This window comes from Vitis riparia, chromosome 9 (assembly GCF_004353265.1).
Source record: "Vitis riparia cultivar Riparia Gloire de Montpellier isolate 1030 chromosome 9, EGFV_Vit.rip_1.0, whole genome shotgun sequence".
In the NCBI taxonomy this organism is placed as follows: Eukaryota; Viridiplantae; Streptophyta; class Magnoliopsida; order Vitales; family Vitaceae; genus Vitis; species Vitis riparia.
The window spans coordinates 5,954,316-6,026,404 of record NC_048439.1 but is presented as its reverse complement, the minus strand read 5'-3'; the positions used below and the strand labels follow the sequence as shown (position 1 = coordinate 6,026,404).

General features: G+C 34.2%; 5 protein-coding genes across 5 annotated transcripts; 2 read left to right on the top strand and 3 right to left on the bottom strand.

The window, feature by feature from the left end:
- Positions 1–31,620: 31,620 nt before the first annotated feature.
- On the bottom strand, positions 31,621–34,320 carry LOC117921735 (probable disease resistance protein At5g63020). The gene is made up of 2 exons (XM_034839698.1): positions 33,162–34,320; positions 31,621–33,062 (listed from the first exon to the last, which is right to left on the bottom strand). The coding sequence occupies exons 1-2, from the start codon at positions 34,318–34,320 to the stop codon at positions 31,621–31,623; spliced, it is 2,601 nt and encodes an 866-aa protein (XP_034695589.1).
- Positions 34,321–42,041: 7,721 nt separating this feature from the next.
- LOC117921723 (disease resistance protein SUMM2-like) lies at positions 42,042–44,755 on the bottom strand. The gene has a single exon (XM_034839682.1). It carries the CDS (start codon positions 44,734–44,736, stop codon positions 42,052–42,054), a length of 2,685 nt encoding a protein of 894 aa, XP_034695573.1. The 5' UTR covers positions 44,737–44,755; the 3' UTR covers positions 42,042–42,051.
- A 4,521-nt stretch (positions 44,756–49,276) lies between these two features.
- LOC117922502 (zinc finger CCCH domain-containing protein 39-like) lies at positions 49,277–52,347 on the top strand. Its single transcript, XM_034840632.1, has 2 exons — positions 49,277–50,706; positions 51,896–52,347. The coding sequence occupies exons 1-2, from the start codon at positions 49,989–49,991 to the stop codon at positions 52,126–52,128; spliced, it is 951 nt and encodes a 316-aa protein (XP_034696523.1). The 5' UTR covers positions 49,277–49,988; the 3' UTR covers positions 52,129–52,347.
- Positions 52,348–56,283: 3,936 nt separating this feature from the next.
- LOC117921733 (UPF0481 protein At3g47200-like) lies at positions 56,284–57,603 on the top strand. The gene has a single exon (XM_034839697.1). It carries the CDS (start codon positions 56,284–56,286, stop codon positions 57,601–57,603), a length of 1,320 nt encoding a protein of 439 aa, XP_034695588.1.
- A 1,769-nt stretch (positions 57,604–59,372) lies between these two features.
- LOC117921615 (biotin carboxyl carrier protein of acetyl-CoA carboxylase) lies at positions 59,373–66,790 on the bottom strand. Its single transcript, XM_034839561.1, has 9 exons — positions 66,642–66,790; positions 64,861–65,052; positions 62,316–62,395; positions 61,847–61,906; positions 61,415–61,648; positions 61,286–61,348; positions 60,140–60,208; positions 59,779–59,824; positions 59,373–59,685 (listed from the first exon to the last, which is right to left on the bottom strand). The coding sequence occupies exons 1-9, from the start codon at positions 66,649–66,651 to the stop codon at positions 59,615–59,617; spliced, it is 825 nt and encodes a 274-aa protein (XP_034695452.1). The 5' UTR covers positions 66,652–66,790; the 3' UTR covers positions 59,373–59,614.
- Positions 66,791–72,089: the final 5,299 nt, after the last annotated feature.

Here is a 72,089-nt window from a genome sequence, read left to right as displayed (position 1 = left end):
CTTGCAATGGTTTGAGCCTCTCACTAGCCTTTACCATTCAAGGTGATCTTTAACCTTGGATTACCCGTCAAAAGCTCGCAAGAGGTAACTAATGGATGTCTCCTAAGAGTCCAAAAGCTTACCAAGTGTTGGCTATTCTAGAAAATCCTACCTTCAAGTCACCTCCCAAAGGCTCGCAAGGGGTAAACTAGTGCATCTCCATGGGTGAAGATCACTTGCCTTACCAAGTGTTGGCCCAAGTGACTCCAAGGTGTTTTAAGTTAACTAAAAACATTAGAAACCATTCACGGGACACACTTACTCTTCATTCATAGCTGAAACCACAAAGCTTCTGATTGATGCACTTGGAACCTTTCCCGGCAACCTTGACTCCAAGGAACTAAAAGATTTAGCTACTCATTCTCTGGGGAAAATTCCTCAGAGAGTGCATAACTTAGTAAAAATATTAAAATACAAAGTGAGAAGGTAAGGCAGTCAAGAGCTAAAGCTCTGTGTATTTCTTTCTTTTGAAACTTACAAAAGGTTCAACAATCAGAATACCCCCCTCAGAACAGGCTCCTCGGGCTCTCTTTTATACCAAAAATCCCAATTACAGCTATCCCATGGTATTTTGCTAAATTCCTAACTTAAAAGCTAAGGAAAACTATCATTGGTGACTTACAAGGAGAATTTAGGCATTTAGGCAACAAAAATCTAATGAAAAATATCTCCAAGAGTCGGTTACAAATATCAGGAAGCACTAAGGACCACTTCGCAGGTGAAAGATGAGGTCTGCGAAATTTCGCAGGTGCACAAGAGGAGCTGCGAAATTCCTTCATAGCAGCCAGCTGCTTCAACACCTTTGTAAAGTGAACTTCCAACTTGAGGTGTTTGTCTTCCATCGCGGCGCAAAGCTTCAGGGGAACTCCATAGCACTGTGCAAAAAGGCTGCGAAACCATTCCGCAACAAGAATGGTGATTTCGCAGCACTTTTCTGAAGCCTTCCTTCCTTCAGCTTGGAGCAGTTATCTTCCAACGGCTGTAGCTTCCTCATTTCAGATCCAAATTGCACACGGTTTAAGGCATTGGATTGTTGACTTCCCAAGCTTTCAAATGACATATTGTATGCAGGAAATGGACTTCGGGAAGGGCTCCAAAATTAGCCGCAGTGACTGTCATTAAGAATGCTCCACGGCTGAATCCTCTTTGCTTCCCCTTTTGCATTTCCACTTTGCTTATGGCATAAGAGCTTCAAGGTTGTAATTCTTCATGCCTCTGAGCTTCCCAAAGCTTTCTAAGGATTCCATATCACTCTCCTCAATCTCCTAATGCTTTGGTGATCAAAATACTAACAAAAACACCAAAACTTACACAATTTGATTAGAATTGATTGAAAGGGGCCTTAACAAGCTAATTGGGTTAAAAGGCACTAACTACTACTCAAAAGTGTTTAAAAGGATTAATTAAAAGGCTATCAAATAGCACTTTTTGAGTAGTAATCACGTTTTCTTTAAGTCATTGCTTATATTTCCTTCCTCGTTTTGAAACGATAAACTTGAGAAAAAAATTAAGATGTTAAAATAGAGAGTAATGACATTAATGGAGAAGTACAAGCATCTAGAAAGTTGATATGTGGACAAAGGAAAAAAAATTAATAAATAAATTGAAAAGTTATCAAAGGAATTCAAAAGCAAATTGAAAAATTTACTATCTTATTGTGGACCCCGCATTTCGGCTCATGCGTTTCCCACTTGATGGCGAGCTCGATTTTTATTTCGAAAAAAATGATTTTTATCGATTAGGAAAAATGACTTGGAGTCGCCACTTATTTTTGTTTTATTTTTTAAAGGGTAAACAAAATAAGAAAGAAAAACTCTAGGTGTGACTCCTTATTTCGGAAAAAGTGGTCTATGAAAAACCGGATCGGGTTCGGGGGTCAGGTTACTTATTGGGAAGGTACGGTAAAAACCGTAGCACCCCTCTAAGTCCCTAGAAACGGGTCTCTACTAATAGAATGAAGCTAACGTGGCAATCAATGAGAAAGTCAATGGATACTCACCTTAATCATGCATGACGTGGGAAGCAGAGCATGTATAAAGAATGAACAAAATATGAGTGGATGCGTACCTGGTCCTCCAGTCACGAATGCGCTATCATGAAACAGGACTAGTGAATGACGAATAGATAAAATTATGCGCATGTCAAGGAACAGAACAAATCAAACAAGCATGGTAAATAAATCAATTAATCAATCAGTCAGTCATAAAATCACATATGTGGGGCCCCCACCAAAAGCCCGATTGATCTTGCCTGAATTAGTCTCACGAATCCCATTATTTCGGAATTATGAAGATTCATCATTCTTGCTTTGTGTAAAAATCAAAAGAAATAGAACATTATTTAAAAATCGGAGTGGAATTAAAGCTATTCGAGAGAAAACTGGATTTTTGAGATTTATTTAGAAATTAGAGTCTCGAAAATTATTTGAAGATTGGAGTCTTGAAAAATTAAATTTAAGAATTGGAATTTTGGATATTAAATTTGAAAGAAATTAGAATTTTGGAAATCGGAAATTAAGTTCAGAAATTGGAATTTTGAAGAATTGTTTAAAATGGAATTTCAAAATAAATAACTAAAATAATAATAATTAAATAGATTAATGTGAATTTTGGAATGAGAAATTAAATCGGGAGTCGGAAATTTTAATGAATTGTTTAAAATGAAATTTTAGAATAAATAAATAAAATAATAATAGTTAAATAGATTAATGCGAATGTTGAATTTTGGAATTAGAAATTAAATCGGGAGTTGGAAATTTTAATGAATGGTTTAAAATGAAATTTTAGAATAAATAAATAAAATAATAATAATTAAATAGATTAATGCGAAAGTTGGAATTTTGGAATTAGAAATTAAAATCGGAAGTGGAAATTTTAATGAATTGTTTAAAATGGAATTTTAGAATAAATAAATAAAATAATAATAATTAAATAAATTAATGTGAATATTGGAATTTTCAGAAATAGAAATTTAATTCGGAAATCGAAAGTTTTAAATGAACTGTTTAAAATGGAATCTTAGAATAAATAAATAAAATAATAAATTAATGTGAATATTGGAACTTTTGGAATTAGAAATCAAAATCGGAAAGTCGGAAATTTTAATAAATTGTTTAAAATGGAATTTTAGAATAAATAAATAAAATAATAATAATTAAATAGATTAATATGAATATTGGAATTTTCGGAATTAGAAATTAAAATTGGAAGTCCAAAACTTTAATGAATTGTTTAAAATGGAACGAAAATAATGGTTAAATAAATAAACGTAAATTTTGGAATTTTTGAAATCGGAAGTTTTAAAGAATTGATTAAGAATGGAGTTTTGAGATAAATGAATGAAATATTAGGGATTAAATACATTAAAGTGAGTATGGGAATTTTCGGGTTTTAATTCAGAAATCGAAAGTTTTAAAGAATAGATTAAAAATGGAATTTAAAAATAAATGAATGAAATATTAGTGATTAAATAAATTAAAGTGAGTATGGAAATTTTCGAAATTTAATTCGGTAATCGGGAATTTTAAAGAATAGATTAAAAATGGAATTTAAAAATAAATGAATGACATATTAGTGATTAAATAAATTAAAGTGAGTATGGAAATTTTCGAAATTTAATTCGGTAATCAGGAATTTTAAAGAATAGATTAAAAATGGAATTTAAAAATAAATGAATGACATATTAGTGATTAAATAAATTAAAGTGAGTATGGAAATTTTTGAAATTTAATTCGGTAATTGGGAATTTTTGGAGTTTTAGAATAAATAAATAAAATAACAATGATTTAAATAAATTAATATAAAATTAGAATTTCGGAAATTTAAAGAAAAACGGAATTTTGAAGGGTTTTAAATTTGTCACGTGAGATAAAGGGCCATGCACAGATGCATAAACAGGCCTAAGGGCATTGAGATTATGCTATTGGGCTGGGCCCAAAAATGGAAAGGGAGGCTCTTAAAGGTTACTCATGGGCTTGAGCTGCACCATCCAACTTAGGCCCAACTAACACCATCTTCAAGAATACACGGCCCTTCTCCCCGCTTGCACTTTTTACCCCGCCGGTGTGTCCCTTGTCGTGCCTCTCCACGACCTAGATGAATGCAACTGCCACCACCGGCGCTGCCGCGAGCTTCTCCCCCAAGCCCATGACGCCCCTCACCATAACGGATGTTGCGTCCATGAGGCCACTTGCTGTTATGTGCATGGTGGCTGTGAGGTCCTCCGCCATGGCTGCGGCGTCCATAAGGGCCATTGAACGCATGGAGAGGGGTTGTGATGATGCATTTTCTAGACATAACCTGAGTGGGGCAGCTGGGATGGTAAGGATGTGGGTAGGAAACGTGGGTATGAGATGAGGGGGTTAGTGAGAGAAATGGGTATTTGAAAGGTGGTCATGCATGATGCTGGAAATGGGTATTAAAAGAGAAGGTAGGATGGGTATGAAGGTTAAAAATGGAAGGGAGGGAAGTGGCCTCGTACATGGGGCTTCATGCATGCACGGTAGAGAATGAACATTTGGAGGTGGTGAAATGAGGGTAATGGTGGGTATGTGGGCATTTTGAAGCATAGTGATATGGGCATGGAGGCAAAGAGTGGCAAATGGATGAGTTTCATGTACACGGGGACAACAAAAATGGAATTGAATTTCAAGGGTTTTGGAAGTGTTTTGAACAGTGGCTCTCATATTAAGGAGAGAGGTGTTGAGAAAGGTTTTATGGAGATGATGGAGGGCAATGGGTTTAATGGCATGGTGACAGGTTTACATAGATTCTTGAGAGGGTGGTAAGATTTGAAGGTTTAAAACAGCCATGCATGCATGCATGTGGGGAATACCCTGCACATTTGGCAAGAGTTTGCTAGGCTAGGATATTAAAAAAAAAAAACCAGTTCTTCAAATATCAAACTAATAAAACCTCAAAGTGTATCAACCTAACAAGCAGAGCATAAAATCACAGAGAATGGGATGTGAGAGATATCAAAATGAAACAGAACAAAAATTCACGGACAATGAGATATAAGAGATATTAAAAATGAAAACATACGGAAAAACCGTAATAATCGCACCTGAAAACCTCCTCTCAACTCGGTGTCTTCGGATGCCGCTCACTATTCTCTCCCTAGAAAACAAAAAAAAACTCAGCTATTTTCTCCCTCCTTCTGCTCTGGATGTCCCGCCTGAAGAAAAAGCTCCCCCTCTTTTTTTCTCTTTTTCTCTCTTTTCTCTTCAGCCGATTCCTACCTTCCCAGGCAAGCTATTACCTGCTTCCCTATTCATCTCTCAGCAGGTATGGGCTCTTCCAACTCCAGCATGGCCTCTGCCATGTCCATGCTGCCAGTCCTTTCGGGAGAAGAGGGCCCCCACTCCTCAAGTGCTACCCGGTATCCCAACCTCCAAGGGGGTCTACACTTATTCTTTTTTTTTAAAAAAAAAAACAATCTTTGATTTCAAAAGATAGTTTCAAAATAATAAAAATTTCCAACTACTGTGACGTTTTTCTTTCCAAAAATGCAATTTTAAAAATATGGAAAATTTATCAAGATTAATAGAAATATATAATAAACAATTTGAAATGGATCCTTTAACCCATTCCTAACTATATGTTTAGCACTTAAATCCATTATGAGTAAGAAAATATGAGATTGTTTCTGTGATTGTTCAGCTAGGTTGGTAATTCTGGACAAAATTCCTAAGTATCCCTTAACTTGGTTTTCCAATTCCTCTTCGAACTATTTGACTTTGAAGATTAAGACTTTGCTAGGAGGCTCAATATGTAGCTGAGTATGTGGTGATTGAATGTGAATCAACCCTATTTTTTTCATCTTTAAATGAGTTAAGAAAACTAGGAGAAACAGTTTTTGGTTCCCTTGTTTCTGAATCGATCCAGGTACAAGGGCAGATCGATCCAACTAAACTGTTTTTAAGATCAATTTTCAGCCCTTGGATTAAGGGCTTCATTCCCATTTAAAATCAAATGTTTTCCCATTTCTAGAAGCGGAGAGAGTAACGGTCGTGTGAGAGCTTTTCCTTCCTCTCCATTTTGAGTGTGTTTGCCTCCTAAGAAAATCCCACAAGTTTTCGAAGAAATTTCTCTTAAAATGGATTTTCTGAAAATGAACATGGGTTGATTTCTGAAACATTCATTTCTCATTCTCTTGGTTTTGTGCAAAAAAACCCATTTTTTTCTTGTGAGAATTCAAGAAAATGCCATGATTGAGCTTGGTGAGGACTCCAAGTGTGCTCTGGAATATGAAAGTGAGAAGCTAAAAGTAAAGGTACTAGTTGTTTGGGAAGGATTGGTTGGCTTGAGCTAGGTAAAACCTTGTATTTAACTTTTATTCTTCTTAGTGTAGTTTTTCAATCAGTGGTAGGCCCATGGTTTACGATCTCTTTGGCGATTTTTCACATAAATTTATGGTGTCACATTGTCTCTCTTTCTCTTCTTAGTATTAGTTTTTTAGTTTTAGCAATTTATTAGAATTTTGATTATCTACTACTTGATTGAATGATGAAGAGAAATGACTATGAATCATCTTTAAAGCTATTTCTGATTGTTGGTCATTGATATTTTGAGGTATATTGATCTTGTTTTTATCTTAATTTAGTTTAAGTTGATTTGAGTTTGGGAGTGTTGGATCATGTGCATGTGAATTGCATTTTAATATTGTTAGGGAGTGTTGTTGCATTCATATGTGCATGTGATTTATAATTTGTGTTTTTGAGAATGTGTGAAGAAAAGAAAATATTCAAAAAGTTTCAAGGTTTGCAAATTTGAGTTGAGAATTTTTTTATTGGTTAAAACACCTATTCACCATTTTTCTAGGTGTATTCCACTATCGAGATTCACATTTTCAATTGGTATCAAAGCGGGCTTTAAAAAAAAAAACCTTTTTGGTCCTTGAATCTCAATCATGGAACCTCATCAAGAGGGAGCTTCCATTAGGAGACCATCATTTTTAACCGGTGAAAATTATTCTCATTGGTAAGTGAGAATGCAATATTTTCTTAAAATACAAAGTGAAAAAGTTTGGAATGTCGTTGAATTTGGTTGGTTTCCACCTAAGGTGTTGGATAGAGAAGGTAGACCAACTAATTTTATCAAGCCTAAGTTGGAATATGATAATAGATGTGATAATGAAACTAGTGAGAACAATGCTAGAGCCATGTATTTCATCTTTAACGCCATTAGCACAGATGAATTTCATAGGATAGCCACATGTACTTCGGCTAAGGGAGCTTGGGATATCCTCCAAGTGACTCATGAAGGCACTAATGTTGTGAAAGTGTCCAAACTTTAAATGTTGATGTCTAGGTTTAAGACAATTAGGATGGAAGATCATGAGAACTTTTGAGAGTTTCATGCGAACTGATGGACATTGTGAATTCTAACTTTAATCTAGGTGAGCCCATCCCTAATTCCAAAGTGGTTAGAAAAATTCTAAGATCTCTTCTGGAGAGATTTAGAGCAAAAGTCACTACCTAGGAAACCAAAGTAGATACCTTTAAGAGTCCAAGGATGTGGATACCTTGAAAGCAGATAAACTTGTAGGTTCACTCCAAACCTTTGAAGTGACTCTTGGATCACCTAGGAAACCAAAGGGCATTGCCTTGAATGCCATTACAGAGAAGTCTTTAGGTTCCGAAGGTGAGGGTGATGAGAAAATGTTGGATGGGGAAGTTGCTAGATTTGCTAGAAAATTCAAAAAATACATGAAGTTCAGGAAATATAAGAAGAAGTCCAAGGAATATGCTAAAAAATGGAACAATTCAATGGAAAAATCAAATATAAAAGACAAAAAGAAATACAAGAGTGTCAAAAAGGACCTTGAGGTTGAGTGCTTCAAGTGTGGGGGGGAAAACACACTATGCCACCAAATGTCCCTCAAAGAAAAAAGGAAAAAAAGTCATACAAGTCACTTGGAGTGACACAGAATCATGTTAATAAAGTGAAAAAGAATCCAATGCTAGTGAATAATGCACTGATTTCACAGCCTTTATAGCAACTGTCATTGAGGACCCACTCAAGAAAGAGGTTCTTAGTGAGTCTTGTGAGTTAAGTAACTCCAATTGTGATGGGATGAGTTTTGACTCTGCATATGAGACTTTGTACAAGAAGTGCTTAAGTCTCAAACAGGAGCAAGTTGAGTGGAAGGCTTCTAAAAGGAGTTTAATCAATGAGATTAAAACTCTAAAGGGAGGGGAAAAAGTCTTTGTTAGATAAAATTGCCTTTTTTGAGGGTGAACACTTTGACATGAAGAAAATGTGTGATGAATTGAAGAGTGAAAATCAAGTGTTTAAGAATGAGTTGAGTCTTAGGAAAGAAGAGTCACATCCTAGTTCTAAAAGACTTAGTGACTTGATTAATTCAAGGAGGAAATCATTTGATAAAAGAGGCTTAGGTTTTGTTAATTCAAGTAGTGGTAAAAAAAATTTTGTCAAGCCTTGTGAAGGAGTGGTTCCTAAGAAAATTCTTCCTAAATTGAAACTTCATTACACTCGTTGCACTAAAATGGGACACACCGTTGATGGATGTAATGCTAGGATGTTTGAGAGTTTCTAAATGAAGTTGACCAACCTAATGAATGAATCATTCACTTTGAGAAATAGGTTGTTACAAAAAGGCAAGAGAGCGTTCAAGAGGGATTCCAATGTCCCTCATCATAGTGGTTTCCAAGGAAGCACTTCCAATAGAATGACCAAAGTCACAAATGTCAAACAAATATGGGTGAAAAAGCATGAGCTTAATTGCCTTGTTGTTCACATTGCACTTAGAGCTAGTGAGTCATACTCATGGTACTTTTATAGTGGTTGTTCACGTCATATGACAGGTAATAGATCATTATTCACTAATTTCACTGAATTTGATGGAGAAAATGTGACTTATGGTGATGTTAATGTTACTAATGTGAAAGGGAAAGACACAATTTGTGCTCTTGGGATCCCTAACCTTGAAGAAGTCTTGTATGTGGAATGATTGAAAGCTAACTTGATTACCCTTAGTCAAATATGTGACAAGAAGTTCAATGTTCAATTTTAAAAAAATTTGTGTAAAGTATTTTATTTGAATGGAAATTGTGTGATGATTGGTTTGAGAACTTCTAATAATTGCTATGCCATTTTTCAAAATCCTTCTGCCTCTTCTTCTTCTTCTTCCTTTGTGTGTGGTAGTTCAAAAGTTGAATCAATCGATTTGTGGCATCGTAGGTTGGGTCATTTAAACTACTGTGACTTGATGAAAGTTGCTAATAATGAAGTCATCAAAGGGATTCCTAAGCTTGGAAAACTCTCTAATCCTATTTGTAGTACTTGTCAAAAGAGAAAAAAAAATTAAAAGTACACATAAGAGAGTTGATGAAATTTTGACCTCTAAACCTTTAGAACTCTTACACATGGACCTCATGGGACCAATGAGAACTAAGAGTTTAGGTGGCAGGAAATACATTTTGGTGATGGTTGATGACTATTCTAGTTATGCATGAGTTGTATTCCTAAGAGATAAGAGTGAGACATTAATAAATTTCAAGGATAGTAGTTTGAAAATTCAAAATGAAAAAGGGTATCTGTAGACCTCATTTTGGTCTATAGGTAAGGGCATTTTAGGGAGCATCCTTTACCACTTTTTTACTTTTATTTTTGGGAACATGTGCATGAGAGGGTGCATGGGCAATGATATTTTCTGGAAGCAATCAACGGTTGATGCGTGGCATGAGAATCTTCTGGCCGTTATGGAGGAACATCTTTGGTTGTTGCCAGAGGAGGAGAGGGGATGCCGTTAGTATGAGAGGAGGAGTGTTTTGATTGGGAGCTGGGGGTTAGGGAAAAAGCTACAGGCCGTTATTTGAGAAAGTGGTGTTTTTTCGTTGCTGCTGTGAGGAGTGTATGAGAGAGAGGGGATTTTTCTGAAGCGGGAGATAAGAGAACCTGAGGAAAATGAGAGAGGGGGCTGGTTGGTGGGGAGAGATTTTTAGGGAGTATTCTTTTGCTTGAAGGGGAAGCCAAAAAATGGAGAGGGGAGAGTGTTCTTTGAGTGGAGAACTGCTGACCATCAGAGCTAAGGAAGAAATTCCTTTGTAGTGGTCGTTTTTAAAGGATTGCAGACAAGAAAAAGAACCAGTGGAGCAATTCGTGAGTTATCTGGAGAATTTTTGGAGCAAGACCAGTTAGAAATCTATCACACTTTGCTGGAGAAAGGCATTTTCAGGTACGTTTATTGTGGATTCCTCATTAGCTTCAACCGGTATACTTTTCTACTTTTTTTTTTTTTTTGGTTGATTCTCAGATGATATTTGTTGCTTGGGAGTGAGCATGTTCATATTTTGCTAATGGTCTTTGTTGAAGATTAGTTTGCCCTGTTTTGACTTCCTCATGAGATATTTTGTAACCATGTTTTACCTTTTATTTGATACTCATTTGATCTCATCCACCCTATATCTGAGCTCATTGATCGATACATGAAATGAGGCTTCTATGGGTTCAATTTGCTTCTATTATTTGTGCTCTGTTTTTCCGTTTTCCCCTGTTCCTGCTACTCGCCCACAACGTGCATCAGTTCCCACATCTCTACCTGAGAAAACAAGGAACTATTAAGGTGGAAATGTAAAGAGTAACAGTTGGACGTGTTATTGTTTTGACTATCTAATCGATGGAAATTATAGCAATTGAAGTAAGGTTCAGTGGATCCAACTTCCCTTTCATGAAGTTATCAGGCCTTCACTCAGGCGTACCTAGAATTAAAGTCTGCTATACCTACTTGAGCGTTCCTGCTATGATATGCTTTGCTGATGTTCCTACTAAAGCACATAAGACCCTAACTTCTTTGAACAAGGTCACTATTTTGGGTTCACTTTTGAGGATATCATTACGTTTCGGCATTTAGGTTTTGTTCATAGATTGGAACTCTGGTCTTTGTTGCTATGGAAGAGCTTGTGAGGCTTATTACTGTGGCTTCTCCATTCCTATAAAATGATGCTCGTTTCCTGCTCTTTTGTTTTTGCCAGCCATGACTATGGCCGAGCTCTAACCAAGAGCATTCCTTACTTTGAAGCGCAAAGATCAGAGCGCCTTTGCAATAGCCAAAGAGTGAAGTGGAGAGAGTTGATTTTGGTTTACATGATGGAATGGCTCCTGATGGTAGTGACGCTCCACTAAAGGGAGAAGAAGAAGTTGTGCCAATGGAGAATCTTCCATTAAAGTCCAAGCTACAGTTGAAGTTTGAGCAAAGGTTCCTCATGCCCTCATCATACCTCATATTCCATCATGCCCATATCCCTACACTCGTCATGTCCCCCATGCCCTTCTCTCTCTACACCACGTGCATGTCCATTACCACTCATGCATATCACCACCCTCCAATATCCAACATTACCCATTCTTCTTCTTATCACCCTTCTCTCTCTACACCACAACCATACCCATATCACTGCATTCCCTCATATTTCCAAACCCACTAAACACGCCTCTCTCACTATCTTCATCCTCCGCACCATGCAAGGGTCACCCTAAACCCTTCTCCAAGCCCTCAATTCACATCATTTTTTGTCATATCTAAGCCTGGAGCAGCATCGCTCCATGCCTAAGGCGTCATGCCAAGCTCATCATTCCCGAATATTCATACCCATTGAAGCTACCCATTGCCCGAACCTTCCATACGTTGCTTCACTAACTCTTGTTTTACAAATCGGGCTCCCATTGACTAAAACTCATAATAAAAAATCATCTATAATTCCCATGCAATCCACTTTATGCATTCCTTCATACTCTTACTGTTTTTCCTGTCTTTGGCAAACACCTTTCAAATTCCAACACCCATAATTCCTTGCCAAGACCCTAGATTCCTCGAATTCTCTGAAAACTTCATGTGAGCATGAATTTGAAGGTGTAAGGGAACCTATCAGCATGGCACACCTCCTGGTCATGATTCGACAGCTGGGCTGCGTTTCTCGATGCTTTTAGAATGGAAACAAAAGTCACTTACAATTAGTTCATATAGACGAAGGGACTTCATCATGGTGTTTGAATTTTGATGATGGGTTGAATAATTTGTTTGCACTGTGTAGCTCTACTATTATGGACCTCTTTGTTCTTTAGAAAGTGAGCAGGAGTGAGTGGGAATTATATGGATTATGTGAAGTGGAAGTTTTTGCATCGGTTTTTCAATTCCACGTTTCAGATGGATTTCATGGGTTATGGATGGTTTTTCTACACATAAGATTCATTTAGTCACATTTCGGAGCTTGAAAATACTGATATACCAGTTGAAGCACCGAATTGTATTATGTTGGCAAATGTTGATGGGATGAGCATGAAATCAATGCTTGCCCACCAAACTAGAAATCTTTCCTTGGTCAGTGTAGGTCTTGTGGCAGAACTTGTGGAAGGAAATTCAGACATAGCTGGAGAGCTTCAGAGTGCAGCTCTGATACATAAGACATATGTAGCACGCCTGATGGGTGAGGAAGTCTCAATGCCTGCTGTTGTAGCTTCAGTGCTGAGATTCATGGGCTACTCATGTGGTGAAGATGACTAAAGAACCTTCTTTAAGAACATATGAGAGGAATTCAAACGATTATGATGATACCTGTAGTTTTCAGAATGTATTCTCTAGTTGGCCTAATAAGCAGGAACAGTCTGTCAAAACCTCCATAAGTGTTGGAAGCCTCTCACAAAAGCAGGAATCAAACAAGCCAATGTAAGAGTATGTTCAAACTGTTCAGAGATTGGATGGTGAATCTGTTGACCAGGTGTCTGCCACTTTTTGCTTCAATGAATTCAGTTTCAGTAATAACAAAGTGATTCTGGATCCCATTCACCTGACAGATTCGCAGAGTTCGGTATTTTCACTCATACTTGATTCTCCCATTTTATCTGGAAAATCTGATTCTAGAATTCCGCTTATACCCTTTTCATCTATTGGCCATCGCGTTGTCAAATTTCCTCGGAAGTGCTAGCATATATGAATCAAAAGCTCACTAGTTGAGGACTCATTCCAAGCCAAATTTGAATCTAAGGCCATGCAAGATCTTTCGGGTTGCTCACTAAGCTGCTATTCTAGAAGCTTGCGCACCCTATGATTTAAAAATGGAATATTGATAAAGGATGAGTGATTTACTCTCCCTGATCATTTCAATGATGGAGAAGAACCACGATGCCTTCTGGAGTTCCTTGGGTTTTATGAAGAAAGTTCGAAGCATATTCAGGTTGATGGAGGTGAGGTATCCATTCGGGTAGCAGATTTAACGGAACATGTGATTTGTTGAATAAGGGAAACCATGAGATGTGTCTCCATGTGACTGCACTTGGACCTACTCTCTACAGTTGGTTGCATGGGAAGTCAAGAGGGTGACAAAGGCGTAGAGAAGCTAATGGAGAATGTTCATATATGGCCTGTGTGCTTAAATGTTATGTGCCCTCACATTCGTCAATGTTTAAATGGTCACTCATGGTGATTTGGACACACTCATGGGGTGTTTTATCTACTCAGTATGCTGAAGAGCTTGGAAAATGCATGGGAAGAATCATTCCCAGTGAAACAGTGGATAAATTCAATTATGAAGGACTGTGTAAAGCACTTGAGCAACTTTCTGATTTTGAGGAAAATGACAATTCAAGAGTGACTCAGTCCGGAGTATTGAAAGGTTTAAATCCAGTTCGTCAAAGTCTAATTCTTCAAAATGGTTGCACAGGTTTCTTCCAAATGATTCTTAAAAATGATAATCCGGAAGCAGATGTTCATGCACTTTCATACTATTGGTGTGGCGATTTCATTAGATCAGCATTTTCATCAGGTGATCTGGGTGTTTTGAGAGTATATTTAAATGAGTTGGCTTATGAAGAATCCATTTCCACAGGTGAAATCATTAAGGAGATGGAGTATGTCGTGGAAAAGCTTCAGGTATTTAAGGATATCTTAAATGGGGGATGCAATGATGACATAAAGCACTTGACAGTTTAGATTGGAAGTTCAATGTATGACTTAGTTTGCCTACTTGAGGCAGATATAGGCATTGTTATTGGTCCTTGTTTACCAGAGTATGGTGTAGAAGCTATTTCTTCCAATGAAGGTGTTATACCTGAAAAAAAGGGTAATTGAAGGAGTGTATTTTCAGCTTGGGCCAGGAAAGAACGCCCTTAGCATGGCCACTCCTATGCCACGTGCCATTTCTCATTTCATCATTTTTTTTTTTTTGAAAATAGTTTTCCTAAACCCCATTTTGTAAATAAATTCTTCCATTATGGTTTTTAATTAATTTCAAATCTCCAAAATTTTCCATCCTTAACATTTTTCTTAGGTTCTAAAAACCCGGTTTTCAATAAAATTTCGCCGCCATCTTCCTTTCTGGCGAGCAATTCTCACATCTCATCTGTTTTTAAAATAAGCAAGAACTAAATTTCGTGATTCCGAATAATGGAGTTATTGGAATTGATTCATGAAAAATAAAATGGGCTTTGGTGGGGGCCCAACATCCGAGATTTAAAAAATAAATTTGAGTGAATTATGATATCGAATGATTTCTTGTTCGATTTAGTGGCATGTGAGCTATGTTTTATGTCATTATTTATGCACTAACCTCATTTCTTGATAGCACATTGTGGCTCGTTGCCCAGGTACGCATCCACTCCTATTCTATTCATTCTCTATGCATGTTCTAATTCTCATATGGACATGATCGATTTGAGTATCCATTGATCTTCTTATCAATTACCATGATTGCTTCATTTTATTAGTAGAGACCCATTTTTAGGGACTTAGAGGGATGCTACGATCTTTACCGTACCTTCCTGATAAGTATCTAGACCCCCGAACCTTGAATCTAGTTTTCACAGGCCACCTTTTCCAAATAAGGAGTCACACTTAGGGTTTTCCTTCTTATTTTGTTTACCCTTTAAAAATAAAACAAAAATAAGTGGCGACTCCAAGTCATTTTCTAAAAATAAAATCATTTTTTAAAATAAAAATCGAGCTCTCCATCGAATGGAAGCACATGAGCCGAAATGCGAGGTCCACAAAATGGCGACTCCACTAGGGATCGACAAAGGGTCAAGCTTGAACATAGGATGAAGCAAATGTGGCATTTGATTGATCGATCAGTGGGTACCCACCTCTCTTTGTGCATGTGTTTGTGTGATTGTTGATTGCACATTGAGAGCTCTTGGTATCATTATCCTTGATGCATGCTTGGTTCTTGTATTTGTTTGAGGCATTGGCATGTCGATTATATTGATTGATCATTTCGTTTTTCCTCACACATTGACTCTTCTTGTTGTATGATCACTCTGCTCACCTTGGCATGTACATTATTCTTATTGCTTATCTCATTCACTTTGACATGATTGATTCTTTTGGTTGTATATTATCTTGATTATCATGGAGCATGCTATCATTGCCAGATATTCTTCTCGATTAGCTTGTGTGTAGATTTGGATGATATATACCTATTTTGCATGACTGTCTATTATGTGACATCTCATCATTCTGTGTGATTGCATGAGTTGCTTGTCTATGTGGGACACACACCTATCCCCTTATCTCCAAGTCCCTAGTCTCGGTCGACCTTGTTTTTTGGGGTCTCATATTTGATATGAGACTTGTTGCTTTGTTTGCTCTTCAACCGAGCTAGTGATTAGGAATAGGGTCTAGCGATGGGCTATATTTATGTTTGGGAGCATTCTGGAGGTGGTCGACATATTGATGCTGATTGGAGTCCGAACTTTGAAGACATGTATAGCCCAAAGCTAGATTTCAGGATATTTGTGTGGTCAGTGTGTTTTCATTTAGTTTCATAGGATTTTCATATGCACCCACACCACTCACTGTGCACCTTAGATCGTCGATGAGTGATCAGAGTTGTGAGATACGCCAGCCATTAGGAGAGCTTTCACCATAGGAGCCCCCCTAGGATGCGAGGTAGTGCATGTGTGGAGGTGATGACCACCTTGCATGAAAATGCCCCGTCTTTTCGGAGGTGTGCAGAGGGTTGCGTACCATCGGATGGTACAATCGCTTCTGCTAGGGATCTTTGAAAGCCTACCATTTCTTCTTTTAGGGCCACCTTGACTTGGTAGGATGAGTTTAGATCCTTGATTAGGATTCCTTTCTCACACGTGGGTGCATCTGAGAACCTTCAAAGCCACTTTAGTCATCACCTAGGTTTAGTGTTCCCTATTTTTAGTCTCCAGTTGAGAGTGCTCAGAGATCGATATGAGGTTGAGTATCGGTTGGATCACCTTTGTCATGTCGCCTTAGTTTGTTCTTTTCACTCGATGAGTTTAGTATGTTTTCTTACTAGGGCTTTCGTCTTCTCTCTCTTGGCTCGACACATCCTTTCACTTTGTTGTCACTTGTTATATGCTTTGAGATATGTTCATTGATCATTTTTTTACACTGTACACCTATCACGGGCCCAGTACCCCATTCTTTGTTTGATACTTGATTCAATTTTGGACTCGACACTCATATTTTCATTACGGAAAGGTGAAAGACACGTTTTTACATTCACATTTTTTTCGAGAGAGTCGCCTTGATCACTTTATCTTTTTTTCTCTTATGGAGCTCGGGTTGAAAGTTGGGTCAGGGATATGTGGTTATAGATGGAGTATCGATCTCGTGATAGTGTGTTTTCACACATTTTTCATCTTGGATTATTGATGGGAATTCTCTAGTCACATTTGTAGCCCTCCCACAGTGGACACCTTTATGACTCTAGGGTTCTCATCATACATCCAGATTTTGGATTGCCACCTTAGGACCATGTGTTTGCATGTTGTACAGTTGTCTTTTAAAGTTCTATCTCGTATCCTTCATCCATTTTTGTTTACATTGTAGGGAGTCAGTTTAGGAGTTGGTTGAGTCTGGAGTCACATTCTTGGAGGAGAGTTAGAGGTCGATTGATCAGATCGGATTCACATCAGAGTTCAGACAGTTCAGTTGAGATATCAGATGAGCTAGCTGCTACACTTGCTTCTATTCAGGAGTTCATGGTAGGAGTCAGTAGACGCTTGGATCAGATAGAGAGTTCTCTCCAGGATCCTCATCCAGTTGGCATGGTCACTAATGAGATGATTCCTCATGCATCTCAGACAGCACATGCTCTTCCACCTAGGGTTTCACTTGGTACTCCATTCCATCTGGCAGATCATTACGAGACCATTCCACCACCTACTGTCACAGTGCCACCCCCCATTGTTCCTACTACTGATTATACTAGATTGGTCAAGTAGGAGGCCAGGGTTGAGAGGCTTGAGTCCAAGATGAGAAAGATTAGATTGCAAGATAAAGGTTTGACTTGGGATGATAAAGATGGTATACCGACGGCTAGGTTGCTTGCCAAGTTTCGCATGCCAGACATTGAGCACTATAATGGGATTGGTTATCCCAAGATCCACTTGAGACTATACAACACAATCATGAGAGTGCACGTGATAGATGATGCACAGTTGGTGGCCCTCTTCCCTATGTCTCTTAGTGGGGCAGCTCAGAGATGGTTTGCTTCAGTTGAGCCTTCGAGACTTCGCACTTGGGAGGATGTGGCCCATGAGTTCCTGACTCAGTTTGCTTTTAGTGCCAACATTGATGTATCTAGACGAGAGTTGGAGGCCACCAGACAGAGGCCAGATGAGTTTATTTCTTCCTTTGTTAGTCGTTGGAGGGCAAAAGTGGCTGGTATGATAGACCGGCCTAAGGAGTAGGATTAGATTGATATGGTTCTTCGAAACCTATAGCCGAGGTTTGCTAGGCGTCTTGTGGGCATTCCATTTCAAGATCTTAAGAGTTTGGTTCATGCAGCTTTTAGTGTTGAGGAGGCCATTGCTTGAGAATTATGGACAGATACTAATCCTTCCCCTGACAGTAAGGGGAAGAAGCCAATTGGATCATTTAATAGATCTGGAGAGGTTGGCGCTATTAGTTATCAGCATCAGAGGCCTGCGTATCACTCACCTTATAGGCCTCCTACAGTTAGAGCTCATTTCTCTCATCCACAGTATCAGTATCAGTCGGTTTATGTTCAGGAGCCTTACATTGCTCAAACTAGCATGTATCCATGACCACCACATCCGAGAGCCGCTACTCACCCACCACCTAGACCATATGCACAGAGGCCTACGAGATAGTTCACTCCATTAGGCATGACTTTGACTAGAGCTTTTGAGAAGCTTAGGGACACTGGATTGATTGTTCCTTTGGTGTCGCAAGCTTTGCCACATCCCATTCCTCCTCATTTTCGCTCACATGAGCATTGCTTATATCATTAGATTCAGGGGCAGGATACTGAGCGTTGTTCAGCACTCCATCATGCGATACAGGACATGATCGATTCAGGGTTGGTCAACTTGGCTGGGCCAAGTGTGACCACCAATCCTCTGCCTACGCATTCTACACATGCAGTTCCTCCTCCTCCTAGTCTTCAGTAGATTGATTGGGATGTTGATGGTATTGATAGTCGCATGGTATTATGGGACATCCCGAGTTGAGGGCTTGGATCAGTTGACATGGGTACATCACTTGGTAGCAGTTCAGCTGAGAGAACTTTTCATTCTGATTGTGGTCGTCATCAGAGTCATTTCCATTTTGTTGAGTCCAGTTTCTAGTTTGTCAGAGTTGTTTTTATTTTGTTGAGTCCAATTTGGTTTGGAGTCGTTGTCTTTAGTTCATGTTGAGAGTTCGGTCGTTTGTAGTACTTTATCATTACACATGATGTACTCATTGTTTCACTTAGTGATATGATCTTTTTATTCCGAGTATGTGTTATTCTCTTTCTCATGGGTATGATTTACATATCTTGCCTTGATGTGTGTTATGCTTTCGATATGAGACATGCTTTCACTTATACATCATGATCACTTTGGCCTGACCTATCATGGAAGATATTGAGCCTATTGACCTAGGATTAGGAGATCAACCTAGAGAGTTCGAAGACTGCGACTCATTTCACCTTCTGATCATAGTAGTACCATATCCATATACATACCCTAACTTTGTGGACTTGATGACCTACCCATTTTGAGCTTAACATGACACCACCCCTTGGTACCATTACACGACTTTACTATCCTTGTTCACCTTAGCATGCTACAGTACCATTGCCTTTCCTTTCCATTATTTCCTTAATCTAACCAGGTAGTGTCCGAGATGGTTTGACCTGAGGTGAGCTCTACATGATGATAGATGGATCGCGATGAGAGAGTGGTTTGACTGCTTGATGATATTGTTGAGACAGAGGGGTTATCATGGAGCATCCAAATTTGAGCCATTGCACATGACTTCAGAGAGTTGGGATGATTAGAGATGGTGGTTTTATGAGACGATGGTGAGTGGATTATGATGATAGAGTGAGGTGATTATTAGAGGACATTGATGGTTATCACAAAGCATCAGTGGGAGCTTTCGCACGATTTCAGAGGAGTTGACATGACTTTGTTGGACGGGTGCCAGTCTTTAGTATTGACCATGTGAGATCTTGAAAGCATGATGTTCGAGGTTGTGGCCATAGGATAGGTGGCCATCATTTTAGGAGCTTGTTTACCATATCACCCTCACATATGGAGTTACCCGTTGCTAGCCCTTTGAGCCTCGCACGAGCATCGTAGCATGTTCTTTCATCACCTCATATACCTATTTCACCGGGTTGGAGACCATGTAGTGCTTGTATGCTATGATTGGATACATCATGAGTTCCAGACCTGACATACATATTCAGGCCTCATTCCTCACTCTTCATTGTGATATTTTCCACTTGGACATCATTTCATCACTATTTTCTGATATCACATATCACCACTTGTGATATTCATTCTCTGTATTTTCTTTCATCATTGCTTACTCGACATTATCCTTGTTTCACCTTGAGTGGTGGTTTCTCACACGTCACTACATGGAGGACAGTCACATCCTTCCCTTAACTATGTATTTTGAGAGGTTGTCTTGTTAGTGAGGATTCATGTTACATCAGTACATGAGGAGAGTTTATTCATTTAACTATGTATTTCATGGGAGATCATTCACTATTGATCAGAGTACGCGGAAAAAAAAAAAAAAATAGCGCATTGTTCATTTTATTATTCTCCATTGGGCATGTGTATGGACGTGCTAGTTTGCTTCATTGAGTTCATGTGTTAGAGAGAATTCGTATGAGAGCTTCTTTCTGAGATTCTATCTTGGTATATTTTGGGTGAGAGTATGAGTCACACATTCGATTTTTGTGAGAGAGGCGAGTGACATTTCTTTAGTATCTCTGGATCCTTGCTCTATCCATCATTCCATCTGTTTCAGATGTGACTACTTTCCATGCTTTGATGCAGGTTGACCACCATTACTCACTTTTCTATCTCTTTGTTTTTTTCTATCCTTATTTAATCCCTCTATTTCACTATACCACATCCGATTTCATTCTTTTCTCATCCTGCTTGATGTTTGACATGGGTTCAGCATCCACACTTTATTCTTGCTTATTCGATGTGACCATTCATTTATCATCACTTTTCGTGTGGGGACCCTTAGGTCGGGGACTCATGACGTTTTCTACGCATTGCATCTTATGCACGAGGGGTATGAGGATTATATCATTAGGATATTTGAGCCTAGTTTTCTTTCATTTCTTTTACCCTATTACCTTAGCCTACGTTTCGTCCCGTGTCTGAAGACCACCCTGAGGCTATTACTTCACATTATGTTTGACAGCTAACACATGGGCAATACTCGAGCTTGGTCGAAGATTATTTCTCAGAGCAGGATGGATGGGGAGTTGAGATGATGATTTACACTAGGGCATATCCCTCTTATCAGTGATGGATTTTCAGAGGTGACGTTATCTACACTGGGGCATACCCCGCTCATCAATGACGTTTTCTTTCGGGATGATGCCTTGCACTGAGGCATAGTCAGTTCGCTTCTTCACTTGGATTATGATGGATTAGGAGTTGTGGGATGACCCTATACTGGAGCATAGCCATTTCAGAGAGTGCTTTTATTGGAGATACAATCACTTTACTTGATACTCTGCATTAGGACACACTCTACTCATTGATGGTTGATTTTTGAGATGACAATTTATTTTGAGGCATAGCCCTCTCATCGGTGATGGACTTTGATTTATCTTGGAGCATAGTCACTTCAGATGGCTTATACTGGGGCATAGCCAGTTCATTCGTACTCATAGAGCTCGAGGATTCTGATTCATATGGATTATGTTGAGATGTTTCCATTTTTAGCACCAGGAGTAGAGATTGATTGATTTGTTGACATACACTAGCATGATCTTCTTCAGCAGTTGTTGACTCGGATGCACTACTTTATACTGGGGCATAGCCGGGATGAAGAGCATTTTTCATTGGAGTATAGCCACCCTATTGGGTCCTTTACACTAGGGCATGTCCATCTTCTAGAGGGAGATCCAATTGGTTCTTTACATTGGAGCATCTACCGGATGATATGGAGATTATTGGATTGTTTCATGTTGTCCTCATTGCATACTGGAGCATAGCCACCTAGTCGAATGTTTTGACATCGAGACTTGATTTTCTGTTTGTGATTATTGCTTTCGATGGATTATGAAGCTATTGATACCTTGGGATTAGTCTTCTCGGCATACTTGGATGATCTCGGATACCTACATACCTTTCAGTTCGTACTCAAACATTTCATCTTTGATATTTTCATGCTTTCTATCTTACCAGAGTCTGATCATCACCTTCTGTTATCTTAGACATCTCACCATGACACATGACCTCACCCATCTCTCGATTAGGAGGAGATGTAGATCAGTCCTCGATCACCTTGTTTCTGTTTTCATATATCTTTCGGACTTTAGGTTCAATATCTTCCATGATGGCAGGGCTTGACAGATTGCTGACTTATTAATGGCGATGTTTTCATTTTGATAGTTGGCATGTTGAGTGTTGATTTGCTTGCTCTTCGCATTTTGAGCATTGGTCATCATTGTTTTTATTCATCAGTTATTTTTGTTTTGTCAGCATGGTATCACGATGCATGGTCTTGTTTGGCATTACCTATTTGAGGTTGGGCATTTTCATTACATGACGGATGAGAATATTTTAGAGCATAGTAGTTTTGAGACATTGTGTATCCCAGTTTGTTTACCGTCACATACTGGGGCATACCTTCCTTCCCTAGGATCATCAGACCTTCCATTTTTCGATCTAGTTGTTGACCCCTAAGAGTTGCATACTGGGGCATACCCTCATTCCCTACGATCATCGGACCTTTCAAAGGTTTCGTTATCTTTCGACTTAGTTGTCGATCCTCATGAGTTGTCATACTAGGGCATATCCCCTCCAATCGAGTTTGCTTACATCGTTATCTTAGTTATCCTCTGACTTTGGGCCACTTGATCAGATCTTTTATCCCTTCAGTTTTAGTTAGAGTTTTAGGGCCACACCTATATCAATCGATCATTTCCATGTCTGTTTATGTTTGAGTTTGAGTCGAGACCGCACCTATATCGATCGGTCATCATCTTGTCAGTCTGAGTTTGCATTTTGGGGCCGCATCTATATCTATCGGCCATATTCCTATAATTTTTTTGTTTGAGTTTGAGTCGGGACCGCACCTATATCGATCGGTCATCATCTTGTTTGTTTGAGTTTGAGTTTTCGGGGCCGCACCTATATCGATCGGTCATTTTCATGTCTGTTTATGTTTGAGTTTGAGTCGGGACCGCACCTATATCGATCGACCATCATCTTGTCAGTTTGAGTTGCATTTCGGGGCCGCACCTATATCGATCGGCCATCTTCCTATCAATTTGTGTTCATTTTTTTGGGACCGCACCTATATCGATCGATCATTCGTCGTGTCAGTTTGAGTTAAGGCGTACCCATATCGATCGGCCATTTTCTTATCATTTTCTTGTCAATTTGTGTTTAGTTTGAGTTGGGACCGCACCTATATCGATCGATCATCATATTGTCAGTTTGAGTTTATGTTTTGGGGACTGCACCTATATCGATCGGCCATATTCCTATCAGTTTGTGTTCAATTTGAGTCGGGACCATACCTATATTGATCAATCATCATATTGTCAGTTTGAGTTTACGTTTTGGAGGTCGCGCTTATATCGATCAGTCATATTCCTATCAGTTTGTGTTCAGTTTGAGTCGGGACCGCACCCATATCGATCGATCATTTATCTTGCCAGTTCAATTTGAGTCAGGGCCGCACCTATATCTATCGACCATCTTTCTATCAGCTCGGTTCGACATCCAGAGTCTTTGTTCAATATGACATTCAGAGTCATATCATTGGTTTGCTTTCAGAGCGGTTATGCATACTCATCCAAGTATTTTGAGTCACCATTATTCCCCCATTTTGGGTGTTCAAAGTCATTCTCCTCACTTGGTTACTTGGTGCTTATTGCTTGTTCGCCATTGCTATTCCAGATTTCCTTTTCCACTGCATATGACATGGACCTTGGGTTCATAACACATACTTCAGTCATGTCGTTATGCACCCTACGCTTGGCATTCTCATGTAGTTCACATAGGGTAGCTTCCTTTGGGCGTTCTTTCCTGTACTTCAGTGTGGTTCGACCGTTACTGATCTTTGATATGGTCTTTCGAGTCATTTTTGGAGATGTCTTAGAGGGATCTTGGGTCTTCGGTGTGGCTTCAGAGGCATTTTGGGACATCCTTTTCTCTTAGGATTAGAGGTTTTTTGTTCATCTGTTGGCTTGAGTGAATCCATGTCTCACTAACATCCTTTTGGGGGTCTCATTTGTTCTTTAGTAGAGTTCACTTCATTCCACTCATTATTCACACTTTCTTTTCACTTCGGTGTTCATATTCCTTACACTCGTGAGCTCTACTGAAGAGAGGCATATTTGTAGACCCTCATTTTGGTCTATAGGTAAGGGCATTTTAGGGAGCATCCTTTATCACTTGCTATACTTCCAATAGAATTCACATGCATACTCACACTAGGAAGACTTGTTATGAGCTGTGGAAAGGTAAGAAACCTAGTGTGAAGTACTTTAGGGTGTTTAGAAGTAGATGTTATGTCTCGAAAGATCATGAAAATCTTGGAAAGTTTGAATCCAAGAGTGAAGAAGGGATATTCTTAGGATATTCTTCCAAAAGTCGGGAATATAGAGTATTCATTTTGTGTTAAAAATATATGGTGGAATCAATTAATGTGATTGTAGATGGTCTAGGATCACGGTCAAGAGAATGTGATTAGGATAGAATTGATGTGTCAAAAGATATTGAAGTAATTGAAGATAAATCTGAAGATGAAAAGTTAAATGAAGAGGAAGAAAAGAAAAGAGATAGGGGGAGAATTGAGCCATCAAAGAAAAATAAGTCAAGGGTGCCTAAGAACCATTCATTAAGCAATGTGATTGGGAACTATAAGGATAGCATGGTAACAAAGAGACAATCCAAGCTAAATGAGATAAGCTATGTTTGTTATACCTCCTAAATTGAACCAAAAAAAATTGAAGAAGCCTTGAATGATGAAACTTGGGTAGAGGCTCTTCATGAAGAGCTAAATCAATTTTCTAGAAATGAAGTTTGGTTCTTAGTGCCTAGACCAAAAGCTATGAATATCATTGGAATAAAATGGATTTTCAAAAATAAAATGGATAAAAGTGGTGTGATTGTGAGAAATAAAGCTAGGTTGGTTGCTCAAGGGTTTAAGCAAATTGAGGGAATTGATTTTGATGAAACCTTTGCTCCAGTTGCAAGACTTGAATCCATTCAAATACTTTTAGCTATAGTTTATGTATGGAAATTTAAATTGTTTCAAATGGATGTCAAGAATATCTTTCTTAATGGAATCCTCAATGAAGAAGTGTATATGGAACAACCCAAAGGGTTTCAAGACCCTAGGTATCCTAATTATGTTTTTAGACTTAGAAAAACTCTCTATGGTCTAAAGCAAACTCCTAGAGCTTAGCATGAAAGACTCACATTTTATCTTCTTAAGAAATGATTCATGAGAGGGGGAGTTGATCAAACATTGTTCATTAGAAGAAATGATGAAGTGTTCTTGGTAGCACAAATCTATGTGGATGACATAGTGTTTGGCTCTGCCTCTAGTGAGTGTGCTTTAGATTTTGCTAATGAGATGAAAAGTGAGTTTTAGATGAGCATGGTAAGGGAATTGACCTATTTTCTTGGTTTCCAAGTGAAACAACTCAAGGATGGGGTTTTCTTATCCCAATCCAACTATGCAAATGAACTTGTCAAAAAGTTTGGGCTTGAGTCAACTAACATTTTAGGACACTAATGCCTACCAACCTAAAGCTAAGTAAGGATGAATCAGGGAAAAAGGTAGAGGAAACATTGTATAGAAGCATGATTAGTAGCCTTTTGTACCTCATTGCTAGTAAACCGGACATAGCTTTTAGTATTGGAGTGTGTGCTAAGTATCAAGCATGTCCTAAGGAATCTCATCTCATAGCTCTTAAGTGCATCATTAGGTACATTGTTGGTACTTTAGAGCTATGCCTTTGGTATTCATTTGACACTCATTCTGATGTTGCTTGCTACATTGATATTTATTGGGTTGGAAATATGGATGATAGGAGAAACACTTCAGATGGTTGTTTCTATATTGGTAATTGTTTGGTTGCTTGGATGAGTAAGAAGCAAAACTCTATTTCGCTTTCCACAGCTGAAGCGGAATACATTATCATCGGTTGTTGTTGTTCTTAGCTTTTGTGGATCAAACAAATGTTAAGAGACTATGAAATAGATCAAGGAACCATGGTGGTGCTTTGTGACAATACTTGTGCAATCAACATCTCCAAGAACCCTATTCTTCACTCTAGAACAAAACACATTGACATTAGACATCACTTCATTCGTGACTTAGTTGAAGACAAAGTGGTATCATTGGAATATGTTCCAACTGAGGGTCAAATTGCTAATATTCTCACTAAACCTTTGGACGTGTCTAAGTTTGAATCACTTCGAAAATCCATAGGTTTATGCACAATCAGTTGACTACCTCTAGAACCTGTCTAGGACATCCTCTTGCATATTCTTGAGTTTAGTTGTCTTCCTAAGTTCCTAAATGTCATCAAGTTGATGTTTCCTTTGTTTTGGTTCGATCTTTTTTTCGTTTTTCATAAATTTTCAAAAATTGCTGAGTTCATGAGAGTGACATGCTTATTCTTTTGTTTAAAAGTTAGATTGACTCATAATGATCTTAAAAGCTTTAAGATGTTTTTATCTCCATGGCTTGATTGATAAACATGATATTGAATCCTTGCTATTTTGATTTGATTAGATAAATTACAAAAGGTTAGTTTCATTTCTTTTAAGTGAGTAACAACTCATGGTTGAACCTTGTGATTGCATAAATGGTGAGTAATGCTCTTTATAGTCTAAATGCAAACTTATATTTGTCTAATGAGCATTAAAGAGTGAGTAAAGTCACCTAGAATATCCTTAAGTGTTTGAGATTGTTCTTCCTTAATTGTTTGTCCTCTCTTTGAAATTAAAAAAAAAATGAAAAAGAAAAAAAAAATCAAGTTTCCTGGAATGGTTATAACTCATTGGCAATATTTCAAGTGTGACAAGCCTCCATTGCAAAATTGGTACATCCCTTATGTTATGTTGTTGTTAAGGCCACCTTAGTGATTCTCAAATCAAAAATTGATCCTAAGGGTGAAACTCATGTGTGTGTAATCATTCAATGCTCAATGTGAAAAACAAATGATGTATGATTTTTTTTTAGGGGTGAAAATAGGTCGTGTTAACATAAATCCGGCTAAGAGAAGTGCAAATTGACTTCATGGAACATTATCTTGAATTTCTCTAGGAAGGAAAAGTGTCTTGAAAATGATTTTTGGCTCATAAATGAATATAGGTTTATAAGTGGAAATTATTTAACATTCTCACCATTTTATGGTGTCATGAGTGAGTTTTTCTTGAGCTTAAGCTTCCTTGTTAGAGTGTTGATAACCATTTGTTTTTTACCTATTCATTTGATAAATTTGGAAGGTTTTTCAATCTCTATGTTTGTTAATTTTGTCTATTGTTAAGTTCTTGAAGCATTTTTGTTCAATATGAATCAATTCTATCTCCTTGATTAAAAGATAAGTATATCGTCTTATTGTATCTCAACTTTGATGGATCAATTTTTTCAGTTTTTGGAAAGCTAGTTGGTGTATTTCTTGTGATTTTTCTTCAGTTTTTGCCCAAGTCATTTTTCAATAGGGTGTCGATCGATCTGTTGTATTTGTGGATCGATCCATTGTGTGCACAGTCTTGTGACTGAAAGCCCTTGAACAAATCCTAGATTGATCCACCAAGATCGATACCACTTATACATTGTCTCTCACACACTTAGCCATTTTTTTATAAAAAAAAATGGCCTGTTCTAACCTATGTGACTGTGTATCATCGAGAGCTCACGATCGAAAGCTGGATCAATCCACCAAGATTAATACCACTTATGCATTTATGAAAAATTCCATTCTTGCCCTCATCTAGTTCAACTCGTATGATTGATGCTCAATCTATTGCGGTTGGCACCCTTTTTCGCTAGTTCTTTTTCTTATAGTTGTGTTTGTGTCTTTTCTGCCATAGGATCTCTATTTTGGCAACCCCTGTTCCTCTATGTACAGATTTGTTCATCCTCCACTGGTTTTGCTTGTTAGTTTTTGTGTGAGATTTTTTCACAGTAGGCTATTTCAGTGGATTGTTTTATATCTAATACTATTTCAATCTTTGGTTGCTTGGTTCTTTGTATTTTTACTTAGAACTATGCCTCCAAAAGGTCGTGGGAGCAAAGTCCCTGTTAAAGGGTCATCCTCTAGGACCCCAAAAAGTGCTCGGGATGAGAATTTACCCATCAATCCTTTTGTCCAACCTCCCAGTATCCCTAAAGCTCCTGCGAAAACTTCCATTGATGGGATTGCTTTCAATGCTTTCCCGACAAAGTTCTGTAGAGACCTATACACCAAAGATTATCATCAAAGGTCTATTGTTCTTGAGAGACAACTTCATCTAGAATCATTTCTCAACACATCAATTCCAGCACTGTTTGTAGAACTAGGTTGACTTCCTCTAACAAGCTTCATTGGAACTGTGTGTGCTCCTATTATCCGAATGTTTTATTCGAATATTATTGAACATGACTTGGATGAGTCCTACCTAAAATCAAGTTTCCTTGGAATTTTTGTTAAAGTCACTCCAGAGGTGATTGCTGAAGTCTTAGGCATCCCATTGGTTGAAGTACCCTCTGTGAATGAATTGGAAATCACCTCTGAGTTATTGGATAGAGTGTCTATTGACTTATGAGGAGAGGTTCGAGGTCAACTAGGCTTAGTTGCACACTTTGGTAGCATATCTCATCCCACATGGGTGTTGGCGACTTTTCTAACATCCTTAGTTTATCCTTCTTCTCATTGGGTAGATATTTGTAAGAAGGGTTGCATTCTCTTGTCCCGAATTCTTCATCGGGAACCCATCAACCTAGCATCTTGTATCTTAGATGAGATGATTGTTCGAGGAGATCATTTCGTGTCTAAGTATGAGGTTTTTCCCTATGGCATTTTAATCACTAAAATTTGCCAAATGGTTGGGGTTGAATTTCCCATAAATTCTTCTTTCTTGAACCAATGGGTCCCATTGATAACTTATCTCGGAATCGAAGTCAAGGACGGATTAAGGGTGCCCTTGGTTCTAAGAAAAATGTGTGCCATTGTAGAGTTAAGAGAAAAATTGATGAAAGTGACTCAGATTCAATTGTAGATTCAAGTGTCCTAGCTCAACTTTGTGCTAGGTTTGATGCATTGGATGAGAAAATTTATACACAATCCACTTTGTTGTCTGAGTAAATTCAACTCCAATCTCATATGGAGAGAGGCTTCTCACTAATTGATGGACAAATGTTTTGCAACATGTATTAGCTGCAAGCTCTTAAAGACTTTGTCCATAAGCATCTCCCTTAGCCATGTAGTAGCTAGTTAACTTTTTAGATAACTTTCTTTTGATATCATGTTCAATTTGTTAGTCTTATATACTTTGCTTGTTTTGGACAACTCTTTGTCTCCTTCTGGGATAAAAAGGGGGAGACATTTTACACTTTACATGGATGTTGATATGACATGTAGTTGATCATGACAGTTTCTTTGTGTTTTGTTGCTTTTGATATTTGATATGTTGATTGTGATCACCTTTTTGTGTATATGTGGATATTGGACATGGTTTTGGACTCATGAATGCATATTAACTATCTTTAGACAAGTGATCTTTGTGGATATATGTGGATATTTGTGTGTCAATTCATTTGAAATTTGTGGAAGCATCTTGGTAATATGTGCAGGTGCTACTAATGTTTTTCTTGAGATTTATTTACAGGCATTGTAGTACCTTTGGTGAGGTTTTGAGTGAGTGAGTGGCCTTGTATGAGAGTTGGGTGGGGCTTACTTACTTGTACTCATTCGTGTTGTAAAGGGTTTTGTCCCAAAATTGCCAAAAGGGGAGATTGTGAGTGTTTAGTTAGGTTGGCAATTCTGGACAAAATTCCTAAGTGTCCCCTAACTTGGCTTTCCAATTCCTCTTCGGACTGCTTGACTTTGAAGATTAAAACTTTGTTAAGAGGTCGAGGTATGTAGCCGAGTATGTGGATGATTTGGAGCTCCCTCTTGTTAAAGTTATCTATAACATAGCAGGAGAAGACCATCATTTCTCATATAAATATTAAATGTTTATATCTTAGATTTAATTAATTTAAGTATTACATAAAATGAGGGATGTTCATTTTTTACTACCTCAAATTCTAAAATTTTTAAAAATAATTTTGAAAGACATAAGATAAGTTCATTTTCTTTTTTTTATAAGAGTTTTTACTTTTTATATAGAAGTTTCTATTTTTGAAACCAAAAAATAGAAAGTGTATGCAAAGGTTTAGGTTGTATGTTTAAAAAAGTTTAAATTTGAGAAAGTAAAACTTTTTAATATCTTAGTTATTTTAAATAGTTTTTTTTTTTTTAAATCATTAGCTTTTTATATATAATGTTTTATTTTTAATCATTTTTATATTTATATAATTATTTTTAAAACAATCTTAATTTTTTTTTTTGAAAACACCTTATTTTCTATTTTTAAAAACAAAAAAATGATTTTATATTTTGGTTGTAGTGTTTTTTTTTTCTTTTTGCTATACTAGAAAACTATTTTAAAGAACAATTAACAAACTGAGCCTATAAAACAATTCCTCTAACAACTTTATCTCAAACTCAACAAAAACCTTCCATGATGATAGAAAAATTAAATTATAAAGTTTAATTAAGTGTAAATTTATTTTGTTTTCAGGAAACTCTGAATTTTTATTTTTATTTATTTATTTATTTATTTATTTTGTCCAAAGCGGAAGACCTAGGAAGTGTAAAACACTCTAATCAAGTATTCTTAGAAGCCACCTTAGTGAGTGTGAAAATGAACGGGATACAAGTCAAGTCTTCCAACGCAAAAGCAGTTGGAGAACTGACCTTTTTTCTTTCAAATCGTTACCTGCTATGAAGATGAAGCAATATATAAGCTTAAAGTATTGTATCAATTTTTTTTTCTGTATGACGTGGCACATTCAAGTTAGATCTTTATTTATCTTTTATTTTGTAGCAATTTTTAGTCAAAAAATAAATAAATAAAGAGCTGAAATCAACAAATCCAAATCACTAGGAGGAAAATTAATTACTTTAAAGAAAAATTGCTCTAAAAAATCAAGGGTTGTTTGGTAGATCAAGGTGACAAGTTCATTTAATTTATTAACCTAATTTAAATAATCAAATATATTAAATATGCTTTATAAAAGAAAAAATATTTACTAAAAATAATAAATATTTATAAATAAATTATAAATATATCCAATTGGACACTAAATTATACATTTATTTTTTGTTCTTTCACTTCTAATTTGAAACTTGAGATGGCAAAAGTGGAGTGAAATGGAAAGTCAAAAAACCAAGAGCTAGCATATTTGAGACTTAAACTGAGTGTAGCATTTTCTTGTAATCAACCTTGTAATTTTGCAAAGCATAGATTTAGAGTGTGTTTGACAGTAATTCTAGAAAGTGTTTTTGGTATTTTTAACACTAATTTTTTTTTATCTTTCAAGTATTAAAAATTGTAGAAACATTTTTTAAAATCATTGTCAAACACACTCTTAATTGATACCAAAGCTTAGGATTATTTTATTTTAAAGGATAAAATAGATATCAAAGTATGAGTATGGAAATGGTTTTAAAATTTGTATATTTTCTCATTATAATTGGATTTGGAGCTTCAAGTAAACATGTTAAAAAAAATAAAAATAAAATTGTAGAGACAAGTATTATCTTTGATTAAGCATGGCAAAAACTTGAAACTATTATCTCAATTAATTCCATAAATATTAATAGAAAAAAAAGTCCCAAAAAAGAGGAAATTAAAACCATTCGTATCAAGTCATGAAAATTTAAGGCATTGCCTCACATCCACAATAAACACCCAAACATTTGTCATACCTTCAAATCCTGCAAACGATAGGCAACTAATTATATAATGAATTAAAGAATAATACACATTCCAATTATATTTGGTTGATTTTAATTGGAATCATACCTTAGCCCTCTTGTTCTTATATTGCTTGGAAACTAGGAAGGAAAGTATTTAGAGTAGCTTCATCCTCCCATTCTAACTCATTCCACCACTCTTGCTTTCCTACTATCACAACTCTACCTTGATTGGCACTGTTGGAGTTGAGTGGTAGCTTCTTCAGCTTTGGACACCCAACTACTTCAATTCTGTCAAGGTAAAGAAAGGGCAGGGGATTCCAGTACACATTCTTCAGTTGGGGTAGACCATTTAACTTCAGTTGTATGAGTTTTGTGAATGGGCTCAGGTTTCCTCCATCATTTGCACCGTTACCTATCACTTCTTCCATTTCATTACATTGTCCTATTCTAAGATATTGGAGGTTTGGGGCAAAAATAAGCCATGTCAGATTCTTCAACATCTGGCATCTATTGATGTCCACTCCGTGAAGGCCATGGAAGCATTTGAGCTTTGGGTTGAGATTGATATACTCCATTGTTTCCTTTCCTTTCCCTGGTGCCCAATCAAACTTAATCTCTCTCAAACTATCAAAATCTTCCATCGTAAGCCCATTGAGATGCTTCATATTTTCGAAAGATGATAGGTTGAGTGAGCTTGAACCCTTGAACATCTTGAGGTTGATTCCACGAGTGCAACTCGGTAACTTTCTAGAACTTAAAAATCTCTGAAACGCAGAGGCACTTGCTATGGTGATACCTAAATCCGTCAAGTATTTCAAACCCTCCAATTCCTCTACCAAGGACTCATTATCATATGATTCAATGCTTCCTTCAACTACTTGATTATAAGGTCCACACCTGTACATGCTAACAGCTTGCAGCATTAAAAGACTTGATATTAGTCCTCGTGGAATTGAAGAGAGTTTAGATGAACACAATCTCAAAGTCTTCAATTTTACAAGATTCTTCATCTCAATTGGTAACTTCTTTATCTCTGTGTTAGATAAATCAAGATACTGCAATGAAACCAAATTAGAAATATCTGATGGTAACTCAACTATTTTGGTGTTTGATAAGCTCAACACTCTTAGATTTGGCATAAATTGGAAAAAACCATTGCTTATCATCTGCAAATCACTATTCAAATCCAGAAGAAGTGTCGAGAGATTGGGGCATGTGGGTGATCCTATTAACTTCTCAATTCGGTTGTCCATTAGTGAAATCCTTTCTGTGGTCGTCCATTTGACAAACTCAGGTGATTGGGTCAAACCGGCCCTTGTTTGTACCAAAAACTTTCCCTTCATCTCCCCCATTTCACCGGTTATCCATAAGGCCATATCACGTACAACATCATGCAATTTTACACATTTAATATCTGAAGGTTCCTCGAGTAGACATGCATGAACGAGAGTGCTGATAATGCTAAATCCCTGATTTTTGGCTCCATCCGTGTCATCAAATTCATCTAAAAATCCCTCACAAATCCATTTATATATCAAAATTTCCTTCAATATGAAAAAATCTTCTGGGAATAAAGAACAATATAAGAAGCAAGATTGAACTATTTTGGAGGGCAAACGATCATAGCTATATTTCAAAAGTGAGTATACTTGGTGTCCCATACCTGGAAAATTTGAAGCAGATGTTTGTAGAACTCTAATTGCATGCTTCCAATCTTGGGGTGTCACTTTAGAAGCCATGGCTCGCCCTATGGTAATTATCGCCAGCGGCAAACCGCAACACTCTTTTGCAACCATTTCAGCTAGCTCAGATATTTCTGGATCAGAATTAAGGGTCTCCTCTCCCACATATTTTTGGAACAAATCCCACGAATCCTTCCATGCTAAAGATTTCACTTCTATCTTCTTGTGAGCTCCCATTTGGCCGCACAAGTCCTGAGATCGAGTGGTGAATATCAACTTAGACTTATTTTGTTGGTCAGGAGGTGGAATTCCTACTTCTAACATGTCCATTTGCTCCCACATGTCATCCAGCAACATCACAAACCTCTTTTTGCTCAAGGCTTTCCAGATGTCTTTGCCTTTCTCATGGAGGCTTTTGCTTTTCCATTTATCATCACAGAATCCCACCTTCTCCCAAATCTCATTCTGAACCCGCTCTAGATTTGGAGTTTTGGAGACCACTACCCAAATTACGACATCAAAACTGTGGGATGTTTTAAGGAAATGATTGTTGATTTGTGTCAAGAAGGTGGTCTTCCCAACGCCCCCCAACCCATATAAGCCGATCATCCCCACATGTTCTTCTTCGAGACTCCTCCAAACTTTGTCAAATGTTGATTCCAAGCCCACAGTGGGTCGGCTGGGTATTTCCTCCACAGGAGCTGGAGGTACAATATCAGCCACCACCTCAAAAAAACGTCCTTCGCTCATTAAAGTAGCCACATCTTGTAGATTCCTGACCACTTTTTTTCCCAACGTGTAGCTGGGGATGCAATGCTTGGGATAGCAACTGCCACATAATCGTTTCTCCTCAATGGTCTCTGCACCATCTCCAATCAGTTGACCGACTTCGGTTTCCATAGCTTCCACCCTGGAAATCCATCCTTGTACTTGATCCAGACGCTTCATTTGTTGCCTCTCAGCCACATCCACCTTCCTATTCACATCGTTCTTCAACTCCCTTAATTTTTGAAGATCTGTTCTCAAAGTAACCCGATTTTCTTCAAGCTTGCATAGGTAATTTGCTCGAGCAGCAGTGTAATCACAACAACAACCAGCTATGTCCTCGGTAGAGATTGAGACTGAGAACACGTTTCCCATTGATGTATGAAAATTCCAAGGAGAAGGTAAGAAAGAAGAATGACAAATTCGTAGGGGAAAAGAAATGTCTTTTATTTGCAGATATTGGGAAATTGATGAGGAGAACGGAAGGAAAAAGGTGATGGGGCACAAAGTCGTGGACATGGGGCCGGAGAAGGAAGAAAAAAGAATGACAAATTCGTAGGAAAAAAGAAATGTCTTTTATTTGCAGATATTGGGAAATTGATGAGGAGAACGAAAGGAAAAAGGTGATGGGGCACAAAGTCGTTGACATGGGGCCCTTAGCAAAGCTATGCTCTCTCTCTCTCTCTGAATTATTTAAGGTATATCACTTCACTCTGAAGCTGGTGGGATTTCTTTTCTACGTAACTAAATTTTTAATTGGCTATATTATTTACTGCTTGACAGTCAAGAATTACAATTGATATGGGTAGACTCGGTAAAAAAGTTCATATATATATATATATATATATATATATATATATATATATATATATAATTATAAAATTGTTAAAAAAATTAGTTAATTCCAGTAATATATGAAAAGAAGATATTATTTATTTTATTTTTAATCAGGATTTTTAATTATTTGTTTGTACAAATGTTTTGCATTTAATTATAATTTATTGTCCACTCAAAATTTTTTGATAAGAAAACTAGTCCCGTTTTGCAATTTTAAAATTAAAATATAAGAATTATGTAAACATTAATAATCATCAAAACCTAGAAAAAAAAAAGGGTAAATTATTGCAATTACACCTTGATGGTCAAATTGAAAACATTAATAAGAATAAATTGAGTATCTTTGTTGTTTGAAGCTTGTTGATGTGGTATAATAAAACTTACTAAAATAAATAAATAAAATGATAATTAAGTTATTTTGTTAAAATAGAATGAACATTTATACTTTATTAATATACTAATGTGGTAGAATATATGTATTGAATACCTTCTCATTATTAACACAAGTATTATCAAGAAGGATATACCTTATCCCGAGGTTGAAATGTATGAACAACTAATGGTTATAAAATAAGTGAGAAAACTTTTAGAAAATGACCTCTATTATTAGGGGGACAATAGTATTTGAGTTGAAAAGGATATGTGAATGCATCAAAATTTTGGTCTCTGTTATTAGGCAGGAAATAGTATTCAAGTTGAAAAGATATGTGAATGCAATAACATCTTGAAGACATTTTTTATAGAGAGAGATGAGTCGTTCCTTATTCAACATTCTTCTCATATTAACTGCTATTTGGATGAACAAAAAATGAGATTAATTGAAATGGTGATTTGCAATCTAAATTAAATTTTATTACAACTCCAATTGAAAATTTGAAATTGTCGATAACTTGTAAAGTCTTTCCATCTTTTGGGATCACAAAACTTGGATTTTGGAATTTTTAGAATTTTTGGAACATTTGAAATTTTTCAAAGTTTTTTTTATTTATTTTTATTTTTGAAAACCAATTATTTTCTCTCTTGGGGTTACTTTACCATGATAACTAGAAAGTTTTATTTTGTTGTAATTAAATGGATATGATTTTTTTTAAATGTTTTAAATTTAATTTTTTTAATAATTATTAATTTTAATTAAATATTACCAAAAATTGATGAATGGGAACATTTAGGGCATGAGATTGCAAGATTGCAAAGGAAATAAAATTAAACTAAAATCATTTTGAAGTTTCTTCCTTAATGTTGTAGACCCATATTTCTTTAGATGATTAGGAATATTGAAGAAAAATATTTATTATAACTTAAAACTTGCTTAAGAGGGATTTTGCTTAAAGTATTTTTATTTGCAACTTTTTTGTTAGTACCCTTCCATTAGAAACATTTTTAAAAAGAATTAATTAGTATATGTTCGGATACATTTTAAGATGTTAGTTGTTTGGAAGGTATATTAATGTCAAACTTGTAATTTTTTTAATTGTTTATTTATTTATAGTTAATTATGATATTTACTACTATGATTTTCAAATATTCACAATGCACAGTAAGCATCCTTAAAGAACTTCATGATATTATTATCAAAGTTATCTATGATAATTGTTAGGCGAAAGTATTTGTCTGATTAAGATTTCCTTTTTGTATCGTTTATTATTATTTTTATAAATACGAAAATGGTAAGAAATAAGTTAGTTCAAGTCTCATATAAAAAAGAAGATATTATTTATTTTATTCTTAATTTTGATTTAAATTATTTTTTTTAGAAAACCCCTTTCATGGTTAAGATGTTGTCATGCATATGAAATTACATCCTTAGCTTAAAATGCAAATAAGATGTTGAGAGGTGTAAGCTAAAAAGGATAAAGATAAAAAAAAATTATCATAGAGTAAAAAATGTTTTGTATTTAAAATCGTCTAAAATATAAAAATTATGTATACATAATCACCTAAAATCCAGAAGAAAAAAAATGCAAAATCAAATGAAAAGCCAATCCAATTCTGAAGTTTTTAAAATGAAAATATTAAAATTATGTAGACATAATAACCTAAAATCAAGAAAAAAAAAATGTAAAATGAAATGTGTCATAAGATCTTTCCTTAAAATTGATAACATTTTTTTACCCAATTTGGTATTTGCAATTATGCTTTAATGGCCAAATTGGAAATTACCTAGCAAATGCATCATTATTTAAAAAAAAAAATGGAAATTACTTGACATTGCACCAAATTATTATAGAAATTGGAAATTACTTGACAATGTACCAAATTGTTAGAAAGTATTTTTTTTTTTTTAATGTTGTGGTAGGCTTAAGAATCAGCTAATTGAAAACAAATAAAATTTATTTTTCTAATGATTAAAATTTTTTGTTAATTATTTTCAAATCCAAATAATTTTCTTTTTTATTATTAAATTTTAAGATAACGAAATATGAATGAATGGATATTTTATATAAACATGTTATGTAATAATGTTGAATACTTTCTGACGAGGAATACAATTATCATTAAGTGGAATATACCATGACCTTAACTCAAAATATCTAGACAAATAATTTTACAACAAAGGAAAAACAACTTTTAAAACTTAGTCTCTATCACTTGGTAGGCAGTATTAATCAAGTTGGAAAGTATAGGTGAATGCATCCAAATTTTAAAGTTTGAAAGTACATATGAACAAACTAATATCTTGAAGACATTTTAGTGGGAGAGAGAGAGAGAGATGAATTGTCTCTTACTCTTAACTTTCTTCTCTTATTAATTGTTACTTCAATCAATGAGAAAATTCAACAATTGAAATGTGAATAGAAGAAAGTGTATGAGAAAATAGAATAATTGAAATGTGAAAAGAAGACATCTTCGATAACTTGTAAAGTCTTTCCTTATTTTAGAATCTCAACACTTGAATTTATTGTTAGGTTGAGATTTTGGAGCTGTTTTTATTTTATTTTATATTATTTTTATAATCAATGTTTTCCTCTTTAGAAGGTACTCTACCATCTAAAATGGTTATTTAGATTTTAAAAGTGATTTTTAAAATTTTGTTAATTTTTTTTAAGTGTTTCTATATTAGGAGGCACTTCTAAACCTCATAAAATTATTCCTAAATAAACTCTAATTAAAGAAAGGGTAGAGATGGAGACGACAAACATGATGTATTTAAAATTCTAAGGAGAGGATAAGAAAGAAGAATGACAAAAATGAATGGCTTGTATTTCTAGATATTAATGGAAAATTGATGAGAAGAGAGGGAAATGAAGGATTAGAAAGTGGTTGAGGGGTCTGATGGGACACACCAAGTTGAAAGTGAATTATTGAAGTTGAATTTGTTAAAGAGAGATGGGGCACACGTGGGACCCTTAGCTAAGCTAATGCTCCAATCCATTAAATATAAATATGAAAAGGGTTCTTGATTTAATTTCTTTAATAATATTTTACCAATGAAATTGATGAATGAGAACACATGGGGCATGAGATTGCAAGATTGCAAATAAAATAAGCCTAAACAAAAATCATTTTTAAGCTTCTTCCATAATGTTGCTTTCCTTTATTCCTTTTGGTAATCTGAAATATTGAAAAAAAATTATTTTTATTTGTAGCACTATTTTTGTTAGTAGCGTTTCTATTAAAAACATTTTTAAAGAGAATCCCTTAACATATGTTTGGATATATTTTCTATTTTTATTTTTAAAATAGAAAACTTTATAAAAAAAATGTAGGAATGTTTATACGTAAGTATATACCTTGAATATTTGAAAAGACTTTCTGAAAATTTTAAACTTTAAGAAAGTAAAAAATGTTCACTTTCTCAAAGTTTTGGAAAAAATTTTAAAGAACACATGATAAACTTTTGCTTTATGTGATATAGTTCTTCTATTTTATATAAAAAAAATCAATTATTTTTTTTAAAAAAATAGAATAAGAAGTATATCTAAATGCTACCTTAGCATTCAAATACAAACTAAAAAAAATGTTTTGCTAGTATTTTTTAATAAAGTATTATAAAAAAAAATAGAAGAAATATTTATCAAGTGATTGTTTAAAAATCACTTCGAGTTATTTTTTGAGATTTTTAAAAGTGATTTTAAATAATGGTTACATTAGGACTAATTTTAAATACAATCACTTATCATTTAAATATAAATAAAATAGTGATTTAATGTTATATTATAATAATAAATTAATTATTTGGATAAAACCATCTACTTACAAATTATCTAGGAACCACTTAAAATGATTATTAGATTTTAAAAATGATTTTCAAAAATTTGTTTTATATGTATATAATAATTGTAAGGAAATGGTTTTATACTAGGAGAGACTTCTAATCCTCTTACAATTATTCTTGAAAAACTTTAATTGATGGTTTACATCCTACACTCCATTCCCATTACAAGCATTAAAAGTTGTATTTGATTATTATAGAGAGAGAGAGAGAGAGAGAGAGAGGAGGGAACCAATGGGACCCCTTAGTTATAGTGCCCAATTATGGTCTACCCATCCTGATTAGGGTGAGTTCTCCCCTAAAATTTTTGTACAAAGAGGGATTTGTTTCCTTTCTCAAGATAAAACGTGAATTTTAATAATTACCATTAGCCCACGCAAGTAATTTGTTCATTTACCTACCCTCGGATAATACCTATGCCTTGCCTCTCTCAGCCCATTTTTAGACTCCTCCACTATTTTTTATATAATTTTTAATGGAATGATTGAAGTTAAAATAAGTACATGGTAAATCAGACCTGAAAATTAAATACATTTCTAATAAAAATTAACATTATATTTTCTTCAAGTCATTATATACCCTTCCTTGTTTTGAAACAATAAACTTAAGAAAAAAAATTAAGATGTTAAAATAGAGAGTGATAACATTAATGGAGAAGTATAAACATCTAGAAAGTTGATATATGGACAAAGGAAAAAAAAAGTAATACAAAAATGAATAAACGAATTGAAAAGTTATAAAAGGAATTCAAAAGCAAATTGAAAAAATTAATATGATCTTATTCCTTTTTTTTTTAATCTTTGATTTCAAAAGATAGTTTCAAAATAATAAAAAATTTCAACTACAGTGATGCTTTTCTTTCCAAAAATGCAATTTTTAAAATATGAAAATCTCATCAAGATTAATAGAAATATATAATAAACAATTTGAAAAGGATCCTCTAACCCATTCCTAACTATATGTTTAGCACTTAAATTCATTATGAGTAGGAAAATAAAAGATTGTTTCCAAACTTAAAATTGTATATTTGTCTTGTTTTCTTTTCATAAGGGTCATTATAAAATAGTAAATTCTAAATATAACCAAGTAACCATGTTAAACCTTGTTTTTTTATGTTTCTTGCTTATTTTATTTTTGCTTTAATTGCACAGTAGAAATAAGTTCAAAACTATCGCATTGGCACAACAATTTGACAATTGAAGAATTTTGAAAAAGCTAAGATTAAAAAATTGTTATTAGATATGAGGCCAAAGAATTCTAAAAAAAATCCTTAATTAAGTTCAAGAACTCACTCAGCTTCATACTAGAAAATTATTAAAGAACCAAGATGGAGTTGTAAGTTAAGAGAAAAACACACCAAGTAAAAACACATGCAAAAATGAAGATTGATTTCGTTTAATTTTGAAGCCATAGTGAAATTTGGGTAGTGTAATTGGATTGACAATTTAGTGCATGGATATGAAATGAACAATAGTAACAATAAAAGAATTTTGGTTGAAGCTAAACTTTTTTATCTATTTTGATATCATACTCATAACTGGGCTTTACTATCCTTAAGGCTCCATGCTTCTAGGGATCAACACTATTGCCTACCTTGACATATAACCATAATGTCTACTTCTAGTGAGTGGGTGATGTTGCTGACGAAATACATATATAACTATTGAAGGTTGATGCATTATAAATTCTTAAACTTTCTCGTGCCTAGGAATAATAGGATTTCTACTAAATCTTTTATCAACCAACTATACTTTTTAAATATTGAGGGTATAAATACAAGTTTTATGTACGCGTAATTACAAAATGCAATATAGATTGGATATAATGATAATAAGTTGTGACACCCTTCAAATCCCTACAAACTATTAGCTGAGAAGTCATCTAAACTTTTATTCTATCATCGCTTGAGAGTTGAAATTAATACATTTTTCACTTAATACCTTAGAAGATTGACTTAGCTCTTACACACACTAGCCAAAAATTTTGAGTAGCCAAATGGTCCAAGTGCTAGCTAGATATTAGCTTAGTACAAATGTTTTGATGAGTAAAAAAATCTTTTAAAGCTATGAGAATCACCATTCACTAGAATAAGGTAAGGACCATCAAAAAGCTTCCTTCTCCATTAACAAAGGTATAATATTTCCTAGCTGATCTTGGAGTACCCGGACTCAACCATTATATTTTTAAAATTATACATTGGAAGCCCAAAGTATACAACCATGAAAAGCAATATTTATATGAGGATAATACATATTTCAGCCCAGTAAACCTATTATTGGTTCCAAGCAAAGAAATTTGACACATGCTCTTCAGTTGAAGTAGATCAATTAAGAAAAGCCATCTAGCTCAAATTTTCGACGCACATGCATCTCACAATTGTTTCCAAGAATAAAAAGTGTCATATTGCAATTCAAATACACAAACCATTTTTATTATATGATGCAACTGTACACACTAAATCACAAGAAATTATGCATCAATTCACACAAACAAAATGAAACAGCATATTTACACCATCAGTTCACCTCACATAGATAAACGATTACATGTTTCATTTGGTTACAACCTATGACGTCAACATATTGAGCATTTGGCTTGAAAATAAGCCATCCAGATCCTTCAACCTCGGACAACAATGGATTCTTGCCAAGCCAAGGTTGTGTTAGCTAGCGTTTCTTGCATATGAAGTTATATTCTGCAACTAAACAAAATAAGATCGCATAAAAATACATACCATTGACTTGTCAAGCTAAATTAGAAAAGCAACAAGATTGGGCTTTTTTATATGGGTACTTTTTAAAGGTCAGATCTGACCAACATATGTAAAGGTTACGGAATCTGAATTCCAACAACAAGATGATCCCTTGCAAACCTGCAATCAATGGCCTTTTGTGTTGGAAGTGGAATTGCTTTTTTCTGAGTATACAACCATGAAAAGATGCTATAATTGACTGCTTTATTTGGACCAATACCTATTCAGGATCAAGTGATGTTTAATTCTGAAAGGGGTCTCACCTATAATCACATTGAAGCCTCTCTAAGACTGCTGCAGGCCCTTATTCTTCAATAGGTACGAAGCATGGAAGAAAAGCGTTTTGAGTTGCCTCATCCTCCCACTCTAGTTCATTCCACCACTCGGTTTGTCCTGAAATGACAATACGATGTCCCTTGGCACTGTTGGCGTTGAGTGGCAGCTTCTTTAGAAGTGGACAATTACCTACATAGATTGTATTTAAGTAGATAAATGGCAGGGCTTTCCAAAATATGCTCTTCAATTGTGGTAAATCATCTAAGCGAAGCACTTGGAGTTTGGCAAATGGACCAAGGTTTTCTCCGTTCCCTGCAGATTCAGCACATTTACCGGTACCTATTACTTCTTGCATTTGATCACAATCATGTATTTTAAGAGTTCTAAGGTTTGGAGCAAAAGCAACCCATGTTAGGTCCTTCAACCTCGAACACCTTTCGATGCCCACCCACTCAAGGCTGTGGAAACTGTTGTGGGAACTGACCTTTGAGTTAAGGTAATTAGATTCTACTGTTTTCTTTCCTTCCCCAACCCAATCAATCTCCAAATCTTCCAACGAGCCACAGTTTGAGATATAGAGCTCTTGGAGATTCTTTACATTGCTGAGGGATGTTATATTGAAAGAGCTTGAACCGTTGAAATTCTGGAGGCCTAGACTGGAAATGCAGCTTCTTAGCTTGTCAGGGCTTAAAAGCCTTTTGAAAGCAGAGACATTTGTTATAGTGACACCTAAATCATGCAAGTACTTTAAGGACTCCAATTCCTCAACCAAGGCTTCATCACCATCACAAATTCCACAGTCGAACATATCAATCACTTGCAACATCAAAAGACTTGATATCAACTGCTTTGGAATTGAAGAAAGTTGATACATGGAAGCCAACCCCAAACATTTCAATTTGTCCAGGTTCTTCAACTCAATTGGCAACTCTTTTATTTTAGTATGTGATAGGTCGAGAAATTGTAATGAAACCAAATTAGAGATTCCCCGTGGTAATTCAGTTATACTATTCCTTGTCAAGTCTAAAACTCTTAGATTTGGCATAAACTGGAAGAAACTATCAGAGATCATCTTCAAATTATTATCCCGAAGAAACAAAGTTAGGAGATTGGGGCAATTGGGGGACCCTGTTAGTTTCTCAATTTGGTTGCCGATCAGTGAAATCCTTTTTGGCTCCATCCATCTAGCAACTTCAGGAGCTTCAGTTAACCCACAGACCGCCTCCACCAAGAACTCGTGCTGCTCCTTCCCAGTTCCACAAGCTATCCACAATGCCATATCACGGATTACATCATGCAGTTTTACTTTATAATCATTATTAGTTTCTTCTAATAGACATGCATGAATCAGAGTGCCAATAATGTTGTAACCCTGGTTTTGTGCTCCCTCCATGTCATCAAATTCATCTAAAAAGCCTTCACAAATCCACTGGTATATCAAAATTATTTTTGGCATCTCATAATCTTCTGGAAATAGAGAACAATACAAGAAGCAAGATCTGGCAACTTCGGTGGGTAAGCAATCATAACTGTATTTTAAAAGAGGAAACACTTTGTCCCCCATACCTGGAAATTTTGAGGCAGAGCTTCGTAACACTTTTATTGCATACTTCCATTCCTGCGGCGTCTTCTTACAAGCCATGGCCCTGCCCATGGTAGTTAGCACAAGTGGCAAACCGCAACACTCTTGTGCGACGGCTTGAGCGAGCTCTGGTATCTCAGGATGGAAATCGAGAGTATCTTCTCCAAGCTTCATTCGAAACAATTCCCAGGATTCTGTCCATGTTAGGCATTCCACTTTGATCTTCTTATCAGCTTCCATTTGAGCGCACACCTCTTCTGATCGAGTGGTGAATACTATCTTATTTTTCTTACTTTGGAATGGAACCCCGACGTCTGATAAAGTCAACCGCTCCCATAAATCATCTAGCAACAGCACAAACCTCTTTTCGCTCAGGACTCTCCAGATGCTCGTAGCTTTCTCATCTCGACTTTTGCTTTTCCATTTATCATCGCAAAACCCTATCTTCTTCCAGATGTCGTCCTGAATGTTTTCAAGGTTTACATTTTTGGAAACTGTTGCCCAGATCACAAAATCAAAATCATGGGTTCTTTTAGTAAAAGCATTATTGATTTGGGTTAAGAGGGTGGTTTTCCCAACTCCTCCTAATCCATATAGGCCGATAATTCCCACTTGTTCTTGATGAAGGCTGCTCCAAACCTTACCAATTCTGGAATTCATGCCGACAGTTGCTTCACTAGGCCTTTCACCTACGCGAGGTGAAGGTAACCTCTCAGCCACCACATCCGAAGGTCTTCGGCTCATTAGAATGTCCACTTCTTTCAACTTTCTAGCTACTCTCTTCCCCAACTTGTATCTGGTCCTGCAATGCCTAGGACAGCAACCACCCAGACATTTCTTCTCAACCTCGTCAGTGCCATCTCCAATCAGTTGAGTGACTTGAGTTTCCAGAGTTTCAACCCTTGAAAGCCACCCTTGTACTTGGTCCAGCGGCTGCATTTGTTCCCTCTCGGCAATATCCACCTTCCTCTTCATATCGTTCCTTAACTCCTTCAATCTTTCCCAAGCAGTTCCCAATTCTACCAGATTTTCAGGGAGTTTGCGCAGGTAATTTGCATGCTCAGTAGTGCCATCCCAGAAGCTAGAGACAATGCGGTCGGCGGGGAGTGAAATCGAGCAAATGTTGCCCATGGTTTTGTCAACGAGGATTAAGAACTAGAGAAATGATGAGAGTGGAGAGCTTTGGGATGATCAATCAAGCCTTAGAGAGAAGGTTTAGAAAGTGTAGGTATTGGCTCCAATATCTAATTGAAGGAAGTGCTTTATGTTATCCATTAATTTGATACCAAGTTGTAATCACTATGTGTTTGGGTGATCTCACAGTATAAAGAATAAAGTGCATGTGCCTTCCTTTGCTTTCTTTGCTGCTGTTGTGCTTGGCTACAGATATTCTTAGCTTTGCCAAATACAGAGAGAGGGTTTTGCAATATTCTTTTCTAAGAGGAGAGAATAAAGTTGCTGAAGCCATCTTGTTGGGCAAACATGAGATCAAATGCTAGTTAATCCCATGCTTCATCAGTTGTACGCCCTTATCAGTTTGGTTGCTTAGATGCTTTTCTTGCCATGAACAACCTCTTTGGATATCTTCTTTCCTTCATTTTGAAGTCCCTTTTGCTTTCTTCTATAGCCCTCCTGCACAATGAATCATTTGATCATCATTCAAAAATGAAGTCCCTTTTCCTTCATTTATGTTTATAAATACCCAAACATAAAATGAAACATGCCACCTAAAAAACATGTGTTGCTAAGCTGGCATGGTTCGAGAGGAATGAATGCATATATGGCAAGACAATCGACCCCTACGCACAAGGCAACCTCTAAGCAGTGATAGGCGCACTTAAGATTTTTTTGCTTTAGAATTTAAAGATAATTAACAAAGTTGGAGAGGAAGGTGTTTAAGGATGATCAAATTGGAAATTACTTGGCAATGCACCAAATTATTGATGACAAAGCTTGTTGATGTGGTATGATAATTTATTTATATCATGTCATCTTATTGAGAATTAATTAATTGAAAATAAATATCATGATAAGTTATTTTATTAAAAAGAATTTGTAAAGTTTATTTTTCTAATAATTAAAAGGTTCCATTATTAATTTTCAAATTTGAATTTTATCTTTTTAACTAATTTTTATGTCATGTTTGGTTTTAGAAAAATATAAAGAAAAGAAAAAATATTCAAAAAATTAATTTTCTTATTTTTAGTTTTACTATAAAAAAAAAAATACAGAAAAAAATAAACTATAATTGAAATTAGTTACCTAATACATTTTAAAATTATTTAATCTTTATCTGTAGGAGTTAAAATGAGTTTAATGAGTTTGAAATAATATATAAAATAGATTATTAATTTTAAATCTACTTTTTTATTTTCTTTTATTTTTTCTTTTCTTCTATTTTTTCCCTCTATTTCTTTCCCTCTCCTTTCCTCTTTAGAAATTTTCTGGAAATATAGGCTTAAGATGACAAAATATGAGTGGACAATCATACTGTACTAACATGTTGATGGGGTACAATAGATATATTGAATACTTTTTTATTAGTAATACAATGATTATTAAGCGAAATATGTCATGACCCTGAGTTAAAATATCTAGACAACTAATATTCAATTAAAATATATTTATATATATATAGAAAATTAAAAAAAAAAAAAAAAAAAAAAAAAAAAGCCTCTGTTATTGGTTAGGCAATAGTATTCAAGTTGGAAAATTAGATGTAAATATATTAAAATCTTGAAGACATCTTTGTTAGAGAGATGTATTGTCTCTTATTCAACTTTCTTCTCACATTAATTGTGATTACTTAAATTAATGAGAAATAAAAAATCAATTGAAATGATGATTTGTAGCCTATATTAAGTCTTATTGCAACTCCAACTGAAAAAAATAAATTGTTAATAACTTGTAGTAAAGTCTCTCCTTATTTTGAGATCTTAGTGCTTGAATTCATGGTTAGGTGGAGATTGAATTTTTTTTTTCTACTTATTTTTATTTTAAAACCAATTCTTTTTTCCTTGGGCACCTACTATACCATGAAAGTTTTGTTTGCTGCATCTAAATGGATATGGATTTTGAAAAAGGCTTTTAATTTAATTTCTTTAATAATCATTAATGTTAATAATATTTTACCAATGAAGATGATGAATGGGAAGGTTTAGGGAATGGGATTGCAAGAGCCTGAACTAAAATCATTTTTAAACTTCTCCATGATATTGCAAGCCCTTATTCCTTTTGGTGATTTGAACTATTAAAACAAAAACATTTTTATCAGTTTGGAACTCATTTTTGAGGGATTTTAATTAAAGCATGTTTATATAATGTCTTTGCTAATATATCTTTAGAAATGTTTTAAAGATAATTACTTAATATATATTTGGATACATTTCCTATTTGGTAACGGTTTTTTAAAACAATTATGAAAAATAGTTTTTAAATATGTTTTAAGAATATATAACTTTTATATGTAATGCTTATTTTCGATATTTGTATACTTATTTTTTAAAACAACTCTTAGAAAACAAATAAAAACAAATAAAATATGATCCTTGAAAAAACTTTTTTTTTAAATTTTTAAAAATATAAAATTGTTTTTTGTCTTCTGATTTCCAAATGCATTTTCTTGTTTGCTTATTCTTGATAATAGAAAAGTATTTTAAAAACAATTATCAAATAAGACCTATATAAAATTTAAGGATTTTTATGAAAACGTAAGTAAAGTCTTTATTATTAAAAACATTTTTTTTATTTTTAAAATTGAAAGAAGTAAAACAATTTCACTTTTTGAATAGGTAAATTGCTACTTTTTTGTGTAAGATTTTTTATATTTTGTCTATGAGTTTTTATTCTTAAAATATATATATAAAAAATAGGAAATGTATGCAAAAGTCACCTTAGTATATGGATATAAACTTAAAAAAAGTGTTTTGGAAGTATTTTTGGTCATTTATTATAAAATTTAAAAAAAAAAAAAAGCATTTCTTTTAGAAGAATAAGATAACAAGTAATTGTTTAATTATGAATCATTTGAAATGATTCTCCAAATTTTTAAAAGTAATTTTCAAAAATGTGTTAAACACCTAGTTTTTATAAGAAAACACCCAGTTTAATTCTTTCCAAAATATATCTCAAATGGGCTCTTGATCTTCCCATTCAAATTCTATCCATGGCACTTGGTGTCCTTGAGTTGTATGTAAGTTCATTGGAGCAATTAGTGTTTAAGAAAGCTTCGAAGAAATAGGGATAATGAACTATATATATATATAAAAGAGTCTACTTAAGAGTGATACTAGTTAAAATACTTATTTTAGTTTGTAGTGCTCTTAGTAGTCGTGTTTGCATTTGAAATGTTTTTAAATAAAATTATTTATTGTTCGGATATAAACCAAAAGGGGGGCTTTATTCTGGTCTAAAGTGATGATCAGCTAGATTAAGTTACTTAAAGTTGACAATTATGTTTCTAATATTATTAAATTCACTCTACATGTTTCCTAGGTTTTATAGGGGCTTTTGATGACTTAAGATCATCACTTTTGACTTAAGAGTGATTTAGCATTTGAGGCAATTCTGGCTTATTTCTTTTCCATTTTTATTCATGTTGTCACACTCGAATTGCTAAGGTTTTCTTCGTATAAATAAGCTTTAATGTATTGAAAAATATGTGCCCCCAATTAAAATTGTCATTATTTTCCTATGTATTCCCAACACTCTGAATGGCTTAACTCATGTTCGAGATTAAGTCGTAATGGTTAGCGGTATCCTCTCAAGTCATAAAAAATACTACATTAAATCCTCTCAAGAATTTAAACTAGTTTTTTAATAAAATAACATTTGTACAACAAAATTAATGAAAATTTTCAAGAATATAATATGTGCTCGTGACAAATAAATGTAAATTTAAAAAATGAACAATAAATACTAATGTAGAGATAAAAATTTATTTCCTTGAATTGGATTATTTGAAAGCATATTACATTTCAATATTTAAAAAATTAAATTAGTTTAAATTTTACTATAAAAAAAATCTATATTAAAAAAAACTAACTTAAAACTATCATAATATACATATACTTAAATTCCTTTGAGTTTATTTATATTTATTTATTTGAAAAATAATTAATACCTATCAATAAAATTATTGATTTTTTAAATAACACTCTAAGTACATTTTGAAAAAAAAAAATTAAATCATTCAAAATTTTTAAATATGATTTTATACAAAATATTTTACTTGAAATTTAATGTTTAAAATCTCTTTAAAAAACTGATTGAAAATTTTTGGTTGTTAGTTTATTTAATTTATTAAAATTAATGAAAGTTGTATTTATAATCAATATTGTCAAATTAATTTTTATTTAAAAAATATATTTTATAAATTATTAATTTTTTTAATTAATTTTTATATTAGTTTAGTTGTTTTTAATTTCATGAACTTTATATTTTTTTAAAAAAATTAAATAAAAAATGAAAGTGTTAAATATTATAAAAAATTAATATTAGTTTTTCTTTTTTCGCTTTTTTCCTTGTTCCCTAGGAAATGCGAATTATGCCATTTTCTTCATTTAAAGTTTTGGGGTTATTTGTGCCACTGCTGAAGCTTCCCACAAGGGTTTTGGGTTTTGGGTTCTGGGTCAGGGTTTTAGGATTTTTGAATGATGGTTACAGTCTGCTGTTCGGAACCAGAATCATGGTTTAGGGTTTCAGATTGTTAATCTTCGTGTATAGTTGTAAAGAAATGTATGAACATACCCAAACTTGGCATGTCGAGTTCTGCCTGAATTTTCGCAGAGATTAGGATTTTCTTCAAAAATCAAACCTCATTCAAGATACTAGCACGCACAGTGTGTTTCATGTTTGTGGTTTGTTGACAAGTTTTGCTTCAATTCCTCCTTTGAGTGTGTTGAATTCTCCCATTCATTTCAGGTGTTTTCCACTCCAATCCCATTTGGGCTTTCTTGATTTTTCGACCGAACGCATTTGCATTCGGATATGATCATCTGAGTCATTTCATAATTGATATCCTCTGAAGGCATCTATTACCTTCAAACAGAAGTAATCTCATTCGGTCTATAAGTTGAATGTTCATTGATCTCAGGTCTTTTCTGCTCAAATCTCATCTGGGTTTCTTGATATTTCAACTGAGACCAACTTCCGATTCAAGTATCTCCATCTGGGTCATTTGATAATTGAAAGATATTTCTCACCTCAAGCAGATCTTGTCTCATTTGGATTGTAAGTTAAATCTTCACTCCTCTCGCGTGTTTTCTGCTTAAACCCCATCTGGGTTTTCTTGAGATTTCAACTGGTACGGCTCCCAATTCAGAAAGTTCATCTGAAAGATAAACCCTAGAACAGAACGGTTTCAAGCTCTGAATCGAACTAACATGAGCTTTCCTACAAATACTCCTCCAGTTTTCGCCCCATACGCAGAATCCTGCGGTGATGCTCTTGAATGTTGGCCTCAATTCCCAATGGGCAGAAGCTCAGAAAATTGTCCCCACATTGAAACCCCATTATTCAAGAAGCCTAAAATTTCTGAAACAGTGACCAATCTCAGGATGCCTGGATCAAATAACAAAGTCATGACTGATACTTTCTTCAAGACCCAACTATGCATGAAATTCAGATTGGGTACTTGTATCAATGGGGATGAATGTAACTTTGCCCATGGCACTGGAGATATTCGAAGGCCTCTGCCTCATGGGCAGGAGCTTAGTTGCAAGGAGGGATATGTGTCTGGGATATGGAATCGAGACCATAGGTTAAACAGCAAAATGAAGCTATGCAGGATTTTTAGTAGAGGAGAAAAATGCCCATATGGGGAAAGGTGTAATTTTCTTCACGAAGGTTTCGAGAAGTGTAGGGAAGGTTCAGGTAAGTTTAGGGAGAGTTCTTCCATAAGCATTGGATGTACTGGATCAGCAAGGGGTTACAGGAATGGTTCTGGTCAATTGGAGTTCAAGAGGTTTGGGGATTCAAGTTTGAATGCTAATCAGGTGAATGCAAATCCAGGATTCTGGAGAACTAGGCTCTGTCACAAGTGGGAGATGTCTGGTAACTGTGCATACAGGGAGAAATGTGTCTTTGCTCATGGACAAGCTGGTATTCTTCCAGTGCTTAACTTACTTTTACCAAAGCTGATTCTCAGCCCAATAGTTTCATTTTCAGACATGCATGTGCTACTGCACAATTTTGTTTGGTGATATCAATATGTGATTGATTTAGATAAAAACTTCTGATACATGTTCACTCTTAATTCCCTTATGAATAGTTCTTTAGTTTTGCACACAGGCCTTGATGATGCACATAAGTAGAGTGTTCGAAAAAACATTGGCTCATCATGTGCTCCTTGAGTAAAGAACTTGAGAAGGATCTTCTAACTTAATCAGTTGTGCCTTGATTTCAAAACAAGGTTTTGGGTTTTCTGTCATTATCTTGACACTTCCCTCTTTTCGCTGTTACTGTCAATGCATCCATCAAAGTTCTAGATTCCTTTTTGCTAGGTTGTTTGGTATCAACTAGAGCTTTAAATTCAACTCCTGTATGGCACTTGAATGGTAAAGAGTTCCCAGCACTATCTGACCATGAACATAAGATTTGATCTGGACTCGAGATTACTGAAGGGAGTACATACCATTGTATAAATATGGCTTATTCCTTATTCAGAAGTTGTTGGCAAATTAGTAGATTTGATTTCTGTAAGTTCTACCAATTTGTTAAGATTGTTTATCAGCTTTGAATCATTTGGGAACTCTTAATTTTATTTTGTAGTAGCTCAGAAGGTTGATTTACATTCATGGAAGATCAGGTTATGTGCATTTTTGTACTTTTTATGAGCCCAAATTTGTGTATGAATAGAATTTCAACATTTCCACATGAACTGGATGGAGAAATGGTAACTCATTTTGCTTCAATTATGACTAGTGCTTGTCATGGTTGTTTGAACGTTGAATATGGAAATGGAAACTTGTTCCTCCAAGTGAAAGGATTAATGCATCAAGCCATATTTGAACTTTGAATGTTGCATGGGAATCTTACTATCTTGTGTTTTACTTGTACATAGTCTTTTGAATGTACAAAACCATGATAAGAAATGCAAATACTGCATGTTGGAAGAAAGGGTGCTGTTGCAGAAAATGGCAGCCTTCATAATGTGTGCACATCCATTTGCCTTGTTGATGATTCCCTGTTCTTAATCGGCCTGCCTTCCAAATTCTTTCAGGACAGCTCATCCTGGAATGGAGGAAAATTTTTTTGGTTTCCTGATGGTTTCTTTTATTTTGGTTCACAGAACTGAGGAAGCATGCAGTACAACCTGAAGGTGGGAAGGAACATGCAGCTCCAAAGACTCTCCCTTCTGCCAAGGCTGATGCAATGACCCATAAAACAGGGCCAGGAGCTACATATAACCAGCCACTTCAGGAGAAGAAGTGCGCATTCAAATGGGAAAAGCTGGGGAAGATCAATGGCATCTATGCTGATTGGATTGATGATATGCCCCTTGTGCATAGCTCTGTCAAGTAAAGTGAAGGCCTGAATATGAGTTTTGTAAATGTCAACGGCTAGACTTCAAAGTTCATTACACCATTTTGTATAGATAACAGAAGGTTGTTACATTTAGCTTCCAAATTTCAAAGTAACATCACTCCATTTTGTATAGATTGGAGAAGTTAGTCACATTGCTTCCCAATTTGTCTTGAGACTTCACTTCAATTGCAAGACATATGGATTTGATTTGAAGTGTCTTGAACATTTTCCTCTATTTCTCCTCTGATATAGTAACAAATGGATATGATTTTACTAAAACCTGCTGTTAAGACCATATTAGTCAATTCTCTATCAGACAAACAAGTTCAAATTAAGATGGGGATTGATAAATCTGTTAAAGTGCTTAATAGAAGTGAAAAGTAGTTGATGTCTTCTTAAATTTTGGTGTTGAATCTAACTCCTTAAAAATAGCTAAAATCATCAAAAAAAAAAAAAAAAAAAAATAGTAAATTATAATTGGGAGAATTACCCAAAAGGGTAGGCTGAACAGAACAATTACTAGAAAGAGCGGTATCTTTTAATAATTCTTGGGGAGGACTTTAATAAACTTAATATACCAAAATTGCCCTTTAACTAAAACTTTTAAAATTTAAAGTATTTAAAGCACTTCACTTGATTTGTCAATACATTTATGGTACATGGGTCCCACATTTATTGTAATTATTGATATTTATATTTTAAATCAAAATTTTGGGTTTAACCCTTACAATTATATATAATTTGTTATTTAAATTTACTATTTTAAAAAAAATACTTTTAAAAAATATTTTCAAAATATCATTTATTGTTTTTTTTCCTTTTTTATTTTTATTCTAATTTTAAATTTTATGAAGAAAAAATAAGTTTTATAATTATATAATAAAAATGATGATTTTTTCATATATATATTTTAAATTGATAAATTATGTTTTTGTATTAAATTTAAGGAAGATAAAATATTTAATTTTTCATTCAGATTCTCTAAAAAGAATAAGAAAATGATAGAGAATGTTTGATCATTTTTTTATTTTTATAATAAAATAATTTAAAAATATATATATGATTTTTTTCCTTTGCATAGTGTTTTTTTTTTTTTTTTAATTTTCATATAATTTTTTTTTTCAATGCATCGAGTGAATGATGTTAATATATTTGATATGTTGAACATTAATAAGGTATAAAAGGTGATCCTCAATATTATTATTTTTATTATAAAATACAGGCATAACAAAAATATGTTATAATTACAATATAAATAAACTTACATTATAATACATTACAATAAAACCTAATTAAGAAATTTATGAATTTTTTTATAAAAATGGTAATTTGTATGATCATACCATATTTCACAACATACCTATATCATAAATAATTTCTGAAATAAAATGAAATACTAATTTGAATTCACGTAATTTATATATATATATATATATATATACAAAAATTATTAAATAATTTCAAAACACTAAATAAATGTTGTTAATATATTAATGCGATGTGTTAATACCAATAGGGTATGAATAAACATTTTTAGAATTATTACTTTTATAATGAAATATAGGTACAACATAAATGCATTATACTTACAATATAAATATACTATCATTACAATATATTACAACATAATTTAATTTATTTTTATTTAATTTTTTCACGTGCTATATTACCCAATGAATAATTGTGAGTTATTTCATTTAATAGGTGTGTGTTAGTCAATTGAATATTTATATATTATTCAATTGATGAGTGCTCGTAAAAAATAATTATTTATTATATTATGATATCAAAGTTTTTAATTGTATGTTTTATATATAAAACGATATAATAAATTTAGAATATGGTTTTTATTTATGAGATATTAAATTTTTTTTTACAAGGTTCTTTAAAAAATCTCAAGTTTTTTTTATAAAAAAAAATAGCAAATTTTTAAATAGTTAATTATTCAAAATTGATAACAATTTTTTCAAGCTGAGAAATGTCCCATTAATTGCCTATCAACCGGTACTTATCATCATATATGGGTCTCACAACATTTATCAATCTGTACTTATCATCATGTATGGGCCCCACATGATTGACAATCTCAATTTATTTATAAATAATATAGAAAACATATTCAAGGGTAAAATTGTCTTTTAAAATAGTGAGCCTTCATAGTCATTATTTTTTCTAACCCACCCTTTTGGGTAATTCTCCCGTTATAATTTTGCTATATTAAGTTTTATTTTAAAAGAATTTTATTTTTAATGTAAAAAAAATTAATTAAAATAGAATTTATACTTCTAATAAATCAATTAAAATAGAATTTGATTTGGTATACTTCACATAAATCAAAGTTTTGTTTTTTCTTTTAATTTTATTATATCAAAGAAAGATAAAAACTTTTATTTTAAAGAAAATATTTTAAAAAATTAACAATAAAAATATTTACTTAAAAAAAAAGATACAAATAAAATGAAAATAATTTTAAAATTTACTAAACAAATTCAATAGTTTTAAAATAATTTTGAATATTAAACTATTTAAAATTTATGTTATCAAGTACACTTTAAAAAAATAAAACAATAAAACTTCACTTGACATAGTTAATGATATTTTTAAAGCAGTTGTAAAGGCTAGATTTGAAGGAAAATGTGAAAAAAAAAAAATTAAACAAAAAGTAGTTGAAAAGCAAAAGTGAAAGAAAAAAAAATTATATATTTAAAATCAATAAAACATTTTTATATAATACTTCAAACACATTTAACTTATTTTCCATTTTTTTATGTAAAAATTAAATAATTTTAAAATATATAAAATTTTAATTAATTTTTTTTTCATATTTCATAATGTAATCAAATAAGATATCAACATTTTTTTTTTATTTCCTTGATACTTTTCAAAAATTGATTTTTATTATTTAACCCTTCTCTATGCTAGTAACTTTTCATATAGAAAATGAATAAATTATATTTCAATCAAAAGTCCTCAGTAGTCATATATTTTATTGTAATTCATAAGTTTTATAACAACTAAGCAAAAAATATTATTAAGTTGCTTCCCCATTTCCAATTCTCAACAAGTTGTAGCTCCTTTTTGATATGGAAAGAGTTCATGTTCTCATGTTTTTCCACACCTGATGTCCCCACAGCTCCTTTTCTCACCCAGTGGAGGGGCCTTCTCTTCTTTGCAAAGCTATGATATGCCCTACAACTCACTGAACAATTCATTCCAGAAATCTGAAGTTGTAATGCTCACAGCTAATCATCATAGAGTCCCATGCATTACATAAATCACAGGCAATTCTGTGTTGTTCCCCTCAAGATTTGTTGGTCTATATATATGGCTAAGGTCCACCCAAAAAATGGCTGTAACATCAGAGCAGAGATATCCAATGCAAGTGAATGTCATCTTCCAATTCTAGCAATCAAACATCAGAACATCAAATATAAGACAAGTCGCCTATTCTATTCCATTGGCCTGTTCCGTTCCGGCATAGTGATGCAAACAAGAAATATAAACACTCCCTGGATTAGCATTCTATCCTCAGAATATTCTCTAACTGCCAAGAAATAGACAGCAAATGCTTAGCTACTTTGTTTCATTCACCCTCTCCTGTTGTTTCCAAGGCGGCATAGTCACTTCCTTTGGAGTTTCAATGCCAAACAACAAGTGCTCATTTTGGTAGCATCCTATCTTGAGTTTTTTATTCTCTAAGTCTCTAGGCAGGTACCAATCCACAGTTTGTGGGGCTGCTCAAATATTTTGCTTGTATTACCACATTCCTCAATCATCTCATTGCAGTAAACACAAACCACTCTAATCATACCCCATCAAAACTGACTCAACCTTAATCTAGACCAGTATGTCTACAGGCGCATGTCGGTGCGCAAAGCACCTGAATAAGCGCGTGAGCAGGTTCACATGTTGATAGAGAAAGAGAGATGGATACTAAAACTTTGGGATCTATGATTGTTAACAACATAAACATTGGGATATATGAATATAATCAACCAGGTCATCTTTCCAAATTTCTAGAGTTATAAAATCCACTGAAAGCAGTTTGAGAGGGCCATGAGAAAGAAATCACCAGCCATCAGGTTTTCTCAACCGATTTTTTGAGTGATTTTAGATTCATTTTTCTCATAAACAGAAGCAAATTTCAGGTAGATGGAGGATGAAAACATTGCATCAGAACAAAGTGAAAGAAGAGAGGCCAATGGAAATGCAGACAGCTTATTAGCAGCTAGCATCAACAAAAAACTAAGTTCGCTTACATCCTTACCATCTCAGTGTTGTATCTATAGAGTGCCTGACACACTCCGCCGAGTAAATGAAGAAGCCTTTGTGCCTCGAATCCTCTCAATCGGCCCTGTCCACCATGGGAAAGAAAGGCTACGAGACATGGAAGGTCATAAATGGCAATACCTTAAGGCCCTTCTCCAGCGAAAACCGGGAACAATGGTAGAACGCTATGTTAAAGCCATGAGGGAGTTGGAAGCAAGAACAAGAGGATGTTACGCAGAGATCATCAAATTTGACAGCGATGAATTTGTCACAATGATGCTTCTTGATGGCTGCTTCATCATAGAGCTCTTCCTCAAAAACAAGAATAAGCAATTGAGGGATGAAGACGACCCTATATTCAATAGAACTATGGTACTCACGGATCTTCATCGTGACCTCATATTACTGGAGAATCAGCTACCCTTCTTTGTTCTTGAGACTTTGTTTAATCTAATTGAGAATACCGACCAAGAAGGTCCTTCCACCTCTGTCCTTGAGCTCACCTATGTTTTCTTCAAATTTCTAGGTCTTCAAGAAGTTTTGATCAGAGACTCTCAGCCTGATGTGAAGCATTTGCTAGATCTATTACGACTATGGTTTGTACCACCTTCTTCAACCAAGTCAACTAGTAAGAGTAAGTTTGAGCTCATACGTAGCGTGACAGAACTGCATGAGGCTGGAGTGAAGTTCAGGATGGGAACAGTAAGTTGTTTGATGGAGATAAAATTCATAAATGGGGTTCTGGAAATTCCACCTTTAACCATTGAAGACACTACTGATTCTCTCCTTGGCAATCTTATAGCCTTTGAGCAGTGTTGCAATCGCTTCACTCCTCATTACATCACTGACTATGTGATTCTCATGGAATATCTCATAAACTCTCCAAAGGATGTTGCACTGCTAAGTCGATATGGGATCATCAACAACTTGTTAGGTGACAATGAGGGCGTGTCCCATCTCTTCAAGAAGCTGGGAAAAGAAGTGGTGTTTAACAGTGACAAATTTCAATTCTCAAATCTTTGCCGTGATGTGAATAAATATCATAAGACTCGTTGGCATATATGGAGAGCAACTTTAAGGCGAGATTATTTCAACAATCCCTGGGCAATAATTTCATTTATTGGTGCAGTTCTTCTCCTCTTCTTCACATTGATCCAAACTGTGTGTTCTCTCCTTTCTCTAAAGAAAGGAAACAACAAGTAGTCTAATACAACACAACATTTCTTTGGTATCTTTCCCTCTATTTGCTTTTTGTGATTTGACATAAGGTACTAGAGAAATCGTGATTTCAATCACTATCTTTTCTTCTACTCTTGCTCTTTCTTTATCTAGGAGATGGTCCCAAATAAACAAAAACAGGTATAGAAGCTATAATTGTAAACCACAAACGAATCTATGGAAGCATTGAGCTCTACTTACATCCAATAATGTACTTTTAGGATGTTGTCAAAAGTGTTCCCTTCTCTAAAATTTGTTCATCCAATAATATATATTACCCTTGGTAGCTTGTTTCCCCTTAATCAATTAATCTCCTCTGTAACATTATACATGCCACTGCATCAGGCATCTCTTTCTCACTCCAAAGGGCTGCTATTCTACAATAAGGATTGGATCTTTGTTCTTTCTATGTTACTTGAATGTTTCTGTTAAGATTCTTCTCCTCTTATATGCATCTTTTCAGCACAAACAAGAGAAAAATGAAGAAAACAAAAAGAAAAAGAATACTAGAATTCCTAGCTACAGTTCTAAATCCAGGAGTGCTGACCCAGTGAGGATTCTGTGCTAAGCTGAAGAAAGAGCTAGTTCAAGCATGGAACCCTCCAGCATTTATTATGAGTGCCATCAATTATAATTTGTAATTATATATGCTGCAAAATCACAGACCCGCTTGTCTCTTTTGACCTTGAACTTTTGTTCATTTTGATCCTGTATCTCCACACAGAATTCAAGTTGAACTAAATCATACATTATTGATGCTGTTGTGGTCCACTGCTGCAGTGGCCTATTAACTGTCATATCACATTCTTTCGGAGTTCCTTTAGATGAAGGCACTGCATCCATGGATTTTGCACTCTATGTAGGCTAAGAGCAGGGCTGAGTGGCAGGCATCAATAATGGCACTCTATGCTTATTGATCCCAGGCAACAAGTATAAAACAATACTACCATCAGCTCATTAGACTGCCTGAGGCAGTGGCTTGCTAACAAACTAGATGCAATGGATTGAAAAATGCTATTATCATTAAGGGTGAGATTCTGCAACCACAACCTACCCAGAGGGGAAAAACACACACACACACAGAGCCTCAAGAATGACTATCACGCCACTATTTTTGGTTTCTGCAGCCCTTGACATTCACCTGTGTAATATCCCTAGGGGCTACTCACTATTTCTCTCTTACAGCACACACAGAGACAGAAGACTTAAAACTCAGATTTTACCATCTTGGGAGACTGACACCTTACAGATTTGATGCATTACTTGATGAATAAATATTAGAAGTCCTCTCTCTCTCTCTCCCCCTCTTCCTCTCCCTCTCTCTCATCACAAGTCACTGGTTGGACGGTTGGTTCAACTATGGTCAAATAGTGATGTCAATATGACATTATAAATATATAATTTCAAACGATTTTATTAATCTTGACAAAGACTGGGTAGATTGGTGACAGTAACAAAGGATAAGGAGGTTTGGAGTGTGGTTCTGCATGAAATCTTTTGAAGCCTTTGAATATAGTGGCATATAGAAGTTCTTAAGAAATTCAAATTCCAATCATGAAGCTCAAAACATATTGTGTCCAGGAGACTGGAGACATTTTATTTGGGAAGGGACGAATGTTCTAGGAAGCAGCTCCTCTTTTGTTGATTTTTTGGCTTTATTTCCTTCTTCAGTTGCCTTCTTGTTTTCCTTCTTCTGCATAGCTCTCATGTATTGGGACAACTTTGGCCCCAAAATTCAGTTTGGCTATATCAGGAAAAGAAAAATAACAATAGCTAAAACTAAAAGGAAACAAGGATTTAATGAATGAATTGCCTACTCCCTCCAAGCAAATAAGTCATGCCATCCAAGTCACTAATAAACCTAAATAAATAACCAGTTTACAGAAATGAAATGAAGCTATAAAATGAAAAATAAACCAACCCATCTACTGAAGTTTCTCTGTTCCAGGAAAGGAAGGGAAATATGCAATAAGAGCATCATTATATCCAACAGGATCTACTGGAGTTTCTTTATACCAGGAAAAGAAGGGAGGATTGCAATAAGAGCATCACCATATCCAACAGGTTCTGTTGAGTGAAACATACAAAAATAATAAGATGAAATGAAGTGAAATATTAGAGAACATGGGTGGAAATGAACTGAAAGATGAACAAACATACCACCATCCTCTCGAAGTATCTTTATGACCTCCCCAGATACGTCAGACTGGAATGAAATTGTGAAAAAAATAAAATAAAATAATCATCATTTGCAATCTTAAATTTACAGAAAAAGGTAGTTTATCTTTTACAGCAGAAACAAGAAAACAGCAGGATGATGAAAATAGAGGAAACCAAGAACCCTCGTTTTTATTGTTGAGAACACAAACAGAAACACATACAATCAAAAGGTAGTTATCTTTTACAGCAGAAACAAGAAAACAGCAGGAGGATGAAAATAGAGGAAACCAAGAACCCTCGTTTTTATTGTTGAGAACACAAACAGAAACACATACAATCAAATGAAAGTTAAGACCCAAACCTCAATTGGAATTTCACCACCAAGTTGTTCGATGTAGCAAAGCACTTGGCCCTCCTTCACTATTTGCCTCTGTTGAATAATAGCACAAATGCTATCAGAACTCAGAAGAAGGTAATACACATGTCATGGCACAAAAAGTGTGATGACATTGCTTATATGAACTTTGTGAAGCACACAGTAATGCGCATGACTTGGATTTGGACTGACTATAGCTTGATGGGAAGGGTTAAATTGGTTGGTATTTTGAAAAATAAAATAAAAACTGCATGCTGTCAACGTGAACTTGATCAATACATAAAGAGGGAGAGATGTGCAAACTCAATCTGCCCAGTAAAGAATCTCCCAACCATGAATCATGGCATTAATATTTGTCTATCTTCTAATTTAGAGATCCAAGTCAATAGCCCCATGATAAAAACCAAAGCATTCCACACTGATTCTTTTCTTTTCTGGAGGTAATGATGGCAAAGACTAATCAATTTAAAATAAGAATCAAATCTATAAGAGACAAAGTTGATGGCAGAGAATGCAACAACTCGTTCCAAGCAAAAGAATCTGAATTAGGAAACCTGAGCTGGAGCTCTGTTTGAAAAATTAAGAAACAATAAGGAAACCAAAAAATAAAATAAATATTGCAGTTTCAGAACCAGGTTGATCATAGAACTTGATTTGCTATATTTCCAAATTTTGCTTAGTCCTGTTCATATGTTACAAGGTGTTTACTAACTACATAGAAATGATGTGTTTCCATTTTGTCTTCAGACGCACTTGAACAAAAGTTTGTCTATGTAGTGGAGTTCATAAAAAAAATATTTAAAAAGGAAAATCAACAGAAAGAGAAAACAAATTCATATCCAAAAAGGATAACCGAATTACTCTTTTTAAATGCATAAATAATATTATTTTAAAAAGGTGAAGGAAGATGGAATCATTTTAAATGCAAAAAAATTTACGTATATTAAAAAAAATATTTAAATGCCAAATAAAAAGATCCATTTAAAATGATGATGAACAAAACAAAAAGAGAAGATTCCATTTCTATTTGTTTCTGGAACACCCATAAGCATATAAATTAACACCATCTCTATTTTCCTGGAAGATGAGGATATGTAGTTTCCTTTTACTAAAATATCGACAACTGGATACCTCTTTACATGATGGAGGTGCACGCTTCCCCTTTATCGTCCGAGATCTCCTAAAAAACCCAACCTGCATTATATTTACTTTTAGTGACAAAATTTTCAGGAAATAGAAGAATTTAACTTTAGATCTCACCTTTGGAGACTGAAGTATCATCAACCCTTCATCTGCAGCCCTATCAAGTAGTGTCTGACTTTGTCCCAACAAAAGTGCTGATTTTGAGATGGGCAAGGATGACATAGAGGCTGATCCATTTGATTTGGGTGCCTCATCATTCAGACTGACAGTGACCGGAGTGGAACTTGGGGGAGGTGTAGGCTCAATTTTCCCAGCTAAGTCCCTCATCATATACAGCCGAAACCCTCCAAGCTAATGAGATGAGTAAAAAAAAAGACAGATTAGAAATGGAAAATATTTAAAATCTATAGACCATATTTATGACTTTAGTACAGGAAACCAAGGCATCAAACTTCTATGTACAATACAAAAACAGAACCATGACCTATAAATAAATTAAAATATACAACAAACAAGTAAATTAATAAATAAAGAGGATTAACTACTTACTTTCAATTCAAACTCCGCTATTGAAGTAGTATCACATATTTCTGAGAGAAGAGATTCCACCTGCAACACAATAGAAGTAAAAAAATATGTTTCAAACTTCTAGACACATGACACATGTGCAGCAATATAGGACAAGTCTCTATATGAATGTATTCATGTGTGGATGAAGCCTGCTTTTGAGAAACTTCTGTCTATTTATCCTAGTGGTGAGCAGAAGCCAGGTAGCCCCTCTTGCATGATTGGAAAATGAGAACAAGCTGTACTATGGTACAAGGAATAATTTCAAATTCTAAAGAAGAGTGTTTTGGCAATGATACAAACTCTGGCAGAAACCTTAAATTTATAGTAGTCATTTAAAAATTTGGGTATTCTCAAAAGGTTGTGATTTATATGTGGCACCAAAAGAAATTGGATTCGCAATTTAGATTGTAAACAAGGTAGACATCACAATTAATAGAAATGTACTCACTTCATATGCATTTGGAGTGAGTTGGCTTGTCAAACCTGAAGATTTTGTTTCTTCAGAACCATCTTCTAAATTAACAGCAGCTGCAAGTCCATCAAAAAAAGCATGAGGATATCAACTAGATATACAACTATACTAACAGTTGGACGCTGCTTTTATAAAACTGCTCACTATGGAGTTTCTTACAATAACAATATAAAAGATACAATAACAATTTTTTTATGCCTATAAAGAACTATGAAATATTATTCACTCAACTAAACTCAAGCAAGTCTTAGTTGCAACTTGCAACCAATAAGGGATCAGTTACATGAACTCTTTTTTCAATTCAGCTATCAGATAAAGAACAAAGCAAAGGAGAAAAAGAGTTATTTATGAAACAAGGAAGAACAAAAATGAAGGGAAAAGAAAAGAAAAAGGGAAAAGGGGAATCCGTAAAATTTCAGAATCTCATGCTAAACTGGGCATGCCATTCTTTTCTAAGCTTGAAGAGATCATATCAAGAAAAAGACAGCAATGATGGTTATCAATGGGTGACTAGATCAGAATCTTGGTCATCTCATGGTAGGTTTCCCAATAGTTTCTCCATAAAGCAGAATGATAAATAGAATCCTGTAAGTACAGAGGTCATAGCAACAATCAACAATGTGCCAGTATAGAAAACTTGACTTGATAGGACTTTTCAAATCCCATTGATGTTTTGGGACAGGTATTATTCATCAAAGATTCCTATAAGGTAGTGAAAACAAAGGAAAGTAAACCAACAAGCACAATCATCACATATAAGATTATGCATAGTGATAATCCAAGTATCCACCAACCTGACAAACATCGGCTACATTAGACTCATGTCTTTGCCTATTAATGTTATTCTTGGTGTGGTTTTGGGAGGAGATTTTGTAGTTCAACCGGAAGTGAAGTATTAAAATAGCACATCTTTAGAAAAAAACCTTGATTAATTTTATCAATTTTTATCAATCATTGACAATTAAACCTGACTGATTTAATTTTACACTTGCAGCTTTATAAAATTAAGCATACTTATCTGATCCTGGCAGCATCTTGGACAGAGAGAGGTTGGGAATCGATGGAGAAAAGGGAGGCAAATGGACAGACCTTTTGAAAAGCAATCAAAATGAAAACAGCCAAAATCAAAGTTCTATTTCATGAGCAATGGGTTTAGAACTAAGTTTTGGTAAGATGATTGGTGTGGGAGGCCTGCTTTGAAATATTGCTTCCTGAATTTATTATATTACTGCCTATAAAAATGCGTAGGTAGTTGATTTACAGGATGAGGAGGGTGATTGAGGAAACTGTTCAAGCTGGAATTGGAGGAGTTGTTTTTGCAACATATTCATTCTATTGTAGTTCATGGTGAGAGTAAGGATAGGCTCGACTGAAGGCCCATTAAGAAAGATGTGGGGTTCTTTGTGAAGTCATTTGCATATCTATGATCTTGAGAGCCTTTGTCCATCTTTAACTAGGAAGATGTGGGGTTCTTGCACTCTTTCTGAGGTTGGCTCTTGGTTTGGGAAGAAGTATGGAAGAGAATTCTTACAACCAACCAGCTCAGGAGTAGGGACTGATCTCTTGTTAATTGCCATTGTCTTTGCAAACCAAAGAAGAAATGGAATAACCATATTCTTACCCATTGCAGGTGTGCAGGTAGTTTGTGGTCTTTGTTATTTGCCATATTCAAAGCATCTTGGGTTTCACCTCATTGTGCCTTAGTAAGGTTGAAAGAGAGGTCTGAAGGATTGCCTTTTTGTTCATGTTTCTGGTGTTAAGAGTTTGAATTTTGACCAGCATGAGTAACTAACTAGAATTGTGATTGTTTTGATTGCTACTAGTTAGATATTTGTCCAGTATGAGTAATTAACCCACTAGAATTGTTTGTGCAGCACTAAGAGATGGTAGCACACAACCATTGACAATGATCCAGACCAAATATACCATCTTGTGATGATTTTTAAATCCTTTCCAGATTCTTTAAATATTAATTAAATATTGCAATATCATGAGTTAGAACACCCATATATTTATTTAACATGTTATGTTGACTTCTACCATGATATAGAAGCAAAAGGTCAAATGAAGAGTAACAGAGTTCGCTGAAACATGTGAACTCAATTAAGGATCATTTGCCCTTCTTATAATACATTATAGAGCGGACCAAAATACCAAGATTATACCTAGGTACAATACCCAAATGTCACTTTGACCTTGTTAACAAACAATAGTCAGGCCAAGTTAACACATTTTCACCCAATGGCAAGAATTCTCATGTAGTGGCATGCTTACATGCATATGTTTCAATATTTGATTCATTTACGGTGGTACAATGATCCATAAGGATTTAAAGTTTGTGTATGGAAGACCAACTATGGATTATCAAGAGAATGCTAGGAGATATACATACATACATACACACACACATATATATATATATACCAAAAAATTATAAAAAATAAATAAATAAAAAATGCATAGAAAAAAGGGGGAAAAAACCAAAAACAAAAAGACAGATGGATCAACAAAGAGCACTTACATTCAGCTTCTGACGATGAACCACGACACAAAATTATTGCCTTCTGTGATCGTTGCGATATCACCAAACCTGAGTTATTCAGTGGTGTCCACACAGTAGAAGTCCTTATGCTAAACCGTGATTGTAAAACACCAAGTCTTGTTCTAACCAAGTCCAAGTTAGAAATTTTAATACTTGGAGCTCCTAATCCACCTGAAAGAACCATTCCACAAGTGATTAAGGTATGCAAATAGGGCATATTCTTTCACTTGCTTTGCATTGGCATTGACCCTAATTGTTCATCTGTGCTCCCAATGGGCAGTAATGACAAACATTGCATCAATTAATGATGTTGGTACCATTGCTAGTAAGTATTTAACCTTCAACAATTAGAAAAGAAAACTAGATAAAAAAAATAAAGAATTTGACATTACACAATATGATAATGCAGGATGACTTTGACATGGACTAAACAGAAAGCTAGATTCTTTCATGGTGTGACCATCATAAAATTTATCCACGGTTCTTATGAAATTCTTTCTCCTAGTTCATCCAAATCCTTAATTTTCTAGAATTTCTTTTCTCCAGCTACCGATGCAGCCATGCTCTCAAACTCATATTATTAGACTCAGAGGATTCCTTGTAAGACTATTACACTGTTCAATACTAACTTGAAGTAGGCTTAATAGTTAATACGTTAAAAGTTAGTCCATTACCTGGCAGTGCAAGCCACAAGGCACTGGCTTTTCCCAATCACCATTTAATATCTTTTGATCTCTTCGAAGACTTTAAATGATACAGGAAGTCGCCCATGATATTCTGTCTATTTCTTGCTCAAATTTTCATCTATGGTACAAGATTATTCTTTCGTACATCGCTAGTTCTTTACCAAATACAAGGTAATAAAAACATATGCCGATACCCTAAAACCTTGTCGTATATCAATATTTTGGCTTTATAACATTTTCAGTTGGCAGAACTGGCTTAGACCAACCATTTGGCAGAACTGGAAAAATGTCTCTTCCACCTTTCATTCATTGACAATCAACATGGTTGCTCTACAATGCCACTTAAGGAACCTTAGCAACCCCCATATATGAAAGAATGGGGATATATATATGCAGTTATAGAAATAATAGTTTATTTATTAAACCAATTCAAAATTGATTTTTGCCTGTCAATGACACCGACAAATATACTAAAGCTGGTTCCTGTCTGTACAATTGATTCAGTGATATTCTTTTAGGAATATAATTGATATGGAATCACTCAGCTCATCCCATATCTAAAATTTTCAGGGTTTTTCACATACTGATGCATGGATTCTATTACATGGGTGGATCATTTGTGTCATAAGAGCGTTTAAAGCTTACTAGTTAGAGAGAACGGGTCTTGATGTGTAGTTTCAACCATTCAAAACAGACTCCAAGAATAAACAATATCGATGAAGTTCATGAAGCAATGCACAACATGCAAAGATCCAAACCATAAAATTAAAATGTTTAAATTAAAGGGACATAACCATTATTTAAGCATTGATGTTCTGGGTCGGTCTCATACTCCCAAGACTCTTAACAAAAATTAAAGAACAAAACCCAGAAGCCCTTACCCCTCAATCTCCCAATTCAATCAAAATTCCAATCCAACAGCAACAACAAACACAACAATTCCATTGCAACACATTGAAAAACAAGTAAAACGCAAAGAGAACAAATACCCATTTTCAGTTTGCAACACAATCACAGAATAAGTAAGAAAGCAAAGTGAAATTGTGATCATAAGCAAGAATAAGAGAAACCCACATGAAGCCATTGGAATAGTCAAGTTTTGGGGAAGCAAATAGCGCAAGTGGGCGATGAAACTTAAGAAGAAGCAGAGCCCAGTTGAAATCTGAAACGGAAGAAACCAAAAAGATTACAGCTTTATGTACATGTGGCTGCTAGCCTGCTACGCCCCCTTCAAATTCCATGTAGGCGACAGCACTGTACAGACTAACGCTATATCTTCCATGTGCAACATTAATGGATCACTTTTCCCATTTTGCCCTTTCTCATTTTCTTATTTTTTAAATCACTACTAGTAGAATACGAATACCTACGGTGCACATGTCTGATGTTGCTTGTCTTGCTTTCACAATTTAATATTTAATTTTTTATTTAAATACAACATGTATTTATTTTGTCATAGACATGTAAATTTTTAGTTTTTTCTTACTCATTATAAAATATCAATAATTTAATATTTCAAAAAAAAATATTCCTGAATTTATTATATTAAAACACGCCTAAGAATTTACTTTATTTACAGTTATTCAGAATTTCATAAGAATTTACTTTTTTTATAATTATACAAAATTTACATTTTTTTATCATTATTCAAAATTTTCTATCTATCATTATTTTAAATAAATTATTTTAACTTAAAATTTATAATAATAACCTAACAAATTTGTAAAATATTATTTAATGTTTTTTAAAAAAAATCAGAATAATAAATATTTTTATATAAAAGATCACATATAAATTTATTGTTTATACTTAAGCTCACATGTGACTTTTTGCTAATTATTATTACAAAATTCTAAAGCTTAAATTTCTACAATATTAATAATTTAATATTTAAAAATTAAATTTCAATTATTAATTTCTAATAGTTTATAATAATTAGTATCATTTTGAAAAATTCAATTAACAACTCATATACATGAAGCCCCTCAATGAAAAGAGATAATGTTTCTAAAGATAATTAATAAATGAATTATTTTTTACTAATGAAATAATTTAAATTAAAATTAGGAGTTCTCTATATATATTCATTATTAAAAAAATAATTTGAAAATAAATTATTTGCTTTAAATAATTTATAAATAACTTAAATTAATTAAAATAGTAAACTAAAAAATTACGATATTAATTAATAAATAATATTTATAAATAGATAAATCAAATATATTATTTTGAATTATTATATAAATAGATAAATTACTATTATATTATAATAATATTATCTTTCATGTTTATTTAAATGATTTATATTTAGTCATATATTTATATTTATTTATTTACAAATTGTGATTTAATTTCATAAGAAGAAGTATCAAGTGATAAGAAGTGGATTCAAGCAATGAATGAAGAAATCCAATCAATGAAGAAGAAGAACACATGAGAGCTAACTAATCCACCGGTTGAAAAGAAGCCTATAAGTGTTAAATGGATTTATAAGACAAAATATAAACATGATGATAAATTTTATCAGTTAAAGGTAAGATTGATTGCAAAAAGCTATAAATAGAAGCCAAAGTATTGATCATTTTGAAGTTTTTACACCAATTGCTAGAATACCATTCATATGATAATCGCACTTGCAACTCAAAAAATATGGAAAATTCACCAAATGGATGTGAAGTTAGTTATTTTTAATGGTGTACTTGAAGAAGAGGTTTTTGTTGAACTACCGTTAGAATGTATTAAGAAAGAGAAAGAGAAACAAGTTTACAAACTCAAAAAGGCATTGTATGGGTTAAAACGGTTACCACATGTTTAGTACATCTGAATTGATACTTATCTATTACAACATGGAATTCAAAAGAATGTTTTTGAGTACATACTTTATATCAAATCAAATTCTAATAGTGACGTAATTATTATATGCATGTCTCTATGTGGATGATTTAATTTTATAGGAAATTGTCAATAGATGTTTGAAGATTTCAGGAAGACAATGAAAACAACAATTTGAAATGACAAATTTAAGATTAATGTCCTATTTTCTTGGAATTGAAGTTTAAAAAACAGATAATGGTATTTTTATCTCACAAAAGAACTATGTCATAGACATTCTAAAGTGATTCAAGATGGATTCATCATTAGCAATCTGTATTAGAGATGAAAAAGGAAGACATGGAGAATTAGCAAAACCCAACAATTTCAAGGGCATGGTAGAAGTCCTGGTTGTTTGACTTCTAGACCAAATATTGTTTATGAAGTGTGAATTATCAACCGATTTATGGAAAAACCATATTAGTCACACTCTCAAGTGACAACAAATTTTAAGGTATACAAGTGGTACTCATGATCATGAAATTTTTTACTCCAACTCAAGTAACTTTAGTTTAGTAGACTATATAGATAGCGATTAGGGATGTGATGTAAAGACTAGAAAGAGTACTACTAGGTATGTTTTTTATTTTATTTTATTTTTTTATCTTGGAACAGAAGCCTTCTCGTGGTCATCAAAGAAGAAACAAGTTGTAGCATTATCAACTACAAAAGTCAAATACATAACAATTACTTCTGCAACATGTCAAGAAGTTTGGGTTTCACATGATACTTAGTGAATTGAAGTATAAATAAAAAGGTCCTACAAAGATTTTGTGTGATAATAAGTTTGATATTGCATTGACAAAAAATTTGATGTTTTATGGTAGAAGCAAACACATAAGCATCATATTTTATTATATTAGGAACTTGTGAAAAATGAAGAGATTGAACTTGAGTTTTGTATATCAGAAGATCGGCTGTCAATATTTTTACAAAGCCATTAAAGACAGAAGTGTTCAAGAGAAGTTGAAGATGATGCTTAGTGTAATTGACTTTACAACTCGACTTAAGAGAGACTACGGAATTATAATATGATTTAAAGTCAAATTAAATGAATTTTAGGAATTTGATAAACATTAGGAATTGTTATTTATTTAGGTTTCTTATGTTAATTAGGATTTTTGGTTTGATAGGAATTAGAGTCATAGTGCAAGTATGATTAGCTTAAATAGGTTTGTTATTATATTGGATGATAGAATGCAATAAATTATTATTTTAGCAAAAATATTATCCAATCATGTGGGTTGGGCATGCATGAAAGGAGAAAAAAAAATCATTTTAAAGAAATAAGGGAAATTTTTTATTTTTTTTCTTTTTATTTTTTTCTTTTATTTTTTTATTTTTCAATTTTTGTTCATATTCTATGTAAGCCTCATTTTTCATTTAAAAAATAATTACCCAACTTGACCTATATTGATGCTAAGGCCCTAACCATAAGTTTAATTTGTACTTTGGAGAGTTATCTCAGGTTTAGAAGAAAAAAATGGTGCAAGTTGAATCACTTTAAATTTTGAAAGATTAAGAAATTGTTAGATGAGGAAATAAGTGAGTCAAGACTCATGGACCATGAGGAAAGGCAAGACGAGGATATCATGAGTTTGGAAGACGAGAAATAACCATTATATAGTAAGAAAAAAGGTAAGAAAACATAAGAAATGAGGCATGAAGCAAGATTCAGCTGCATGGAAATTTAGAACTCAAAAATCTAATGGTAATATATACTTTGACTTTGAGGATAAATTTGGAGCACTTCTCGGAGTCCATTTTATACATACTATATATCGTTTTGAATTTTGGGAAGTTAAAAGTCCAACACTTCAAATGGTGTACAAATCGGAGCTTAAATGAAGAAGTTATGGCCATTTGAAATCAATTGCACAAAGTTGAAGGGTCATTTCGAAATGATTTCGAAATTCAACTTATTAATTCGAAATCCACTTCGAAATGACACCAATTTCGAATTCACCCACTGCCTCTTTAATGTTTCGTCTCCTCTATCTCAAGAATTGCATCTAGGGCACTCCATCCGCTCTAAGTGGAACCCACATGACTAGAAATCACCATTTTATTATTATTTTAATTATTTTTAGGTAATTATTTTGTAATAAGTGGCCAATGAGAGTGTGCCACATGTGAGATAATTGATGATATTATATAAACTTTCTTAGTTCTAGATTTTGGGGATCTTGGATTGTTTTACGGGTGGAAGAAGACAAGAACTTTGGTTTGTTTTCTTTTTCTTCTTTATTAAATATATTGTTTTAGGTTCTTTTGATTCAATGTATGGATTTTTACCCTATTATCGATTGTGAATGTGACATCACCCCCATGAGAGGCTAAGAGCCAACTTGGGGCTTGAAGCATGAAAACCTAAGGGCTAGGAAACCTATAGGGACAATGTGTAAATTATTATAACAATGAGATTAATTATTGGTTGGGTGACAATTTATCAATTTTTTTATTCTATCCTTGTGAGTTAGTTTAGGGAATGATATGGTAGATTATTATCTGATACTAGTGATTCTTGGTAATTTTTTATATTTGTTATCATCGTCTTCCCTGTCATTATTTGCCTCAAAACAAAGCTATAAGGAGTAGGAATGGTTAAAAAGTCAAATCTTAAACTAGTAATCAATCTCATTCATTTGATAGTTTTAGGAATCTGTCTAAAAAAAGACAAATTAGGTTTCGGATGCAACTTTGAGTTATAAAACTCAACTTGATCGCGAGCGGCCAAGGATCCCAAAACCCTAAGATCACATTACTAAAAAGACCCTTATTTTCTCAAATTTATATACCCTAAGTTGGATTGTGGAAAACTTCAAACTTGAATCAATCGAATTTAAAATCAATATTCATTTTATTATTAATTTAATTTTTTTTTTTACTTAGTTTCACATTATTCACATTTTGTTTTTCATTTTAGGATTTAAACAAAAGCAATTCATTTTTTCTAGTATTGACAATTTCCATAAGCCAGTCCTTGAGAAAAATACCTAGAGTACTACAAAAGTCGTAGTGACTATTTCTCTAGTTTTTCTTGACTAAAGTTGCTACGTAAAAAGGTTAAGTATTTTGATACAACAAAGAAGTTTAGTCATTAGGGTTTAGGGTTTGAGGTTTTGGGTTTTTTTATTTAGGGTTTACGGTTTAGGGTTTTAGGGTTTTAGGGTTTGAGGTTTGGGGTTTACAATTTAAGGTTTGGGATTTAGGGTTTGGGGTTTAGGGTTTAGGGTTTGAGGTTTGGGGTTTAGGGTTTAAGGTTTGGGGTTTGGAGTTTAGCGTTTAGAGTTTAGGGTTTGGGGTTTAGGTTTAGGGGTTTTGGGTTTTGGGTTTTGGGTTTAGGGGTTTAGGAGTTTAGGGTTTTAGAGTTTATGGTTTAGGGTTTAGGGTTTAGGGTTTAGGATGTGTTTGGTTGGTGGGATAAAATATGATAGGATATGATTTATAATGAGATATGATATCATTGGAAATACATGTCTTATGGATATGGTATTTTAAGGTATCTTATCTCGTTTTTATATTGATATTTAATTTTTGAAATGAATAAAAAATAATATGAAATAATATTATTTTCAATGTTTAAAATAAAAATTATGTCGCATTCAAATGTTTTCTATTTGAAAAAATGGATTTTTTTTTTTTTTTTGT

Excerpts from the sequence above, each read along its gene's own strand:
- LOC117921735 (XM_034839698.1), bottom strand. The coding sequence starts at position 34,320 with ATGGGAAACGTGTTCTCAGTCTCAATCTCTACCGAGGACATAGCTGGT. Across the intron at positions 33,063-33,161 it reads ATCTGCTTCAAATTTTCCAG|AAGATTTTTTCATATTGAAG; the intron begins GTATGGGACACC and ends CTTTATTCCCAG.
- LOC117921723 (XM_034839682.1), bottom strand. The coding sequence starts at position 44,736 with ATGGGCAACATTTGCTCGATTTCACTCCCCGCCGACCGCATTGTCTCT.
- LOC117922502 (XM_034840632.1), top strand. The coding sequence starts at position 49,989 with ATGAGCTTTCCTACAAATACTCCTCCAGTTTTCGCCCCATACGCAGAA. Across the intron at positions 50,707-51,895 it reads CTTTGCTCATGGACAAGCTG|AACTGAGGAAGCATGCAGTA; the intron begins GTATTCTTCCAG and ends TTTGGTTCACAG.
- LOC117921733 (XM_034839697.1), top strand. The coding sequence starts at position 56,284 with ATGGAGGATGAAAACATTGCATCAGAACAAAGTGAAAGAAGAGAGGCC.
- LOC117921615 (XM_034839561.1), bottom strand. Across the intron at positions 60,209-61,285 it reads CACCTCCATCATGTAAAGAG|AGGCAAATAGTGAAGGAGGG; the intron begins GTATCCAGTTGT and ends ATTATTCAACAG. Across the intron at positions 59,686-59,778 it reads GATACTTCGAGAGGATGGTG|AACCTGTTGGATATGGTGAT; the intron begins GTATGTTTGTTC and ends TTCACTCAACAG.